This window comes from Rutidosis leptorrhynchoides, chromosome 2 (assembly GCF_046630445.1).
Source record: "Rutidosis leptorrhynchoides isolate AG116_Rl617_1_P2 chromosome 2, CSIRO_AGI_Rlap_v1, whole genome shotgun sequence".
Lineage (NCBI taxonomy): Eukaryota > Viridiplantae > Streptophyta > Magnoliopsida > Asterales > Asteraceae > Rutidosis > Rutidosis leptorrhynchoides.
In genome coordinates this window covers 655211697-655283785 of record NC_092334.1, presented here as the reverse complement: position 1 = coordinate 655283785, position 72089 = coordinate 655211697, and the positions used below count along the sequence as shown (strand labels likewise).

General features: G+C 35.0%; 2 protein-coding genes across 2 annotated transcripts; one reads left to right on the top strand and one right to left on the bottom strand.

Annotated features, from left to right (window-relative positions):
• Positions 1–34924: 34924 nt before the first annotated feature.
• On the top strand, positions 34925–36836 carry LOC139893812 (uncharacterized). Its single transcript, XM_071877002.1, has 2 exons — positions 34925–35103; positions 35517–36836. Exons 1-2 carry the CDS (start codon positions 34978–34980, stop codon positions 36573–36575), a joined length of 1185 nt encoding a protein of 394 aa, XP_071733103.1. The 5' UTR covers positions 34925–34977; the 3' UTR covers positions 36576–36836.
• A 3041-nt stretch (positions 36837–39877) lies between these two features.
• LOC139893810 (la-related protein 1C-like) lies at positions 39878–43141 on the bottom strand. The gene is made up of 6 exons (XM_071877001.1): positions 42530–43141; positions 41862–42363; positions 41618–41780; positions 41452–41542; positions 40703–40774; positions 39878–40488 (listed from the first exon to the last, which is right to left on the bottom strand). Exons 1-6 carry the CDS (start codon positions 42923–42925, stop codon positions 40252–40254), a joined length of 1461 nt encoding a protein of 486 aa, XP_071733102.1. The 5' UTR covers positions 42926–43141; the 3' UTR covers positions 39878–40251.
• Positions 43142–72089: the final 28948 nt, after the last annotated feature.

The window sequence follows — 72089 nt, the reverse complement described above, 5'->3', positions numbered from 1 at the left end:
CGAAATGTAGATCAAAACCAAGTTCTGATTCAGAGATGCTAACATCGGCGCGCTCAACGGAAGTATAGTGAAGCACTAAAAATGAGTGCTTATTAAGCCTTATTTGGGGGTGCCTCACAGCAATTATAATGGGTTGATTTGCGCCTTTCGTCATGCAATGCTCTTTTGAAAATTCGGTTTGGTTTTCGCAAAAAATTTTAGACTTTGTTTTACTCTTTTGTCTATTTTGCAACAAAAACTTTTTGATCATTTATAGAATTATGTAATCCTAAGTGTTGTATAGCTCGAAAAGTTTTAAATTTTGTGAAAAATTTAGTTTATAAACACTCGAGGATTTACGAGAATCATTATGTGCAATATTTGCTATCCCACACTTTAAAATAACATTGTCCTCAATGTTAAGGATACTGCGTATCCCACACTTTAGGTTTTGAAAGAGGCTTTTTGTTATGAAAAGTTTATGTTGATGGGGTTACTAATCCCACACTTAGTGTTTAAAGTGGTATAGTATTTTGCGTATTTTCTATTGAAGAAAAAGTGATGAAGACGTAGTACTCCCATATGGTTTGCAAGGTGTGTATGGATGGCTTGCCGATTATGGTTTCTTCTAATCTCATGCTGGCGCCATTCTCGTTCAGTGCGTCCTTGCTCCAGTTGTGCTTCTATCTTGTATGGTCTCGATCGTCGTTTGTTTGTGACGTTTTATTCATGCAATTTATTCTAATTATCATACAAACTTAAAAACAAAAAAGTAGTTATGCCCAAGATTGGGCGTACAAACATAGTTTAATAATGTAAATCGAGATCACAAGCAATCATAAAATATAATAGAGATAGGGAGAATCATGGCTGATCTGGCTGGCATGGCGGGAGAGAATATGATACGCTCGTGCGGGGCTGTCTTGGGTGTCTAAGGGCTGATTGCCCCTCATTAGTCATCTCCTCGTCGAAAGTGAATTGTTGTGCCAATTCTGCAGTGTTCATCCCCGAAGATACCATGAACTGATTCTCGTCTGAAAGTGCGATCAGTCCTGTAAGTGATGAGGTGCTTGTCGGAATCATAGGCCCTGTGCGCCAACCCTTCCCTTCTTGCATATCTTTTCCCCAATTTGGGTTCATACCCATACCTCCCAGACCCGGGGTAACATCTTCGGCTATATACTGACTCGCAGCCTGGTCCCACGCACTACTCTAACATCAGCGGATGTATCTCTGTAGGTGCTGACGCGGGTTGTTACAAAAAATGACCGTGCGCTGATGGTAATGATGCTGTGGCGGAGGAGGTGGTGGTGTATACTGATGGCTAGGCCCTGCACCTCTAGGGTCTCTGTGGGCGAACATTACTGGATACTCATGAGGATATGGTGGGACATTAAGATGTCTGCCTGCATGATGTGTGAAGTGATCCAGATTTTGAAAGATAGCATGCTGAGCAAACTAACTCTCATGTCCGGGCAAGTCCCCCATATGATAATGGTATGGTGGAAAGTGTAGCCGATCCCTCTCTCCTACTGATGAGTGTCGGCGGGTATCAGTGGACCTACCCTATGTGGTGGGGTCATCCTCATCTCATGGTTCCTGTGAACCTCGCCGTCTCCTACTATCCCTAGTCCTCGCATCAGGCCTAAATCCCCTAACTCTTACCCCTGGCACTGTTCGGTCTTCTGAGTCTGGGATTGCCGGATTAGCTGCAACTATCAACTGCTCATTTTCAATCCGAACAACTGCCAAGTGTGCAGTAGTTTATACCCAATCTCTTTAGACTAAGCTGCTGTCATATACCCAAATCTCTCAATACTACCTAAAACATGCATCTGGCGAAGGATTTTGGTGACAACGGCTCCCAAAACTGGCACAACTGTTCTCGAGGAATTCCTTTCATTAGTAAATTCTTGTGCGAGAAGGTATGCGACTTACATATTTTGGTTATTGATCATGGCGTGCATTAGGCGCATATCATTAACGGTGACGGCACCGCCATGTTGGGTTTTTGGGTGAAGGGTTTTGGCGATGAGGTGGTGAAGAATGCGGTGAACGGGATTAGTGAAATTTGAAGCCTTTTTTACTTGACCTCCAGGCTTCATTATCACAGGTGTAGGCTCGCCAGAAAGCTTGATGATCAATTTGGTTCAGGGTGCTGAATCCCCTTTTAAACACTGATCGGTTAACGTGTGCTCTCTTGTACAGCTCTAGATGGATTGCGAACTGCGCGAAAGTCAGGTGATGCATTTGATTCTGATGGCGAAAATGGATGCATTCATGACGGTTATATTCCTCCTGGTCAACATTTGCTTCAAATCTCCATGTTGCCATGAATTCTGCATACGGCTCCTGGTACACCCGTTCATGAATTTCAAATAGCTTTTGCAATGCGCTGTTTGTTTTCCCGTGTGCTGTAAAACTCAAAATCTATCTCAGCTCATTGGCCCAACCACATTGCTCCATTATTTCCCAGTTTATGTATTTGTTGGCACCCTTTTGTCTATTTATCGAAGTTCGCATGAATGGTTCGTTATCCGCTGGGTTATCTTGCCCGTGGATGGAGTGGGGCAACTCGTACTCATCTGGTAGGTAATTAGCCATCTGCGAGAGTCAAATAATGTAGGTTATGTTCCAAAATAATAAGACTTATAATAACACTTAGAAATGAAAAATGTTTATATTTTTTGAAAAAAAATTCGAAATGAGGGCTTTAAAAATGGCATTTTTCAAATTCCTGTTATAGTCAATTATAGCCAAAATTACCACAAACAATATATAATCTTACTATAAACTTATTTCTAAACAAAATTCGAAGCGTACCCGTGATTGCATCAAATAATGATAAAAATAATAATTATAGCGAGTTAGTCGTAATAAGCAACTTTGATTAAAGTAAGATGATTATTAAGCATACAATGATTCTAATGACTATTTTTAATTACCTTAAATATTTTTAAACATCAAACTTTGCCTATAACGTCTTTAAATCAGGGTTTAAGACCAATTTAATCGAAAAATATTCATTTTGATTGAAACGTACAAAATAAGAAAAATCAAAGACTAGGCTCCAATTTCATTTTTAAGTCAATGATATCTTAATTTAGGCTTAATTTTCAAGTCATCCTAAGTTGTAAAAACATTTTAACTATAGAAAAAACCGAAAGTCTAAATTTGTGTAGTTTATCAAAATTTCAAATTTCAATCAAACAATCCTAAATTGTTCCAAAACTAGTTTCTAAGTGCTCTAGATGAATCACTAAGCCTAATTGAGCAAGCAAAACATCAAGTTTCCAAAAATTTCACCAATTCACAACCTAAAACCTAAACTAACAAATCGAGAGCTAAAAATGAACTAAAATGCTTCAATCGAACCAATAAGATTAACACATATCAATCACATTGCCTAACTAAGCATATAGGAAATCAAATTTGGGCATAAGACACAATTTTTCTCAAAAGTCAAAAATTTGACTTCGAGCAAAAACTCGATTTTTAACCGTGAAGAAGTACCTTTTATGCAAAATTGACGATGGAAATGCGTTTAGGAGGCACGAGAGAGTCGGATTAGAGCTTCAAATCGTTAAAATTGATCAAGATTTGGTGTGTGTGTGTGTGTGTCTTGTGCGACGGCAGCCGAAGGGAAAAAAGGGAAGAAGAAGAGAAGAAAAGAAAGAAGAAAAGGAGAGGAGGAGAAGAAAATGAGAAAAAATTGGGCCCGTGTGGCTCACGGGCTTATTTCCCGACCCGACTCGCGAAATTTTTATATTTTTAAAATTTTAAAATTTTCACTAAATAAAAGATAAATAAAATTTTGCTTCGAATTTTAATCCGGTTATTTTTATTAATTAAACTAAAAATTTTAAGAAAAAGATAAATGGACGGAGTAAACTAAAAATTATTTTATTAATAACTCAAATTACATAAGTTCCACAACTAAGTTCCAAAAATGACGCGGAAAGAAAGATAAATTTAAAGCTTCTTTGATCATCCAGAGTAAATCAGCGGAGTGTACTGAAAATATTTCAAAATCACTTCACATTTTACGATCACGCTTTTGTAAATCTTCGATGTCGTTCATAAGTTTAACCAAAGCCCTTATAAATTTTTTACTGTTTGAAATTCCATCCCTAGGTCCAGTATCTCGATAATTAAGTTCGAAAAGAAGTTTTGACACCGTGTCTTGAAATAACAGATCTTCCGCGCAGTCAGGGTCACCGATAGTAAATTTAAAGTTTTCAGATATTTCCCGAATGATCTTTCTTTGCGGAGTTGTAAATGAAAATTTTGACATAGTGAGGATTTGGACGAGTTCAGAATATACTTCCTTTCTTTTCACGAAGAAATTCTGATGTATTCTTTCCTCGGTTGAATCCGGAAAAACTTCGATTAATCTTTTGATGAGAAATGAGGCTGGATCAAAGTAAAAGAAATCTCGATCTCCATATTTTGAAATAGGGTTAGGTTTTCTGCTTTCAATCTAAAATTCTAATTCAGAAATCATTGCGTCGACATAACGGTTGATATGAATTTGAAAAAATTCCTTATCACTGATGTGAGGAAGAAAACCGAAGAATGACTCTAAATCAAATTTGAAGTCAATTTCTGTATCTCGATACTTGACAAAAATATCATCCCCACATTCTTTTAACAGTTTGTGAAGAGAACGAACTTGATTACGCAGCTCTTTTAACAGATTTATTTGAAATATTGAGAACAGGAAGTCTGAAGAATAGAGGTGCCTAATGAATTCTCTATAGACGTCTAACCTTCTGCTAGGATTTAACAAATTTTCAGTAAACTGAGCTTTTATTTTATCAGTGTGTCGTTTCTCTTATGGATTAAATTCAAACAAGTCTGGATAGTTAAAAATAGTTGGCTATTCTTCCTGTATTTCATCTTCCATAATGAGGAGTTCGTTAAGACTGAGCCTCCCTTTTGGATCGTGAAGATGGTCGAATCCTGGTTCATTTGAGTAAAACTTGTCCAAAAGCAATGAAATCTCTAAGTCAGGTGAAGTTATCCGGCTTCTTGGACTACAAGGATCAAGAACTAATTCTTGATGAGACTCATTAGAGTTCAGATTTGTTTTAGTTTTATAAAGAAAAATTTCTCCGGTTTTCGAAGTTGTGGGAGAGCAACTGCCTTTCGCACTTTCTTCGTAATCGGTTAAGTTTGAACTGGAATCTACAGAAATTAATACCATAATTAATATTTGGTTTTTATAGTTTTGAAAAAGGTTTACTATAAAGACGACTTTAAATCATATACCGAAAAACTCCCTGTTTGTTAAGCATGTGTGTTTCTTATCAATTTATCTTTGAAACAAGTGGCCAGGCCGACAACGGAGAGGCATGATCCTTTTGGTTCCAATATAATTGGAGACTCTTCGGAGACAACCAAGTCCGTGTATAATTGTCTTTTTAGACACCACTCAAGAATCTCAGATATCTTGATAGAATCAACGATTACCTTAACAGACAGAAAATAAGTCCCCGACAGCGGCGCCAAAAATTTGTTACTACAATGATATGGCCAAAGCGGATGGTTTTATTTATGCGGTGTCGTTAGGTCGCAACACGTCAGAATCAACACAAAAAGAGAGTAACGGTTTTAATATTTATATTTAGCTAGGGTTTCCTAGCTATAACTCACCTACTTGTCTTCCTTTTAATGAGTAAGTGGTAAATATAACTCAGGTTCGTAACTTTGTATGTTTGATCAGTAACGTTGGACAAAAGTGCCTATATAGTTAACCCTAGTGACAAGAGGTGATAGATTAAGATTAATTACTAATACTATAATATGACTGTAAAGATAAAGATAGATAGGTGTGAAGAATAGAATTCTGATGGGGAACTATCACAAGAGTTTAACTTCCTAGAATAAATACTAAACATCAATCAACTGGGCTATGAACCTAACTGATTTGTCACTAAGAGTTTAGGCCTTGAAGATTCTGGCTAAGACGGATATCCCTACTCCCAACGTTAATCTTATAGGGTTTAAACGACCATATGGATAGAATCCTAGGTACATGAACAAAGTGGTATATCCCTAAAGGAAAGTCTCAGCTTTTCTTAATCCTAGTTGGTCTAACTAAAGCAATATTCCACCACTTAATACTAAGATATGTCTTAACATTAACAGATGTGCAATCTTGGATATTCTAAGGTACTGCTAATTCAGAGGTCTCTCCTTTGCGATCACTTATTCAACCCTGGATCATCTTACAACATCTCAAGAACATTGCTTCTGACACGAATCATGCTTATGAGCAAGCCAGTGTTCACTGAACTCTATATTGCCTACTCTAATCACAACCTATATGGGCAGCTCTTCTTTGATGAATAAATGGTTATTCGTACGTAGGTACTATGTCCCTATTGGTTAAGCACACATAACTACTTACCTGTATCCTAGGGTTGATCAAGTCCTAATACTAGATTATAGCCACGTGAATAAGCGGAAAGGGTGATCCGTAAATTAAACTTCTAATCCGTCAAGGTTTCAGCATAACAATAGCATAAGATTCAGATAAAGTATTCAACACATAATAAACATATGTAACAGATAGATAGGCATGCAACATGAAAGCAACTTAAAATAATAAGATAAATTTATAAAATTAAGAAAAGCGTTCACCATTTACAGACGAGATCCGGACCATTACAAGTGTTGACATCCTCTAGACCGCTCCTATTACAATCTTCGGCGTTTGCCTCCGGATACTTAATATCCCGCTCGGAGGTGAGAAGGCCTTGAAAGCTCTAGTGAGAGAAAGTGTATTGTAGTGAGAGAGTGAAGAGAGGTGTGTTGAAAATGAATGACAAAAGGCCTTTAAATAGAAGTGAAAATAGGCTGCAAACGGCTGGTAGGCCGTTTGGCAAGCTGTTTGGCAGGCCGTTTGATGTGGCCGTTTGCCAGACCAGCCCGTTTGCTGTGCCCTTTTGTCTGGGCCGTGTGGTAGGCCGTTTGCCATACTGGCAAGCCGTTTGGCAGGCCATTTGGCAGGCCGTTTGGCTTGCTGATTTGCTGGATCGTAACTTGATTTCTTGTCGTTCACCGTTTTCGCTCTAGAATCTTCGTTTTAGCTCCCATTCTCTTGATTCTTTTTGCATCGTCTTCGTAATTACTTTATCGAAACCTAAAAACATATCTGGAAAAAAATTGCGTCCAATAGGATTTAAACTTATCTACAAATTTAACCGAAAAAGCGATTATTTTGCCGACAAAGTTTTGAACTTTATGCTTTTGGGACTCAATATCGGGGGGGGGGGGGGGGGGGGGGGGTAAAACGTGACTTTTTAGCCGATATCATACTTTTTCTTAAACAGTGTATATTTTATCTAAGGACAATAGATTTGAAATTGGTGGAGTATTACAATTAGAGATGCTCCTAAATATTATTTTTGTCGTGATTTTTTCAGTATCATAGAAACAACAATTTTTTTTTTTTTGAAAAGCTAGAAACAACAATTTAGTAGCATTAAAAAAAGGAGTTAAAAAAAACTAAAAGTAGGGGTGAAAACAAGCGAGTCGAGCTCGAGCTCAGCTCGTTTAAGCTCGAGGTCGACTCGTTTGATAGTATGGATGCTTGAACTCGACTTGAACTCAACTTGTTTGTTACGTGAATTTTTTTTTTTGTCATTATTCTTTCATTTAGTTATATATAATACATATATATATATTTGTATATTTTTTTTGCAAACTATAATAAGATTCACTATTAATATTTAACTAGTTCGGTTTAGCCAGCGCGATGCGGCGGGGTATTTCGGTCCGCGTATTCATATTTAACGCAGTTCTATTGACAGAAGGAAAAACGACCCGTGTGTTATGCGTTATTGTTGGTGTCGTCGTCTTTAGTGTTTTTTAAAATATGTTCGGTTTAAACATAGTTAGTTTATTTTTGTTGATAAAATTATTTCGAGCCTGACGGTTCTGGAGAAAAAATTTAACTCGCGGCGAGCAAGAAAATACGGGATGTCGTTGTGTTTAGCGTTTTTTAAAAAGTGTCCGTTTCGAACGTAGGTAGTATCGTTTTGTTCATAAAATTATTTCGAGTCTGACGCTGCTGTCGGAAAAATTTAACTCGCGACGAGCGGGAAGATACGGGCTGTCGTTGTATTTAGCGTTTTTGAAAAAGTGTCCGTTTTTAAAGTAGTTAGTCTCGTTTTGTTCGAGAGAATATTTCGAGTTTAATGGAGTGCTCGGTGAAATTTGAATCGGAGCGAGGAGGAAGATACGGGCTGTCGAAGGCGTTGGGGGAAGTTTTTATTTTAAGTTTCAGAATTGACAGTTTACTCCCCTGAAGTACAGGGTTTTTTTTGTAAGTGGCCAAAAGTTGAGGGGGTGTTTTGGGTTTTTTGGGATTGGGTTTGCACTGTTGTCGTTTCATGTGGTGGGGGTGGCCAAAATGACCACAAACCCCACCACTTTTAGTATATATGTAATTATCATATATAATAGTAGTTATAGTTATATTTATTATTATGTAATTATATATTTCTGTATATTATTATAAAATCGTAATTAGTGCATATAAATAAAAACTTGTTTAGACTCACGAGTTTTTTCGAGCTCAAGATACTCAAGTTCGAACTCGGTACTAAACGAGTTTCAAAATATGTTCAAGCTTTTTTAGGTTCAGGCCGAATTGAGTCCTTAATGAATCGAACACGAGTAGCTCGGGAGTAGCTCGGTTGATTTACAATTTTACACCCATATGTGTGCAGCTTTGTCTTAAAAATATAGGAAAAAAAATCATAGTTGATCCCCAAACTTTGTATCAAAAATCAAGATAGGACCTAAAGTTTAAATTAATCATGGTTGGTCTCAAGTTTTTAACATTATACACGAATAGTCTCAGAGTTAACTGATCGTCAGTCCTCACCACTAAAGTTAAACAAATGATGGGTATTATGATATTTTTATCTTCATCCACATCTTCATCATCATCATCATCATCTACTTTTTAATTAGAACTAGAACCGGATTGGCCCGCGCGATGCGGCGGGGCCTTCCGGATTGAATATTCAAATCTAACGTAGCGTTTTGTATTTACAGAATTAAAAATGCGTTGCGGCATGTGTGTTTGGATAAAAAAATAAGTCAAAGTTTAGAGAAAAAAATATTTGAATGTAAATTGCGACATTAATTTTAGGACGTCGAGAATGTATACATTTAAAAGTAAAAAAAAAACTATTTAATAATCAGTGTAAGTAAACTAAAATTTTTAAAAAATAATAAGTTTGTATTTAATAAAAGAAATTTGAGACGAGTAAAAGTTTGTGAATGAGTTAGTGGTTTACAATTAAATTAAAATAAAATAAAATAAGTAAGGTAGGTGTGAACATAGAGTGTGAAACTACATTCAATTAAAACTAAAACTACAACATTTTCCATGCCTATTAATATATATAGAAAAAAATTTGACCGCGTGTTGCTGCGGTTGTATTCAACGCGTGGTCGAATGTGGATATACGTTGTTTGATACCTAATATATCTAGTTGGTTGGGTTGTTTGTTGGACGTGTTTGTATATGTATAAAATATATCCCTAAATATTTAGTGTTTTTTTAACGATGTCCGTTTCGTGTATAGTTAGTCGCGTTGTGTTCGTAAAATTATTTCGAGATGAACGGTGGACTCGAAAAAATTTAACTCGCACCGAGCGAGACTATAGGGCCCGTTATTTAGTGTTTTTTTAACGTTGTCCGTTTCGCGTATAGTTAGTCCCGTTGGGTCCGTCTGATTTTTTCGAGTTGAACGTTGGTCTCGGAAAAATTTAACTCGGACCTAGCGAGAAGAGAGGGCCCGTTAAAATTTGGGTGGAATTGTTTTTTTTTTAATTTAATAAAATTATATTACACTTTCTACCCCTGAAAAAGTGGAAACTTGAGGGGCAGTTGTGTAAATTAAGTCGAAATTGAGGGACCGTTTATAGTGTGAACATAAACTCAAAACGACAATCCGATATAACTGAAACGACGATTTCGGCCACGCCTTTTAGTATTAGGTATAATATAATAATAATAATAATAATAATAACTAGTGCGGGTCCGGCCCGCGCGATGCGGCGGGGGCTTTCGGCCGGCGTATTCATATTCAACGCAGTTTATTTACAGAAGGGAAAACGCCCCATGTGTTATGCTCCGTTGTTGGTGTCGTCGTCTTTAGTGTTTTTTAAAATCTGTCCGGTTCGTACGTAATTAGTTTCGTTTTGTTGATAAAATTATTTCGAGCATAATGGTGCTGGCGAAAAAATTTAACTCGCGGAGAGCAGGAAGAAACGAGCTGTCGTTGTGTTTAGTGTTTTTTAAAAAGTGTCCGTTTTGAACGTAGTTAGCATCGTTTTGTTCATAAAATTATTTCGAGTCTGACGGTGCTATCGGAAAATTTTAACTCGCGGCGAGCGGGAAGATACGGGCTGTCGTTGTGTTTAGCGTTTTTTAAAAACTGTCCGTTTCGAACGTAGTTAGTTTCGTTTTGTTCGGAAAAATATTTTGAGTTTAACGGAGTGCTTGGTGAAATTTAACTCGGAGCGATGCGGAAGGTACGGGCTGTCGAAGGGTTTGGGTGAAGTTTTTATTTTAATTTAAGGAGTTTACATTTTACCCCCTGAAGTTTGGTGTATTTTTTGCAAGTTGGGTATAGATGAGGGGGGAAGAATGAAAATCAAGTGTGAAAAGAGGGTTGGACTATTGTCGTTTTTTCCCTGATCATATGACCAAGTTTCTCATGGCATATAGTAATAATAATAATAATAATAATAATAATAATAATAATAATAATAATAATAATAATAATAAAATAATAATAATAATAATAATAATAATAATAATAATAATAATAATAATAAAATAATAATAATAATAATAAATATATAATAATAATAATAAATAAAATAAATAATAATAATAATAATAAATAAAATAAAAAATAATAATAATAATAATAATAATAATAATAATAATAATAATAATAATAATAATAATAATAATAATAATAATAATAATACACATGAACCCAAAAGATGTGGGACATATTAAAAGCAAATTTGTGATGCGTATCACAATATATCTGAACAAACTATAGTACATGAACAATCATTCTTCTTTGGAGCCTCCTCAAAATTCTTTTATGAATAACAAAATATACATAACCATATATATATATATATATATATCATAAATTCAAAATATGCAGCATAACAAATGTTTCATTATCTTGGACATCATTGACTAATGACTTCAAATTAAATATTCAACTTTTGTCATAAAAAAAATATTATTAGTGATAATAGTGTTAAACCCTATGAATCATGCCAATATGAAGAGACATAGCATTTGCAAATGAAAGGTTCACTTTATGGAATAAATAGTTCAATATGCACAACCAAAAGGCAAAAACCGTGCTCATTTAATCAATAACTGCACCAGACGAATGCCAAACAAGAAGCTTATTATATACCGATCTCCCTAATGACACAGGAAACCTGGAGCAACAGCATTTAAGCGAGTGACGTTTTATAGGGAAAAAAATGACAGACACTTTATAGATATAGCTAGTTAGTTGATATTATGGACCAAGGATGGCAAAATAAATTGGCACCAAAAAAAATTAATGAAAATCCCTTACTGGTCGACAATTGACAATTTAAAACCAACCAAATAACAACGACTTAATTTTTTAATCACTCTATACAATATACACTAATTATAACTCAATATTCATATATAATTAGAGAAACTTTTTGATCTTAAAAAGATTTGAGTTCTATGTTTATTTTAATTAGAGAGTGGATGAAGATGATAAAGAAGACGTAGATGAAGATAAAAATGTGATGACCCGGAAAATTTCGACTAATTTTAAACCAAACTCTCGATACGATTTAATATCTTTGACATGATAAGCAAAGTCTGTTAGGTTGAGTCTCAAAAATTTTGAACTGTTTTCATATATTCAATTGACCTTCGACTGTTCTCGACGATTCACGAACAATTATTTGCAAATAGATACATATATATTTAAATATATATATATATATATATATATATATATATATATAATAATAATTTGAAATATTATTTGAAACAATATATGATTTAATTGTAGGAAATAAATATGTAAAATAATATGCGATGTAATAAAAACTATTATGTTATTATATATATATATATATATATATATATATATATATATATATATATATATATATATATATATATATATATATATATATATATTATATTTATATATAAATATTACTTGTAAATATATAATATCATATTTTTTTTTAAAGATATAATTAATATATTTATTTACTTAAACTTGTTAATTAAGATTGGATATATATATATATATATATATATATATATATATATATATATATATATATATATATATATATATATATATATATATAGAAAGTGTATATTGAAAATGAATGGTTTCGAGTAGATTTAGTCAACAGTTGCAATACTCGGTTGACATTTCGTTAGTGTTCATATAGATCTAAAACGAGTTCATGAAGATTTAAAATAAAAGTTGGACTGTAAATCGATTACGCAGATTTTAGATTTGATAAAAATATTTTTACCTTTTTAGTTTAATTATTAGTACTCCGTACATATTAATGAGGTTATGATGTATGTTAATGATGATGAAGTGATAATGAAATTATGATCATAATAATCATAACAGTGAAAAATGATAATGATAAATATGATCATATTAAAAGATGATGATAAGAGTTTGATGATGAGATGCGGTGATAATTATGGTATAATTATTTTTATCTTTATTATTATTGGTATTTTTTTATGATTATTATTATTATTATTAATTATTGATATTAGTGTTATATTAATTATTAGATTTATATTAATATTATTATTAATAATATAATCATCATTATTATTGAAAATAACATTTTTATTAGAAATTATCATTTTTATTATTAATGAAATTTATATAAAAATATATTTATTATAAGTATACTAATATTACTTAATATTAAGTTTTAACTAATATAATATTATTTATATTAATATAATATTAATTAAATTATATATCATATAACATATTATAAGTAACAATAAAATTTTGTATAAAGATATTAACCTTAATACGTTATAATATATATATATATATATATATATATATATATATATATATATATATATATATATATATATATATATATATATATATATATTTGTTTAGTGATAATATTATTGATATATAATAATTGATATTGGTTCGTGAATTTGAGGCCAACCCTGCACTTGTTCAATGTCGTCATATGTATTTTTACTACAAAATACAGTATAGTGAGTTTCATTTGCTCCCTTTTTAAATGCTTTTGCAATATATATTTTTGGGACTGAGAATACATGCGCTGCTTTTATAAATGTTTTACGAAATAGACATAAGTAATCGAAACTACATTCTATGGTTGAATTGTTATACCGGATATCGCCCTTGTTGAACTTGGTAGCCTAAGAATTGGTGTTTATTATAATTGCCACCAATTGACGCGAATCCTAAAGATAGATCTATGGGCTTTGACACGCCCCAGTCAGAGAATTTGAACTGCTTTAGTACTTCGATTTTATATGTTTGGGGATATTCTAGATGCATTTTGTTAATGTCGGTTACCAGGTGTTCAATCCATATGAATGAATTTTTAAACACTTACGAGTGTATGATTATTGAATAAATGAAATCTTGTGGTCTATTAAAATTATGAAAATGATTGATTACGATAAACTAATGAACTCACCAACCTTTTGGTTGACACTTGAAAGCATGTATATTCTCAGGTATTAAAGAAATCTTCCACTGTGCATTAGCTCATTTTAAGGATATTACTTGAAGTCATTCATGCCATATTTCGAAAGACGTTGCATTCGAGTCGTTGAGTTCATCAAGATTATTACTAAGTCAATTATAGTTAGATATATTATGAAATGGTATGCATGCCGTCAACTTTCGATGTAAAGAAAGTTTGTCTTTTAAAAACGAATGCAATATTTGTAAAATGTATCATATAGAGGTCAAGTACCTCGCGATGTAACCATATGTAATGTATTTGTCCTTATGGATTAGGACGGGTCGCTTCATGTGGTATCAGAGTGGTGGTCTTAGCGAACCAGGTCTTGCATTAGTGTGTCTAACTGATAATTGTTTAGATGCATTAGTGGGTCTGGACTTCGACCGTGTCTGCATGTCAAAAGTTTTGCTTATCATTTCGTGTCGAAAATTACCTGCTTATCATTCTTTGTCTAGACACATCTTACTGCAATGATTGCATGAATAGTGTATAGACAAAATTCATATCTTAACGTATCTGCTAATTCATATCTTAGCGTATCTGTTACTGTAAACTTTACCTAGGATATTCCGTAAATTCCTCTGTAATCTACGAAATCTTTTGTTCTATATAAATATTCTATGTAATTAGAATATCATCTTGGATAGCCGGAAATCATTTCATATCGAAAAATACTTTATTCAATCGTACGAAATGGAAATCACCACTTGAAATGTCCCGTTCTTATTGATTAAAAACGTTCCATATTAATTGATTTCGTTGCGAGGTTTTGACCTCTATATGAGACGTTTTTCAAAGACTGCATTCATTTTAAAATAAACCATAACCTTTATTTCATCAATAAAGGTTTAAAAAGCTTTACGTAGATTATCAAATAATGATAATCTAAAATATCCTGTTTACACACGACCATTACATAATGGTTTACAATACAAATATGTTACAACAAAATAAGTTTCTTGAATGCAGTTTTTACATAATATCATACAAACATGGACTCCAAATCTCGTCCTTATTTAAGTATGCGACAGCGGAAGCTCTTAATAATCACCTGAGAATAAACATGCTTAAAACGTCAACAAAAATGTTGGTGAGTTATAGGTTTAACCTATATATATCAAATCATAATAATAGACCACAAGATTTCATATTTCAATACACATCCCATACATAGAGATAAAAATCATTCATATGGTGAACACCTGGTAACCGACAATAACAAGATGCATATATAAGAATATCCCCATCATTCCGGGACACCATTCGGATATGATATAAATTTCGAAGTACTAAAGCATCCGGTACTTTGGATGGGGTTTGTTAGGCCCAATAGATCTATCTTTAGGATTCGCGTCAATTAGGGTGTCTGTTCCCTAATTCTTAGATTACCAGACTTAATAAAAAGGGGCATATTCGATTTCGATAATTCAACCATAGAATGTAGTTTCACGTACTTGTGTCTATTTTGTAAATCATTTATAAAACCTGCATGTATTCTCATCCCAAAAATATTAGATTTTAAAAGTGGGACTATAACTCACTTTCACAGATTTTTACTTCGTCGGGAAGTAAGACTTGGCCACTGTTGATTCACGAACCTATAACAATATATACATATATATTAAAGTATGTTCAAAATATATTTACAACACTTTTAATATATTTTGATGTTTTAAGTTTATTAAGTCAGCTGTCCTCGTTAGTAACCTACAACTAGTTGTCCACAGTTAGATGTACAGAAATAAATCGATAAATATTATCTTGAATCAATCCACGACCCAGTGTATACGTATCTCAGTATTGATCACAACTCAAACTATATATATTTTGGAATCAACCTCAACCCTGTATAGCTAACTCCAACATTCACATATAGAGTGTCTATGGTTGTTCCGAAATATATATAGATGTGTCGACATGATAGGTCGAAACATTGTATACGTGTCTATGGTATCTCAAGATTACATAATATATAATACAAGTTGATTAAGTTATGGTTGGAATAGATTTGTTACCAATTTTCACGTAGCTAAAATGAGAAAAATTATCCAATCTTCTTTTACCCATAACTTCTTCATTTTAAATCCGTTTTGAGTGAATCAAATTGCTATGGTTTCATATTGAACTCTATTTTATGAATCTAAACAAAAAAAGTATAGGTTTCTAGTCGGAAAAATAAGTTACAAGTCATTTTTGTAAAGGTAGTCATTTCAGTCGAAAGAACGACGTCTAGATGACCATTTTAGAAAACATACTTCCACTTTGAGTTTAACCATAATTTTTGGATATAATTTCATGTTCATAATAAAAATCATTTTCTCAGAATAACAACTTTTAAATCAAAGTTTATCATAGTTTTTAATTAACTAACCCAAAACAGCCCGCGGTGTTACTACGACGGCGTAAATCCGGTTTTACGGTGTTTTTCGTGTTTCCAGGTTTTAAATCATTAAGTTAGCATATCATATAGATATAGAACATGTGTTTAGTTGATTTTAAAAGTCAAGTTAGAAGGATTAACTTTTGTTTGCGAACAAGTTTAGAATTAACTAAACTATGTTCTAGTGATTACAAGTTTAAACTTTCGAATAAGATAGCTTTATATGTATGAATCGAATGATGTTATGAACATCATTACTACCTTAAGTTCCTTGGATAAACCTACTGGAAAAGAGAAAAATGGATCTAGCTTCAATGGATCCTTGGATGGCTCGAAGTTCTTGAAGCAGAATCATGACACGAAAACAAGTTCAAGTAAGATCATCACTTGAAATAAGATTGTTATAGTTATAGAAATTGAACCAAAGTTTGAATATGATTATTACCTTGTATTAGAATGATAACCTACTGTAAGAAACAAAGATTTCTTGAGGTTGGATGATCACCTTACAAGATTGGAAGTGAGCTAGCAAACTTGAAAGTATTCTTGATTTTATGAAACTAGAACTTTTGGAATTTATGAAGAACACTTAGAACTTGAAGATAGAACTTGAGAGAGATCAATTAGATGAAGAAAATTGAAGAATGAAAGTGTTTGTAGGTGTTTTTGGTCGTTGGTGTATGGATTAGATATAAAGGATATGTAATTTTGTTTTCATGTAAATAAGTCATGAATGATTACTCATATTTTTGTAATTTTATGAGATATTTCATGCTAGTTGCCAAATGATGGTTCCCACATGTGTTAGGTGACTCACATGGGCTGCTAAGAGCTGATCATTGGAGTGTATATACCAATAGTACATACATCTAAAAGCTGTGTATTGTACGAGTACGAATACGGGTGCATACGAGTAGAATTGTTGATGAAACTGAACGAGGATGTAATTGTAAGCATTTTTGTTAAGTAGAAGTATTTTGATAAGTGTATTGAAGTCTTTCAAAAGTGTATGAATACATATTAAAACACTACATGTATATACATTTTAACTGAGTCGTTAAGTCATCGTTAGTCGTTACATGTAAATGTTGTTTTGAAACCTTTAGGTTAACGATCTTGTTAAATGTTGTTAACCCAATGTTTATAATATCAAAAGAGATTTTAAATTATTATATTATCATGATATTATGATGTACGAATATCTCTTAATATGATATATATACATTAAATGTCGTTACAACGATAAACGTTACATATATGTCTCGTTTCAAAATCATTAAGTTAGTAGTCTTGTTTTTACATATGTAGTTCATTGTTAATATAATTAATGATATGTTTACTTATCATAATATCATTTTAACTATATATATAACCATATATATGTCATCATATAGTTTTTACAAGTTTTAACGTTCGTGAATCACCGATCAACTTGGGTGGTCAATTGTCTATATAAAACATATTTCAATTAATCAAGTCTTAACAAGTTTGATTGCTTAACATGTTGGAAACATTTAATCATGTAAATATCAATCTCAATTAATATATATAAACATGGAAAAGTTCGGGTCACTACAGTACCTACCCGTTAAATAAATTTCGTCCCGAAATTTTAAGCTGTTGAAGGTGTTGACGAATCTTCTGGAAAAAGATGCGGGTATTTCTTCTTCATCTGATCTTCACGCTCCCAGGTGAACTCGGGTCCTCTACGAGCATTCCATCGAACCTTAACAATTGGTATCTTGTTTTGCTTAAGTCTTTTAACCTCACGATCCATTATTTCGACGGGTTCTTCGATGAATTGAAGTTTTTCGTTGATTTGGATTTCATCTAACGGAATAGTGAGATCTTCTTTAGCAAAACATTTCTTTAAATTCGAGACGTGGAAAGTGTTATGTACAGCCGCGAGTTGTTGAGGTAACTCTAGTCGGTAAGCTACTGGTCCGACACGATCAATAATCTTGAATGGTCCAATATACCTTGGATTTAATTTCCCTCGTTTACCAAATCGAACAACGCCTTTCCAAGGTGCAACTTTAAGCATGACCATCTCTCCAATTTCAAATTCTATATCTTTTCTTTTAATGTCAGCGTAGCTCTTTTGTCGACTTTGGGCGGTTTTCAACCGTTGTTGAATTTGGATGATCTTCTCGGTAGTTTCTTGTATAATCTACGGACCCGTAATCTGTCTATCCCCCACTTCACTCCAACAAATAGGAGACCTGCACTTTCTACCATAAAGTGCTTCAAACGGCGCCATCTCAATGCTTGAATGGTAGCTGTTGTTGTAGGAAAATTCTGCTAACGGTAGATGTCGATCCCAACTGTTTCCGAAATCAATAACACATGCTCGTAGCATGTCTTCAAGCGTTTGTATCGTCCTTTCACTCTGCCCATCAGTTTGTGGATGATAGGCAGTACTCATGTCTAGACGAGTTCCTAATGCTTGCTGTAATGTCTGCCAGAATCTTGAAATAAATCTGCCATCCCTATCAGAGATAATAGAGATTGGCATTCCATGTCTGGAGACGACTTCCTTCAAATACAGTCGTGCTAACTTCTCCATCTTGTCATCTTCTCTTATTGGCAGGAAGTGTGCTGATTTGGTGAGACGGTCAACTATTACCCAAATAGTATCAAAACCACTTGCAGTCCTTGGCAATTTAGTGATGAAATCCATGGTAATGTTTTCCCATTTCCATTCCGGGATTTCGGGTTGTTGAAGTAGACCTGATGGTTTCTGATGCTCAGCTTTGACCTTAGAACACGTCAAACATTCTCCTACGTATTTAGCAACATCGGCTTTCATACCCGGCCACCAAAAATGTTTCTTGAGATCCTTGTACATCTTCCCCGTTCCAGGATGTATTGAGTATCTGGTTTTATGAGCTTCTCTAAGTACCATTTCTCTCATATCTCTAAATTTTGGTACCCAAATCCTTTCAGCCCTATACCGGGTTCCGTCTTCCCGAATATTAAGATGCTTCTCCGATCCTTTGGGTATTTCATCCTTTAAATTTCCCTCTTTTAAAACTCCTTGTTGCGCCTCCTTTATTTGAGTAGTAAGGTTATTATGAATCATTATATTCATAGATTTTACTCGAATGGGTTCTCTGTCCTTCCTGCTCAAGGTATCGGCTACCACATTTGCCTTCCCCGGGTGGTAACGAATCTCAAAGTCGTAATCATTCAATAATTCAATCCACCTACGCTGCCTCATATTCAGTTGTTTCTGATTAAATATGTGTTGAAGACTTTTGTGGTCGGTATATATAATACTTTTGACCCCATATAAGTAGTGCCTCCAAGTCTTTAATGCAAAAACAACCGCGCCTAATTCCAAATCATGCGTCATATAATTTTGTTCGTGAATCTTCAATTGTCTAGACGCATAAGCAATCACCTTCGTTCGTTGCATTAATACACAACCGAGACCTTGCTTTGATGCGTCACAATAAATCACAAAATCATCATTCCCTTCAGGCAATGACAATATAGGTGCCGTAGTTAGCTTTTTCTTCAATAACTGAAATGCTTTCTCTTGTTCATCATTCCATTCAAATTTCTTCCCTTTATGCGTTAATGCAGTCAAGGGTTTTGCTATTCTGGAAAAGTCTTGGATGAACCTTCTGTAGTAACCAGCTAGTCCTAAAAACTGGCGTATGTGTTTCGGAGTTTTCGGGGTTTCCCACTTTTCAACAGTTTCTATCTTTGCCGGATCCACCTTAATACCTTCTTTGTTCACTATGTGACCGAGGAATTGAACTTCTTCCAACCAAAATGCACACTTTGAAAACTTAGCGTACAATTCTTCCTTCCTCAATACTTCTAACACCTTTCTCAAATGTTCACCGTGTTCTTGGTCATTCTTTGAGTAAATAAGTATGTCATCAATGAAAACAATGACAAACTTGTCAAGGTATGGTCCACACACTCGGTTCATAAGGTCCATGAACACAGCTGGTGCATTAGTTAAACCAAATGGCATGACCATAAACTCGTAATGACCGTAACGTGTTCTGAAAGCAGTCTTTGGAATATCATCTTCTTTCACCCGCATTTGATGATACCCGGAACGTAAGTCAATCTTTGAATAAACAGACGAGCCTTGTAGTTGATCAAATAAGTCGTCGATTCTCGGTAGTGGGTAGCGGTTCTTGATGGTAAGTTTGTTCAACTCTCGGTAGTCGATACACAACCTGAATGTACCATCTTTCTTCTTGACAAACAAAACAGGAGCTCCCCACGGTGATGTGCTTGGTCGAATGAAACCACGCTCTAAAAGTTCTTGTAATTGGCTTTGCAGTTCTTTCATCTCGCTGGGTGCGAGTCTGTAAGGAGCACGAGCTATTGGTGCAGCTCCTGGTACAAGATCTATTTGAAATTCAACGGATCGATGTGGGGGTAATCCCGGTAATTCTTTCGGAAATACATCGGGAAATTCTTTTGCAATGGGAACATCATTGATGCTCTTTTCTTCAGTTTGTACTTTCTCGACGTGTGCTAGAACAGCATAGCAACCTTTTCTTATTAGTTTTTGTGCCTTCAAATTACTAATAAGATGTAGCTTCGTGTTGCCCTTTTCTCCGTACACCATTAAGGGTTTTCCTTTTTCTCGTATAATACGAATTGCATTTTTGTAACAAACGATCTCCGCTTTCACTTCTTTCAACCAGTCCATACCGATTATCACATCAAAACTCCCTAACTCTACTGGTATCAAATCAATCTTAAATGTTTCGCTAACCAGTTTAATTTCTCGATTCCGACATATATTATCTGCTGAAATTAATTTACCATTTGCTAATTCGAGTAAAAATTTACTATCCAAAGGTGTCAATGGACAACTTAATTTAGCATAAAAATCTCTACTCACATAGCTTCTATCCGCACCCGAATCAAATAAAACGTAAGCAGATTTATTGTCAATAAGAAACGTACCCGTAACAAGCTCCGGGTCTTCCTGTGCCTCTATCGCATTAATATTGAAAACTCTTCCACGGCCTTGTCCATTCGTGTTCTCCTGGTTCGGGCAATTTCTAATAATGTGGCCTGGTTTTCCACATTTATAACAAACTACATTGGCATAACTTGCTCCGACACTACTTGCTCCGCCATTACTCGTTCCGACACCATTTGTTCCTTTCGTTCTATTAACCCCTGGTCCGTAGACCTCACACTTCGCCGCGCTATGACCATTTCTTTTACACTTGTTGCAAAATTTGGTGCAGAACCCCGAGTGATTCTTTTCACACCTTTGGCATAGCTGCTTCTGATTGTTGTTGTTGTTGCGGTTATTATTGTTGTTGGGATGATTGTTGTAGTTGCTGTTGTTATTATTGTTGTTGTTGTTGTTGGGCCGTTTGTTGTAGTTGCGATTGATGTTGCGATTGTTGGGATAATTGTTGCGATTATTGTTGTAATTGTTGTTGTTGTTGTATTGGTGATTCTTATCACCGTTTTCCTCCCACTTTCTTTTGACTTGCTTCACATTGGCCTCTTCAGCAGTCTGTTCTTTAATTCTTTCTTCAATTTGGTTCACGAGTTTGTGAGCCATTCTACATGCCTGTTGTATGGAGGCGGGCTCGTGTGAACTTATATCTTCTTGGATTCTTTCCGGTAATCCTTTCACAAACGCGTCGATCTTCTCTTCCTCATCTTCGAATGCTCCCGGACACAATAGGCACAATTCTGTGAATCGTCTTTCATACGTGGTAATATCAAATCCTTGGGTTCGTAACCCTCTAAGTTCTGTCTTGAGCTTATTGACCTCGGTTCTGGGACGGTACTTCTCGTTCATCAAGTGCTTGAATGCTGACCACGGAAGTGCGTACGCATCGTCTTGTCCCACTTGCTCTAGATAGGTATTCCACCATGTTAACGCAGAACCTGTGAAGGTATGCGTAGCGTACTTCACTTTGTCCTCTTCAGTACACTTACTTATGGCAAACACCGATTCGACCTTCTCGGTCCACCGTTTCAATCCGATCGGTCCTTCGGTTCCATCAAATTCCAAAGGTTTACAGGCAGTGAATTCTTTGTAGGTGCATCCTACACGATTTCCTGTACTGCTAGATCCAAGGTTATTGTTGGTATGTAGCGCAGCCTGTACTGCGGCTATGTTTGAAGCTAGAAAAGTACGGAATTCCTCTTCATTCATATTCACGGTATGTCGAGTAGTCGGTGCCATTTCCTTCAAAATAGTTAAATGGAACAAGTTAATCATACAGAATATTAAGAGTAGTTAATAGTATTTCGTAGCATAATATGAACTCATTTATAAAAGCTTTTTCTTCATATTAGCGTTTTATAAGTTTAAATTCGGGTAGTACCTACCCGTTAAGTTCATACTTAGTAGCTAATATACGATTCAACTACTACAATTCTATATGAAAAACTGATTGTAATAATATTTCGCGTTCAAACTTTTACACAATATTTTACAAACTTACAATACCGCTTATTTTACATAAAGCATGAAATATAGCACACAATAACTTTGATACAAGATAGTTGTGAAGATAATTCTAGCTAGTACACAAGTCGTTCAGCAAAGGCAATAAAGACACGTAATTCATACGTCCAGAAACAAGTCATGCATTCTGGTTTTACTAGGACTACTTCCCATCCTTGGTCTTGTGCAACATAACCGTTATGGCCGTTGATAAGACAGCGTGTTGTAACGTCGTCAAAGGGACGAGGGTTACGTAATGTCCAACAGTCCCGTAATAATCTAAAAACCTCATTTCTTACCCCAATTACCGACTCCGTCACTTGTGGAAACGTTTTGTTTAATAGTGGTAGCCCGATGTTCTTGTTCTCACTTTGGTGAGAAGCGAACATTACTAATCCGTAAGCATAACATGCTTCTTTATGTTGCATGTTAGCCGCTTTTTCTAAATCACGAAGTCCAATATTCAGATATATTGAGTCAAAATAATTTCTTAACCCGTTGCGTAAAATAGCATTTGGGTTCCCCGCAATATATGCGTCAAAGTAAACACATCGTAACTTATGGGTTTCCCAATGTGATATCCCCCATCTTTCAAACGAAAGTCTCTTATAAACCAAGACATTCTTGGAACGTTCTTCGAATGTCTTACAAACTGATCTCGCCTTAAATAGTTGTGCCGAGGAATTCTGGCCGACTCTAGACAAGATTTCATCAATCATGTCTCCGGGTAGGTCTCTTAAAATATTGGGTTGTCTATACATTTTGTGTTTTTAAACTGTAAAATAGACAAGAGTTAGATTCATAAAAAAATACTTATTAATACAAGCAATTTTTACATATATCATAAAGCATAAGAACACTATATTACATATATTACACCACACGAATACAACTATCTTATTCCGACTCGCTCGTTTCTTCTTCTTCGATTTTGGTTCGTTTTGCCAAGTTTCTAGGGATATATGATGTTCCCCTAATACGAGCCGTCGTTGTCCACATTGGTTTAGAAAAACCTGGTGGTTTAGAGGTTCCCGGGTCATTGTTACAACTTAAGGACTTCGGGGGTTGACGATACATATAAAGTTCATCGGGGTTGGAATTAGATTTCTCTATTTTTATGCCCTTTCCCTTATTATTTTCTTTTGCCTTTTTAAATTCAGTTGGGGTAATTTCTATAACATCATCAGAATTCTCGTTGGAATCCGATTCATCGGAGAATTGGTAATCCTCCCAATATTTTGCTTCCTTGGCAGAAACACCGTTGACCATAATTAACCTTGGTCGGTTGGTTGAGGATTTTCTTTTACTTAACCGTTTTATTATTTCCCCCACCGGTTCTATTTCTTCATCCGGTTCCGATTCTTCTTCCGGTTCCGATTCTTCTTCCGGTTCCGACTCTTCTTCCGGTTCCTCTTCGGGAACTTGTGAATCAGTCCACGAATCATTCCAATTTACATTTGACTCTTCATTATTATTAGGTGAGTCAATGGGACTTGTTCTAGAGGTAGACATCTATCACATAATATCAAACGCGTTAAGAGATTAATATATCACATAATATTCACATGTTAAAAATATATAGTTTCCAACAAAATTTGTTAAGCAATCATTTTTCAAGTAAACACGGTCGAAGTCCAGACTCACTAATGCATCCTAACAAACTCGATAAAACACACTAATGCAAAATTCTGGTTCTCTAAGACCAACGCTCGGATACCAACTGAAATGTCCCGTTCTTATTGATTAAAAACGTTCCATATTAATTGATTTCGTTGCGAGGTTTTGACCTCTATATGAGACGTTTTTCAAAGACTGCATTCATTTTAAAATAAACCATAACCTTTATTTCATCAATAAAGGTTTAAAAAGCTTTACGTAGATTATCAAATAATGATAATCTAAAATATCCTGTTTACACACGACCATTACATAATGGTTTACAATACAAATATGTTACAACAAAATAAGTTTCTTGAATGCAGTTTTTACATAATATCATACAAACATGGACTCCAAATCTCGTCCTTATTTAAGTATGCGACAGCGGAAGCTCTTAATAATCACCTGAGAATAAACATGCTTAAAACGTCAACAAAAATGTTGGTGAGTTATAGGTTTAACCTATATATATCAAATCATAATAATAGACCACAAGATTTCATATTTCAATACACATCCCATACATAGAGATAAAAATCATTCATATGGTGAACACCTGGTAACCGACAATAACAAGATGCATATATAAGAATATCCCCATCATTCCGGGACACCATTCGGATATGATATAAATTTCGAAGTACTAAAGCATCCGGTACTTTGGATGGGGTTTGTTAGGCCCAATAGATCTATCTTTAGGATTCGCGTCAATTAGGGTGTCTGTTCCCTAATTCTTAGATTACCAGACTTAATAAAAAGGGGCATATTCGATTTCGATAATTCAACCATAGAATGTAGTTTCACGTACTTGTGTCTATTTTGTAAATCATTTATAAAACCTGCATGTATTCTCATCCCAAAAATATTAGATTTTAAAAGTGGGACTATAACTCACTTTCACAGATTTTTACTTCGTCGGGAAGTAAGACTTGGCCACTGTTGATTCACGAACCTATAACAATATATACATATATATTAAAGTATGTTCAAAATATATTTACAACACTTTTAATATATTTTGATGTTTTAAGTTTATTAAGTCAGCTGTCCTCGTTAGTAACCTACAACTAGTTGTCCACAGTTAGATGTACAGAAATAAATCGATAAATATTATCTTGAATCAATCCACGACCCAGTGTATACGTATCTCAGTATTGATCACAACTCAAACTATATATATTTTGGAATCAACCTCAACCCTGTATAGCTAACTCCAACATTCACATATAGAGTGTCTATGGTTGTTCCGAAATATATATAGATGTGTCGACATGATAGGTCGAAACATTGTATACGTGTCTATGGTATCTCAAGATTACATAATATATAATACAAGTTGATTAAGTTATGGTTGGAATAGATTTGTTACCAATTTTCACGTAGCTAAAATGAGAAAAATTATCCAATCTTCTTTTACCCATAACTTCTTCATTTTAAATCCGTTTTGAGTGAATCAAATTGCTATGGTTTCATATTGAACTCTATTTTATGAATCTAAACAAAAAAAGTATAGGTTTCTAGTCGGAAAAATAAGTTACAAGTCATTTTTGTAAAGGTAGTCATTTCAGTCGAAAGAACGACGTCTAGATGACCATTTTAGAAAACATACTTCCACTTTGAGTTTAACCATAATTTTTGGATATAATTTCATGTTCATAATAAAAATCATTTTCTCAGAATAACAACTTTTAAATCAAAGTTTATCATAGTTTTTAATTAACTAACCCAAAACAGCCCGCGGTGTTACTACGACGGCGTAAATCCGGTTTTACGGTGTTTTTCGTGTTTCCAGGTTTTAAATCATTAAGTTAGCATATCATATAGATATAGAACATGTGTTTAGTTGATTTTAAAAGTCAAGTTAGAAGGATTAACTTTTGTTTGCGAACAAGTTTAGAATTAACTAAACTATGTTCTAGTGATTACAAGTTTAAACTTTCGAATAAGATAGCTTTATATGTATGAATCGAATGATGTTATGAACATCATTACTACCTTAAGTTCCTTGGATAAACCTACTGGAAAAGAGAAAAATGGATCTAGCTTCAATGGATCCTTGGATGGCTCGAAGTTCTTGAAGCAGAATCATGACACGAAAACAAGTTCAAGTAAGATCATCACTTGAAATAAGATTGTTATAGTTATAGAAATTGAACCAAAGTTTGAATATGATTATTACCTTGTATTAGAATGATAACCTACTGTAAGAAACAAAGATTTCTTGAGGTTGGATGATCACCTTACAAGATTGGAAGTGAGCTAGCAAACTTGAAAGTATTCTTGATTTTATGAAACTAGAACTTTTGGAATTTATGAAGAACACTTAGAACTTGAAGATAGAACTTGAGAGAGATCAATTAGATGAAGAAAATTGAAGAATGAAAGTGTTTGTAGGTGTTTTTGGTCGTTGGTGTATGGATTAGATATAAAGGATATGTAATTTTGTTTTCATGTAAATAAGTCATGAATGATTACTCATATTTTTGTAATTTTATGAGATATTTCATGCTAGTTGCCAAATGATGGTTCCCACATGTGTTAGGTGACTCACATGGGCTGCTAAGAGCTGATCATTGGAGTGTATATACCAATAGTACATACATCTAAAAGCTGTGTATTGTACGAGTACGAATACGGGTGCATACGAGTAGAATTGTTGATGAAACTGAACGAGGATGTAATTGTAAGCATTTTTGTTAAGTAGAAGTATTTTGATAAGTGTATTGAAGTCTTTCAAAAGTGTATGAATACATATTAAAACACTACATGTATATACATTTTAACTGAGTCGTTAAGTCATCGTTAGTCGTTACATGTAAATGTTGTTTTGAAACCTTTAGGTTAACGATCTTGTTAAATGTTGTTAACCCAATGTTTATAATATCAAAAGAGATTTTAAATTATTATATTATCATGATATTATGATGTACGAATATCTCTTAATATGATATATATACATTAAATGTCGTTACAACGATAAACGTTACATATATGTCTCGTTTCAAAATCATTAAGTTAGTAGTCTTGTTTTTACATATGTAGTTCATTGTTAATATAATTAATGATATGTTTACTTATCATAATATCATTTTAACTATATATATAACCATATATATGTCATCATATAGTTTTTACAAGTTTTAACGTTCGTGAATCACCGATCAACTTGGGTGGTCAATTGTCTATATAAAACATATTTCAATTAATCAAGTCTTAACAAGTTTGATTGCTTAACATGTTGGAAACATTTAATCATGTAAATATCAATCTCAATTAATATATATAAACATGGAAAAGTTCGGGTCACTACACCACTAGTTCAAGTCTCTCGGATTCCGATATGGAGTTTCACTCGAGCTCCGAAAGCAGCGTCACCAGAATGAATCAACCAAATCAGTCATCCCCAATTCATCTGATGGGTTTGTAGCTTACTTAATCATTGGAGACAAGAAGAAGACGATCCCTTCCATCCACCACATTCCCCTCTTGGTGAAGAACCTGAAGCACTTACCGACGAACAAATCCGAAACACCATTTTCACACTCATTTCTCGAGTATCTCGTCATGATTATATACTATCTCAAATTCTGAATCTCATTCATCCACTCGTTCTGACCGTCAATCATCCGGGAATAATGGAAGAAGTCAACGAGCTTCGCGCTCGAGTAATCAATTTGGAAAACGTGGTGCAAAACCTACCAGCTTCAGCAACAGCACCGGCAACACCAGTACCACCAACAACAACATCCGCAGCACAAGCCTCAACACTACACGCCTCACACTCATAGTCTGTACCTCCAGCATAATCATCATACTACATAATTTCCTACATCGATTATCTTCATTCTACATGACGTTCTACATCATTTATCTTCGTTCGACATGGCGATTATGTAATCTCTAATATTTTAGAGATTATATACTCTTGTTCTAACGGTAAATCAAATGAGAATAATATTATATTAACTCATTAAATCCGTAATTACATCTGAAGAAAATATATATGTATATATATTTTCATAAGGATTGTTATTTAAAATTCTTTTGTACAAACTGTTAATGGTGAAAATATTTTAACGGGTAGGTAATACCCGAGGAATATTTAGATTTCACATTAATAAGTCATACTGTACATTTTTTGAATCTGATTCAACAGTCAATTACTATCCTACTTACATCCATAGATATACGAATCCGTTCACCACAGAATAACCATTTTCATTCAATTTCATATTTGGATTTTGACTTATCAGAATCCAACAAGTGGCATAATGAAGAAAACACTGGACAAAATAAAATTTGTTAGAAACAAACAAACTAACTACGAGAAAAATTTTGTTAAGAATCCACGCTAATTGTTCCTAGCTAACTGATTACATTTTATTTATCGCAATTTATATTCTCGCAATTTTATTTATCGTCATTTAAATTCTGTTATTTATTTTACGCATTTTAAATATCGAGACACGTATACAAAGTTTTGACATATCATATCGACGCATCTATATATATTATTTGAAATAACCATAGACACTCTATATGCAGTAATGATCGAGTTAGCTATACAGGGTTGAGGTTAATTCCAAAATAATATATATACTTTGAGTTGTGATCGATTCTGAGACATGTATATAATGGGTCACGACACGTATTAGTTAATTAGAATATAATACATTAAACTATATATGAATTATTGAACTGCTAACTGTGGACTGCTAACTGTGGACTGCCAACATTGGACAATTAAAATGAATTAAAATATTGATTATAACATATGAAACTAAAAATTTCTTCAAGTTTGCCACTTGAGTTCATCTTAAACCTCATTTGTAACTTGACGATTATAATCTGCGTTCAAATCTTTCATGATTCTTGAAAACACCTCAATCGAGAGGATGAACCAACCGCACTTCATCTACGGAAGAAAAGATTTCTGCATATAGTTATGCACCTGAACAACTCTCGAAACCCGAGTAAACGTTTAACACGTAACTGTGCTAGCTCCTTTGGCATTGTTATTACCAAAAATAACTTTGCAATCTCTTTCCAAAGTAGCCAATTTTGTCACAGCTCCAGCAAATCAACTTCGACCTATCAGTTGGACTAGCCTTATTATAATCTTGATGTCTGTGCTTGCTCTTTTTATGTTACCGGGGAACCTTTTATATTTCACCATATTACCAGCAGACGTACCAGCAACCTCGTTGCTTCTTGGCTTAAATCTCTCCGATAAACCATTATATTTATTCATTGAAACCCTATCAGGTACTCATCGACATCTTGTAGCGATAGTTGCCATACCAAATACCGGGAAGCATTAATCATTAATTCTCGAATTTCGCAGCGTTCTTACGTCAACAGTTATATATCTATATATAACGTATATCTTCTGGATCGATGAATTTCAATTCGGAATCTCTGAATTCCTGAAAAGCACTCTAGCTTACGAATCAGATCTCTGAGTTCTGAAAAAAAAAAACTGATGAAGCAGCGAAAACTGAAGACTGTTTAAACAGTCAAAAGTTTGATAATAAAGAGCGACATACTGAAACAGCTCAAAAGTTTTAGTACTGAAAAATGGATTGAGTAAACCATGAAGGAGACTGTGGACAAATCACCAGGACTAAACCTGTACTTACAAAATCCAGATGATTCAGCATCTGATGAAATATTTAGTGAATACCTTGTTCCTTCTTTAATCTAAATTTTTGCGGAAAAAGTTTCTTCATCATCCTTCGATCTTAGAAATTCCAAGATATCATCATGTCTTTTATTATAAATATCCTCGATATTTCTGAAGATAACTTCATAAATATTTGTCCGAAATTATCTATCTCCTCGTGCTATCTGTGTTACATCATAAAGGAAACTGTTTTAGTTTCTAAAAATTCTATAACCTTCGTGTTTGAATTATGAATGATTCCTGGAGAAGTGTAGGGAATTGAAGCATGAGTTAGTATAATATAATGACGTCAGGCCAACGTGGTTATATTAAAGTAAGTCATGCTAAATTTCTAATGTAACGTGATGATGATTCACAAACCTTATCCTCATCATGTGCCATGTTACACGACTCTTTCATTCTACTTAACTTCTAAGCATATCACGGAAATATTTCCTTGATATTTCTGTTCTTCCGTAATTCCAACAGTTTGCTAATAAATCGTACTATTTCATTTTCTTTCTGAATAAAAGATTTCCTTAAATTCCTTGAATTTCAAAAATAAACCGTGACTACGTCAAAAGTCAAGACGAATCTTTATTTCTCATTTCACTATTTTGTGATAGTTTCACTCGTACTCTTCGAATAATCAAATTGTTTATTCATATTACTCAACGGTGATAAGATTCTATTTTATCAACTCATATTCGTCATGAAAACATTCTTATTGTTAGCCATGACAACCACACTCAAATTTTGGGACGAAATTTCTTTAACGGGTAGGTACTGTGACGACCCGGAAAATTTCGACTAATTTTAAACCAAACTCTCGATACGATTTAATATCTTTGACACGATAAGCAAAGTCTGTTAGGTTGAGTCTCAAAAATTTTGAACTGTTTTCATTTATTTAATAGACCTTCGACTGTTCTCGACGATTCATGAAATTTTTTTGTAAATAGATACATATATATTTAAATATATATATATATATATATATATATATATATATATATATATATATATATATATATAATAATTTGAAATATTATTTGAAATAATATATGATTTAATTGTAGGAAATAAATATGTAAAATAATATGCGATGTAATAAAAACTATTATGTTATTAAAAATATATATATATATATATATATATATATATATATATATATATATATATATATATATATATATATATATATATATATATATATATATATTTATATTTATATATAAATATTACTTGTAAATATATAATATCATATTTGTTTAAAAAGATATAATTAATATATTTATTTACTTAAACTTGTTAGTTAAGATTGGATATATATATATATATAGAAAGTGTATATTGAAAATGAATAGTTTCGAGTAGATTTAGTCAATAGTTGCAATACTCGGTTGACATTTCGTTAGTGTTCATATAGATCTAAAACGAGTTCATGAAGATTTAAAATAAAAGTTGGACTGTAAATCGATTACGAAGATTTTAGATTTGATAAAAATATTTTTACCTTTTTAGTTTAATTATTAGTACTCCGTACATATTAATTGGAACAGAAAATAAATAATTATCGAACATTTTTTATCAGGTTTCAAACATTTAATGACCAAAATAAATAAATGGACTTAATTTAAAAATTTGGGATTTTTTAGGAACACTTTTATATTTCAACTGTTTAGCAATGGACACTATATAATATCCGTAATATGGAGGTCGACACAGAAAAATCCAATTTACCGGTGGCTTTACTGTGTTCATTAGAGTACACATACTTTTTATTTATTTATTAATATTCTTAATTATTGGATTCATAATTGCAGTGGAGTGTATATGATATATACTTGCTTCACAAACCATTTTCATCACCATCACTACAACCTTCGGGTATCACCTCAACCCGAACCTCCAACATCCACCATGAGCCACCACACTCCACCTTCCACCACCTCCTAACACCGCCGGGGATCACCATGTCCAACCACCTAGAACCGTCTCTCTCTCTCTCTCTCTCTCTCTCTCTCTCTCTCTCTCTTTTCTTAATCATATTAACCGCCATGTTTCCTGTTTCTTTTTCTTGTTGCATCTTAAATCACCACTACAACTATCCTCACCACCACCCTCAACCTTAATCATCTTAACACCACCATCACCACCATTTGAAACTCGATACCACCATCACCACACCATTACTTTGTTTCTAATTTTGCTATGGCTACCACCCACTTCCACCAAGACCACCATGCTTGATCACCAATACAACCCACTTAACCACCATAACCACTATCGTGTTTCCTCTGTTCGTTGCAAATTCAATCGAAAATCATCACCATCACCTACAGTTACAACTTCTTTTTGTGATAACCATCTTCATCACTACAACACCATCACAACCTACAAACTTGATACCATTTTTCTGTTTCTATTTTGAACACTCACGACACCCTCCCCTTCTTCTTCTTCATCACATACAACCACCAAAACAGCCCCAACACCACCACCTGCAACTTCTACTGTTTATGCTTTGATTTTAAAACGCGAAAATGATAGAAGATGAACACCAAGGTTGCAGCTGGGTTACTATCATCTTTACTATTGCTGTACTCATATTTCTGTTTTGAACCACCACTGATCACCACCCCTCTCCGCCATATCAACCACCAACTCTTTATCTCTCTTCTCCCTCTCTTCTTTTATTTTGTGTCTGTTCGAAATTCCCCAAAACAAGAAGTATACCTGCATAAACCATACTGCTGCTACGCTGATTTTCTGTTTCACTTTGAACCACCTTGATCTCCCATTTTGTTTCTTGTTTTTATTAAATAACGAAAAGGTTGGTGGATCATTGAAGTTAATTATATAAGGCTATACAGTATGAGACAATAAAGGCTGAGGTATAAAATATGTTCAACGGAATCCAGCTGCCTGGCCGACAATATTTTTTTCTTCATTTCATTCGGCTGGTACATTTTTTTTTGCGGGCCAAATAAATATCCTTGGGCCACTTAAAATTACAACTTGGGCGATTAGTTTTGTTGGGTCGCAAACCTGTTTGATTGGGTCGTTCTTCTTGGGCTGCTGTTGGGCCAGCAAAAAACCCACCAGCTAATTGTCCTTGCTAGTCGATGAAGGAACTGCTGTTAGTATATTTTTTTTTAAATCGATGATGATGTTAGGATGATGATGATGGCGACTGTCATGATGATTATGATATGTAAATGGTGATGAATAAACGAGTGATGATGACGACCGAATAAGGAAAACGAATGACGATGGTGAATGACGAAATGGTATGATGATGATGAGGTTATGATGTATGTTAATGATGATGAAGTGATAATGAAATTATGATCATAATAATCATAACAGTGAAAAATGATAATGATAAATATGATCATATTAAAAGATGATGATAAGAGTTTGATGATGAGATGCGGTGATAATTATGGTATAATTATTTTTATCTTTATTATTATTGGTATTTTTTTATGATTATTATTATTATTAATTATTGATATTAGTGTTATGTTAATTATTAAGTTATTATTAATATTATTATTAATAATATAATCATCATTATTATTGAAAATAACATTTTTATTAGAAATTATCATTTTTATTATTAATGAAATTTATATAAAAATATATTTATTACAAGTATACTAAATTACTTAATATTAAGTTTTAACTAATATAATATTATTTATATTAATATAATATTAATTAAATTATATATCATATAACTTATTATAAGTAACAATAAAATTTTATATAAAGATATTAACCTTAATACGTTATAAAATATATATATATTTGTTTAGTGATAATATTATTGATATATAATAATTGATATAGGTTCGTGAATCTGAGGCCAACCCTGCACTTGTTCAATGTCGTCATATGTATTTTTACTACAAAATACAGTATAGTGAGTTTCATTTGCTCCCTTTTTAAATGCTTTTCCAATATATATTTTTGGGACTGAGAATACATGCGCTGCTTTTATAAATGTTTTACGAAATAGACACAAGTAATCGAAACTACATTCTATGGTTGAATTGTTATACCGGATATCGCCCTTGTTGAACTTGGTAGCCTAAGAATTGGTGTTTATTATAATTGCCACCAATTGACGCGAATCCTAAAGATAGATCTATGGGCTTTGACACGCCCCAGTCAGAGAATTTGAACTGCTTTAGTACTTCGATTTTATATGTTTGGGGATATTCTAGATGCATTTTGTTAATGTCGGTTACCAGGTGTTCAATCCATATGAATGAATTTTTAAACACTTACGAGTGTATGATTATTGAATAAATGAAATGTTGTGGTCTATTAAAATTATGAAAATGATTGATTACGATAAACTAATGAACTCACCAACCTTTTGGTTGACACTTGAAAGCATGTATATTCTCAAGTATTAAAGAAATCTTCCGCTGTGCATTAGCTCATTTTAAGGATATTACTTGAAGTCATTCATGGCATATTTCGAAAGACGTTGCATTCGAGTCGTTGAGTTCATCAAGATTATTACTAAGTCAATTATAGTTAGATATATTATGAAATGGTATGCATGCTGTCAACTTTCGATGTAAAGAAAGTTTGTCTTTTAAAAACGAATGCAATGTTTGTAAAATGTATCATATAGAGGTCGAGTACCTCGCGATGTAACCATATGTAATGTATTCGTTCTTATGGATTAGGACGGGTCGCTTCAAAAAAGAACATAATGGTCATCATGTGTACATCATGTGTTTACTTAACTGGTGGGACTAACGATCAGTTAACTCCGGGACTATTTGTGCACAATGTTTAAAACTTAGGATATGATATTTTTTCAAAAATATAGTATATATTTAATAATTTTAATTATTATTTTATTTAGAAAACAAAAAACAAAAAAGAAAGTCCGGATATCTTTTTGACCCGAATTGTATATCTGCAATTTCTCGATTCTTCACCTCCATTTCTATTCTTCAGAATTAAACTAACATCAAAATGGTTTCTGAAAAAAATGAACCAGTAGCTCTAGTTGTTAATCGACTTAAATCTTTTGCAAAATCAGCACAAGACTTCACAAATCACATCCTTCACAACTTTGAATCCTCCAGGCGTCGCCATCCGGTACCGTCACTATCCAAAAAACCCTAATTTTCTTATTTTTGATTTTTATGTAACTTATAAAATTAGGTTAATTATCTTGTCACGTATGAACTTAATTGAAATTTGCACCATGTTTTCGGTTTAGTGTATGCATATATGAAACATGATGCAATTAAAGTTGAATTAAATTGTAGTCAAGTTACTTCATCTTGTAAATAGTGTGTATGTAAAGTTATATTGCTGCTGCAAGTGTTATATCGTTAATTTTGTATCTTATGCCTCTTTATAATAAGTTGTGTTAAATGTCTGAAGAATGTATCATAGTTTATAATCACTATCATGAGGTTAACAGGTGGTTGAACTTCAATTTTTATTTTGAAAATAAGATACATTTGATTTTTCTGAAAATAAAATTGTATTAATATGGTTTTCAGATTCAGATATTGAAGCGGTTGCAACGAGAAGCGTTTTCAGATATCATGAAACTCAGGGACCGACAGGACAAAGTCGAAAGGTTGCTTTCTTATAAGTCATCTAATTCGAGTCCCTTTAATGAAACAAGGACCCATGTAAGAGGAGAAGTAGAAGTATTAGGGCTGTTGTTAATGATTGATAGAATTAATAAAGATAATCGAGATGCGATTCATCGAACTGGAACTAAAACCGGTACAAATTCTCGGTTCACTTTCGAAACCACAGTTCTGGAAAATGATACTCTCAAAGCAGAGTTTGTATCTGCAGGTGATTCAGGTCAACTTGGGCAACTTTTATTAGCCAAAGTGGTTTATGCTGCAAATATTAGTGATTGGTGCTCGTTAACTGCTGTTCCGTTGGGAGCTAAATGTAGCGATATTGGTCTTACGAGCCGTTTAGTTAGTGTACCTCCATTGTTAAATCAACACATTGGTAGTGGAATAAACTTAGTTTTGAAAAAAGCTAATGTTATTGGTTCGTTGGCTCAGTTTGTGTCTGTTATGGGAAGTCAACTCGATTCTTCTCGGATCACCCATTTTTTAAGCACTTTTGGGCAAGTTAAATATCAACTTTCGTGGAGTACAAAGGTATTACTTTTGGCTTTACACCGAGTACCCAAATTTTCAAGTGATGCGTCTCTGGGTCCAATAGCTCTACCAATTGGGATGTTTAGATGGCGTAAAGATCCAATTGAGGTACTTGACGGGTCGTTTGGGTCTGCAGCTTTGGTTGTTGAATCGGATGTTGATGAAAGCATGAGAGTTGGAGGGTGGGTTGAGATGAACAATGCATGCGAAAGAAATTTACAGTGGGGCATATCGATATCTGATCTTCCTGAAGATGATTTTGGGTGGGGGGTCAGAATGGGCGGGTCGAGTAATTGGGATCATTTTGAAGTTGAGACGCTTTCGAAGATTAAATTTGGGAGAAATTTTTCGGTACAACCTTCAATTATGTATGTTATAGATGGGTCAACTCAATTTCCGGCGTTGATGATGAAGTCTAGTTGGTCATTTTGACTGGCATTTATACAAGATCCGTTTATTGTTACGGATAACATTTGTTTCCACCTAGAACTAGAGTTGCAAGAAACCTTATTTTATATCTTTATTTAGAATTTAGAATTATTATTCAAATTGTAGAATTTTAACACAAATGTATTTCGTATATGATCCTCTGAAAGTAGTGTAGTGTAGCACAAGCAGGTCGCTAAGTTCAAACCCCATTAGTAGCATATATGTATAAAAGTAAAATACCTGCCCTCTCCGAGAAGTTTGAATTATGAAATTTTTATATGTGTATCCGTTTATATGGTCCTCATAGTATATGGTTTCAATTAAAGATTAAAGAGTGCTATAATTTTAAGAGAAAGTTACACCTTTTCAAATATATTTGATTTAAATTAAAAATGACACGATTCTATCTATTCCACATGTTTTAATGAACAAAAACAAGGGCACATGAAATTGAGTGGTTAACATTAATCATAAATCATAACAGAGACACCACATAAAACATCAGTGCCGATAAAACATCATATGTAGTATTCAAAGGCGTGGACCACTTTAAAATGGGTGATGATATGTACACAATCCTTTTTTACACATATACAACCAAACATGCTTTACAGTATTATACTGTACAACACTGTAAAACATATGTGGTTGTGTATGTGTAAAAAGTGGTTGTTTCCATATCATCATCCCTTTAAAATACATCAACTTTTCAAATAATACTTGTGTAGTCAATCAAATAAAATACAAAGATTGAGACGTAGTATCCGCTTGAAACTTGTTAAAAGATTGAATCCATCTTCTCCAATCAGTACGTCTCCTCACCATGTCCCCCTGCACAAGTGAAAAACCATGTTTGGTAATAAATAATTAAGATATACATATGCACATGACAAACAAGATAAAAATGTGAATATTTAAGAACGAATACAAAGGAGGAGAAAACTAACTACTTCAAGTAGAGTTTAAGAAACATCCATTACTGTATATCTATTTATATACATACAATTGATTAATAACTATGATCAGATTCAACAAAATGAGTTCATGAAGAGTAAACTACAAAAATCATATGTCATGAACTGAAAATGTCATTCTGATTATTCAAGCACTTATTGATGAAAACATAGCATGTATAGATCTGAAAAAGCTATAAAACACGATCGCAGTGAAAATTTTCTTTTCGAATAGACTACAAAACCAAACACTAATTCGTGAAAGCTTAGATGATACAGATCTTATAAGGCTTTAAAACGTGATCGATTCACGAAAAGAAGGCAGTCTGAGAGAGAAACATCAATCGCTGCTAAAAATCTTCTAAAACATGGCTGTATTGGATGATACAGAATACAAATTGTTGAGATGAAACCTAAGTAGGCAAAATTTTGACCATTAGATCTCTTAAAATAAACTATCCAATGATGGTGATCTTTTTCTGAATGGGGTTTTCTTTTAATCCAAATTAATAATGTCTTTGTTTTGAATGGTAGAGGGGAAGGGGGTTATAATTCGAATTGAAGAATGTTAACACAAATGTATTTCGTATATGGTCTTCTCAAGGTAGTGTAGCACAAGCTGGGCGCAAGTTTAAACCCAATTAGTATCATATCTTTATAACCTGGCTGGGCCATTTGAATAAATATACCCGCCCTCTACGAGAAGCTTGAATTATAAAATTGCCATTAACCGTGTATTTCAAAGTGTTCTTTCCGGACCGATTCTCTATCTTATAAGATAACACATTGGCGGATCTATCACCCGAACCATTCTCCTCGGCCAAAAAATGTCATCATATCGTCGAATTCCGCGAGCCTCCACGGGCATATTTCCTTTCCCATTTGTCGTTCCCATTTGTCGATGAATCGCCGTCTCTTTCATCATGAGAACCCATAAACAGGTTTTGTATTGCGTCCCCGTAATCCAAGTCATCAATGTGATCTTTAAGCTTATAATTACCCGAAGTGCGTTTTACTAACAATTCTTCTTTCTTTTTCTTCTTCTCCTTCTTCAATCGAGCCAATCTTTCCGTAAACGTTATTTTATCGTCATTGGACTCCGAATCACCAATAGAAACGACATCATCGTTTGGCTCCACCAAGTTAACATCAATAACATCACCAAAATTTACTACTTTACAATTAATGGGCTCACTAGCCAAAACCTTTTGTTTGCTGTTGTCAATCGGTTCCCCGAGTTAACATTCCACTGGTCCTCTTAGTATACAAGTTTATAATATGGTTTATATCAATCAAAGAGTGCTATAATTTAAAGAGAAAGCTGCACCTTTTCAAATGTATTTGATTTAAGGATAAAATGAACGATTTATCAACCCGATAAAAGCCCCAACGAATACAACCAAATTTGAAAAAGAAAAGCAAACCAAAGCCCGAAAACAACCAACAAAAAACTACAAGGGCCAACATGGGATCACACTTAACTAACACAAGAGCGACAACCAACCTACACTCGAACGAAATAAGAGAAAACTAGACAACAATCAACAAGAAAAAACAAGACAACGATCAATGACAAAATATCATCACCATCAAGACAACTTTTCAAATTTTAAATGAAAATGTTTCTATCTATTCTACATGTTTATTTAATGAATAAACCAAACGGTCACAAAAAGTTGAGTTGGTATCATTAATCATAACAGAGACTCCACATATAACAAAAGTGCCAAAATACCTACTGCTGTAGTATTAAAAGCCATGGACCACTTTAAGACCACTCTCTATAGTTCATTACCCGCTCATTACCCGTTCATTATCCGTCATTACCCGTAACTAACCATAGGCACGAGCTAGTTAACCGCTTTAGTTACCCGCTTCCACCATCAATTTAACGGAAGTTTTAAGTTTAGTTATAGGAATTGTGGGTCCAGTGGCTTTTTATTGTTGGACTTGATGCTTTATCGTAACTAAACTATTCATCCTCTTAACCTTCCACATCAGCGCCACATAACACCAATATCCTATAACTAACTCATAATTAAACACTACCTATATTGGCTAAAACAATACTCCTCTTAATATACCGTAGCAATAAAGCATCAAATCCAACAATAAAAAGTCACCGAGACCCACAATTCCTATAACTAACCAAAACTCTTCCATTAAATCCATGGTGAGTGCGGGTAACTAATGCGGGTAACTAAGTCGTGCCTATAATTCATTACGGGTAACTACGGGTAATAAGCGGGTAATGAACGGGTAAGGGACTTGTTTAAGAAACATAAAATTTCCAAATTATGCTTGTATAGCGAATGAAATATAATACAGTATACCTACAATATATATGTGGCAACAAACACAACTTCAGGTTTAAAACAAAATCTACAATTTCCAACAAACCAAACATGATAAATTTATAAGTATAACAAATCTATACCCTTTCCAGAATTGGGTTTGATCACATCAAAAAGTTTATATAAGAATCCAACCCGGGCCATCAAATAATCATCATTTCCCAAAAGCCCTAACAACTCTGATCCTACGCTCCAGCAAGACAAGATCAATAAGCAAAACTAGTTAAATGCTGCTACAGATTCATCAGCAGCATATATACAACCGTCATCAGACTCATTAGTCAAGTATCTGAAACTCTCCTATATACTCAAAAAGTGCAAAATCTAGTCAAAGTCAAAGACGTTGACATTGACTGCATGAAAACAATGACTTCATGAACTGGGTCCGTCACTACTAACTTCCCTGTTGGCTAGCTTTGGAAAATCTGATGTGTCGATTTCGTTTTCTTTAGTGGGCCCGTCTTGCAATGTGAGCTTCTGTAGTGAAGCTTCTTCAACATTATTCTCAGATGCTTCATGTGAAGATTGAGACATAGTATCCGCTTGTTGAAACTTGTTAGAAGATTGAATCCATCTTCTCCAATCAGTACGTCTCCTCACCTTGTCGCCCTGCACAAGTGAAAAACCAACCATGTTTGAAGATAAAAATGTGAATATTTAAGAACCACAAGTGAAAAACCAACCATGTTTGAAGATAAAAATGTGAATATTTAAGAAGAACAAACGAGGAAAAAAACTAACTACTTCAAGTAGAGTTCTTGAAATGTCTGTTACTGTATATTTATTTATCTATTTATACATCAAAAGACTGTATACATGGTACCTGAATTTCAAGAGAGGTTGAATCTCTTAACGATGTTAAAATCACTTGGATATCTTTTGTGATAAGTTGAACCTGAAAATTAATACGATGAAATCCTTGAATCAACACCAGTAAAACAATTAAGTTCTTAGTCAGTGAACTAAGATCAAAATGAAGAAAAGAAAAAGATTACACGGTGCCACCACAGTTCTTATATACTCTTTACGACAGGTTAATATTAAAATGAATGGCGCACATTCTAGTTCATTTATACAATTTTAACAATGAAATGAATCAAACTGATTGAATATTTTCAGCACAAAAGCCCTCTGCAAGATACACGTATTACACTAATGGTCATAAAACAATATATTTTTGGTAGGATTAAACAATATATTTTTTTTGGGTAACATTAAGAATATATTATTAAAACAGAAGCTTCAAACAAACCAAGAGGAGGACATAGAACAAAAGTTGCATCACTAAGAAATACAGAATACACATATTTGATGATTTTGTGAGGTAAAACAGCTGATATGACAATATGCAGTCGTAATTGGCCGCACTAATAATACTGCTTACCGCTTTAACTAGTGAACCACTGCAAATTACATCATATATAGTACATATGTATATGTATTGAACAAGATGCTAGACATAAACCAATGAACAGTTTGACAAAATGTAACACCCATAAGTAATACTGATCTGAAGTTGGGAAACCTAAACCATGGAGATCACTTGCACATAATATGTTAAAAACTACTTACTCGACGAAAACCAGCTATTAATGAGATAGGCACCCATCCTTCTTCATCCATATGCGACCTCAAAAAGTTATCTTTAACCAAATTATCATCACTGTGGTAAACAAAATAATTGCATGAGCCACACATAAAAGCAAAAGCCCAAATTTTTTAATAATGGAAAACTCACCTAAAATAATATTCGATCTGTTTAAGTACCGGATCATCCAATGGAGGATCCATAAGAGGTATAAACCCAGGCCCTAAAGCTCCAGGTGGAAGTAGAGGCGGTGCACCACCTCTATATGGGTCAGGTACTATAGTAGGTAAATACACAAATGGAACACCCATATCTGCAGAAAAAAGTTATAAGATATCACTTTCATTCACATTTTATCGAACAAAAAACAAGAAACAGTAACATCACAACTTACCATAACCCATTGGGGCTCCATATGCTCTTACGGGATGATGAGGAATAAACGGACCAGAATGAGGACGAATAAATCCTCTAACTGGTGGAGGGCCCATTTGATGATAACTAGGGGCGCGCCAATCACTGTCATTATGGTCACGTCTTCCACTGTTGTTAATAACAGGCCGAGGACCAAAGTTATTCCTCTGACCTAAATTCCTATTCAAATTATGATCCTGCCCAACACCACCACCAATTGATCTAGGGGACCAATTATTACCGTTAAAAGTAGGTGGCGGTAGTTGTGGCACCATGTTACCAAACACATCAAAAATTGGAAACGGAGGCGGCAATGGTGGTGGTGGTGGTGGTGGAGGTGCAGGCCTACTGTATCCGGCAGACACACCGCCTCCGCCTCGTTTCGATGGACGATTGCGTCGATGATGCGCATTGTTTTGATTAGTATGAGACTTTGCATTAGACTTAACATGTTTTTTTGATTGCTGCAAAACTACAGATGTCTGAAAATAAATCATTAGAACTATATTATCATTTCACTCAATGAATAAACTGAAAATAAAACTAAATCATTACAAATAACTTAATTTTTCTATATATAAATAAAGTGGAACCTAGTAGGCTAGTACACAAGATATACATGTAAACATAAAAAAGGTAATAACAAACCTGAGATATATTTACAGATATATCAGACATCGGTTTAGATGAAGGCCCCGATTTGACACCGGGTCGGGTCGACTCAGATAAAGCTGGCCAAGAAACATCACCCATCACCGGCGAATTTCCACCATCCACGACACCGTTAACCACCGCCGAGGGTTTATTCCAAGCAGACTTCTTTCCACCACCTACATTGCAATCGCTAACACCATCTGAGCATTCAGATTGAGTTTCAATCGAAGTCGTTACCGGATCAAGAGTCCGATCAACAACCTCCGTCAACGGAGATATCATGTCATGCTCGTTTCCACCACGAACAACTTGTGCCCAATTAACACCGGTACTGGCGCCGCCGCCGCCGCCAGAATGAGTAATGCAGGCGGCAGATGATTCAGCCGTCATGATTTCGTCAAATTAGGGTAAAAAAAGTTTTCAAATAAAAACATTAGGGTTTAACTGATGTAAAACTGAAGAAACAAACATTATCAGTGTTATTTAAAATTTTTAACATATATAGAATGTAGTGTGATCAGTAGCTAATGTGAAATCGAATTAAAGAAAAATTAGGGTTTTATGTGGATGAAATTTAGGGTTTTATAAGATTTGGTGAGTGAATCGTTAATAAGCCCCAAATTGGCAGTGAATGGAATGAAAATGGTGAAGGTAAAAGAAAGAAGAAGGGATGGAACTTTCGAGGTTTAGCCCATAAGTTAATGGGCTTTTGGCCCAGAATGAAATAAGGAAAGTTTAGATAAAGTGGATTAGTTTTTTTTTTTTTTTTTTTTTTGGCAAATATATATATATATATATATATATATATATATATATATATATATATATATATATATATATACATACATACATACATATATATATATATAGTGGTAGGATCAAGAGGGAAGTAACCAATCGGGGGGAAGCGGGGGAAGCAAAAACTTTTTTTTTTACGTTTTTTGAAAAAACTTTGTTCACGAACATTATAGATGAGATGAAAATACGAACACTTAGTAGAGACACTTTGTGATAAATGTTTTTATTTTGGCGGGAAAACGCTCGAAGAAGTAATATGTAACAATTATCGTCTTTTTCGAGCGTATATTGAGGTTTTAGCTATCGGGGTTTAGATATTAGGGTTTATAGGGTTTAGATATTAGGGTTTAGAAATTTAGGGTTTAGGGTTTAGATTTAGGGTTTAGATTTAGGGTTTAGATTGAGTTTTTAACACGAACGGTTTAGAGTTTAGGGTTTTGGGTTTGGTGTTTTGGGTTTATGGGAATAAACCCAAAACACCAAACCCTAAACTCTAAATCGGGCTAAATTTTACTTCACAAAACATGAAAAAGAAAAAAACGTTCATATTCTTCACGAACAATATTATCTTGAATGTTATTTTTGTCGATCGTTTTCCCGCCTAAATAATAACATTCATCACGAAGTGTCTCTTCTAAATGTTCATATTTTCGTGTGATCATGATGCCGGGAAAAAAAAATTTCATAAAAAACGAAAACAAAATAGGGAGAGGATCGAGTGAGAACTTTTTTAGCGTGAGAACTCTAGGAATTCCAAAATACACCCAAATACACTAAAATTCGAGCAAAAAAGGGGGAATTCGAGCAAAAAAAAATGGTAAGTCGAGCAAAAATTAAAAACACGGACGAACAAAAAAATCATAGTCGAGCAATTTTTTTTTCTAATACCAAAATGTAGAACACAAATTGTTCGAATATCGCATTTTTGTTCGAATATCAACGTGTTTTACATTTTTTTGTTCGACTATTAAAATGTAGAACACAAATTGTTCGCCCACCTTTTTTATTTTGTTCGAATATCACGTTTTTTGTTCGAATAGCACGTTTTTTGTTCGCCCGTGTCCCATTTTTGCTCGAATTTCACCTTTTTTGCTCGAATTTCTCTTTTTTTGCTCGAATTTCAGTGTATTTTTGAGTTATCAGGGTTCTCACACAAAAAAGTTCTCATTTGATCCCTCTACTATATATATATATATATATATATATATATATATATATATATATATATATATATATATATATATATATATATATATATATATATATATATATCCATGGAGAACTTAGTGATGGAGAGAACCTAAAGAACTCACATACTTAGTGATGGAGAGAATCTAAAGAACTCACATATTAATGCATGTTTACCTATCATATACACCTACTATTTGAAAAAAAATTAAAATTTTTTTTTTTTTAAAATAAATTTGGATTTTTTCTCTCTCGAAATTTATACTTTTTTTTTCAAAAATCCACGTCAGCGCAGACTGACTGCCACGTGCATTAGTATGTAAGTTCTCTAGTTTCTCTCTCATCCTTAGTTCTCTCCGTATCCTTTATATATATATATATATATATATATATATATATATATATATATATATATATATATATATATATATATATATATATATATATCAACCAAAGGTTTATATGCATCCAAATGGATGGATGTAGTTGGATACATGGATGCTTTCACATATGTATCCATACGAAAATATCGTAGACTATTTTAAAGGTACATTTGTGAAATGATAAAAGATTAAAAGTTGAAGTTATTTTTATGATTTGTAACAATCATTTATGGTTCATATTATAATAAAAAAATAATTGTATATAATAACTCTTAAATATTATAATTTAGACTTACTAATGTTACGTTCCATGACAAATTTTTATTGTACTCTAAATATTACGTGGTATATAATTTATATATTAAAAAGATATTAATGTTGAGAAAAAAATTGTAGACATTAAATTACTAACACCACCCAAAACCACTTTTAAAATTTGTTAACACTTCGGGCTCTTAAATTCAAAAGAACTTTTAAAATTCGTCAACACCACGGGCTCCTAAACTCAAAAGGAACTTTTAAAATTCGTCAACACCACGAAGTCTTACACTCAAAAGGAATTATTAAAATTTGTCAACACCACGAACTCTTAACCTCAAAAGAATTTTTAAAATTTGACAATACCGCGGGCTTTTAAATAATTCTTATACTTTTCCATTTTTTCTATTTACATACAATATAAACTACAAATTTCATTTTTTGCACGATTTTTTACATATCCGTACAATGCACGGGCTCAAAACCTAGTGTGTGTGTGTGTGTGTGTGTGTGTGTGTGTGTGTGTATATATATATATCAAGATCAAGCAGGATACAAATTACAACATTGACTACATCTAATGATTTAAAGTTCGTGATCAAACTCAAAACATACAACCATTGAAATTGAAAACTATCCAAACTCTATTACAACTTGACAAACATAAGATGTCGTAGCCACGACCAAACTGTATCCCTGCTACGATTCGATACTTTTGATATACAACCCTCGAGCCCGGCCAGACTCGAGAAAGACCACCCGATCCACTACAACATCATCCCGACCCGACGAGCATATTGGTGTCATGACCCGGAAAATTTCGACTAATTTTGAACCAAACTCACGATACGATTTCATAATTCTGACATGATAATCAAAGTCCGTTATGTTGCGTCTCAAAATTTTTGAACTATTTTCGTACATTCATTTGACTTCGACCATTTTCGACGATTCACGAACAATTAATTGTAAATAGATATTTGTGTGTGTGTGTGTGTGTGTGTGTGTGTATATATATATATATATATATATATATATAATTGAAAATATAATTTGAAATATTATATGTTGATGTTAATAAAATTAATTATGTGAAATAAAAATAAAAATATGATATTATGATAATTATTATTTAAAACATATCTATATATATAAATAAAGTATATTAATTATATATTTTGTGATTTCGGACTTAATTAGTAATCGTCAGTAACACTCGGTTGGCATCTCGTTAGTGTTCATATAGATCTAATACATTTATCTGAAGGATTAAAATAAAAGTTGGACTGTAAATCGATTTCGAAGATTTTAGGTTTGTTAAAAATATTTTTACCTTTTTAGTTTAGATTTTAGCACTCCGTACATATTATTTGGAACAGAAAATAAATAATTATCGAACCTTTTTGGTCAGGTTTCAAACAGTTAATGACTGAAATAATTAAATATATTTAAGCTAAAAATTTGAGATTTTTATGAACACTTTTATACGTTAACTGTTTAGCAATGGTCACGAAATAGCCATCCGTGATAAACTGTCGGTATTAATAATACCCGGCTGCTTTGCTGTTCTTCTTAAACTCACATGTCTTAAAATTTATTATTATTATAATTATTATTATATTATTATTATTACTGAGATCACCTTTTTATATATACACATACATTTACATGAATCATATATAATTACAACTTGCTCGATCAACAACACTAACCCACCTTCTTCAATCGCCTTTCACGAGCCATCTTCTATCATCTACAACCACTATCCCTAACACCTTGAGTAACCGAGAATCACCATATTTCAACTACCATCTGATAAGGCTAAAAAGGAACATATATTTCATAGCAATATCCCTCCTAAATAATAGGTTTTCATATGTAATTGTATTATATTTTCATTGTAATTGTTTAAATAAATAAGTGCGAAGACAAAAGGCGAAAACGAAGATTTGAAGACGCAAATGACCAAAAAGCTCAAATGTACAAGATACAATCCAAGTGGTTCAATTTATTGATGAGAAACGTCTAAAAATGACAAGAGTACAAGTTACAAAACGTAAAGTACAAGATATTATATTATAAGCAAGGACGTTCGAAAATCCGGAACCGGGACATGAGTCAACTATCAACGCCCGACGCAATGGACCAAAAATTACAAGTCTACTATGCGCAAGAATATAATATAATATATAAATAATTATATTAATTATTTATATTTTATATTTATATATTTATTATGTCGACAAGCTAGGAGCCAGAAGTTTGTGAGCTGGATTTTCAAACTCCACGACTCGCGGAGTTTGAAGGCCAAAAACTCCACGACTCGCGGAGCTGTCAGAAATCAAAACGCCTATAAAAGGCCATGCATTCTGCCGAGTTTATATATAATAAATAATAATAATAATACTCTGTAATAAATAAATAAATAAATATATATATATAATATATATAGTATAGGGTAGTTTTATATTAGATTAGTTCGGGTTATGTAAAGGTTAATTTACGGGTTTTGAAGTCGAAATTCTGTCCGTGTAACACTACGCGATAAATACTCAATGTAAGTTATGTTCTCCTTTTTAAATTAATGTCTCGTACTTAAGTTATTATTATGCTTATTTGAGCCAAAGTAATCATGATGTTGGACTAAATATTAAAGACGGGGTAATTGGGCTTTGTACCATAATTGGGATTTGGACAAAAGAACGACACTTGTGGAAATTAGACTATGGGCTATTAATGGGCTTTATATTTGTTTAACTAAATGATAATTTGTTAATTTTAATGTAAAGATTTACAATTGGACGTACCCATAAATATTCATATACACTCGATCGGACACGATGGGCGGGGTATTTATATGTACGAATAATCGTTCATTTAACCGGACACGGGAATGGATTAATAGTCTATGGAATTATTAAAACAGGGGTGAAATTATGTACAAGGACACTTGGCATAATTGTTAATAAAGTATTAAAACCTTGGATTACACGCAGTCGATATCCTGGTGTAATTATTAAACAAAGTAATAAAACCTTGTTACAGTTTAAGTCCCCAATTCGTTGAAATATTTAACTTCGGGTATAAGGATAATTTGACGAGGACACTCGCACTTTAAATTTATGACCGATGGACTGTTATGGACAAAAACCAGACGGACATATTAAATAATCCAGGACAAAGGACAATTAACTCATGGGCGTAAAACTAAAATCAACACGTCTAACATCATGATTACGGAAGTTTAAATAAGCATAATTCTTTTATTTTATATTTAATTTCCTTTATTTTATATTTTATTGCACTTCTAATTATCGTACTTTTATTTATTGTCATTTTAATTATTGTTATTTATTTTATATTGTTAGTTAAATATCGTCATTTACTTTACGCTTCGCTTAAAATATAAAATCGACAAACCGGTCATTAAACGGTAAAACCCCCTTTTATATATTATTATATATAATTATATATATTTTGTACAAATATAGTTGTTTAAAAATATAGTGTGCAATAAGCCCGCTCCCTGTGGAACGAACCGGATTTACTAAAAACTATACTACTCTACGATTAGGTACACTGCCTATAGTGTTGTAGCAAGGTTTAGGTATATCCCATTTGTAAATAAATAATTAAAACTTGTGTAAAATTGTAGCATATTTAATAGTATTTCCTAGTAAAAATATAAACTATTTCGTACCCCCACGCTACGACATCACCATCTCACGACAAAAGCAACACCCACTTGCTATCGTTTTGTTTTTCTATCCAATTAAACCCACTCAAGAACCCATCTTTCTCCTGCTACTAGTCGACTTCCAAACTCAAAAGTAATTCATTTGATCGACTACTTAATGATGTCGTTGTGTACTGTTGTTTCTTGCTATTATTACACAATCACCACTCGCAAACAACCACCATCTTTGCTCGTTTATTTCTGTTTGTGACCACTGCAATCCACCACCTACAAACTCACCTGCGGCTGCTGTTATGCTTCTATTTTCACTTCAAAACCGCCATAACAACCACCACCATGACCACCATAACCGTCTGCAACCACCACCTTTATGCAATAACCTCAATCTCTCTTTCTCGATATCTCTCCCTCCTGTTTCTTCGTGAACCCACAGCCATAATCCACCCTCAACCACAGCGAACTATCTACACCATCGTAGCTACTTATGTGATGTTTCTGTCGAGCATCACAGCCTTTTTTCCATCACCGGACACCATTGTTAAAAACCTACAACAACTTTTTTTTTTCATTATGTTTTCCTTCGATCACCAAAACAACCCTACTTTTTGCTAAGCTACTGCTACGGATTTCTTTCCTGTCTCAATCGAAAACTCCAACCACACACCTGCAACAATGATGACTCGATGATAATGACGAGGAAGACGATGAAATAATTTTTTTTCTCTTTCTTATTCACTGTTACGATGATGGAGATGATGATTAGAGACGATAATAATTATGATGATGATAATCACGATGGTTAGATATTGGTGATGACGTGATGATCTCTGATCGATTGAAATTTGTGAAGAGGAAGAAGAAAATGGAAACAGAAAATATGGGTTGTAATAAATTTAGGTAGTAATTATATCAGAAATTAACTGTCGGAGCAGTGGTTTTGAAGAGTGCTGTTAAATGTGTGGTCTTGGGTTCGAACCCGGTCTGTGACATTTTTTTTTTTGGGAAATGCTTTTAAGGTAGTATTTTATACTTATTATTATTATTATTATTATTATTATTATTATTATTATTATTATTATTATTATTATTATTATTATTATTATTATTAGTATTAATAGGTGATGTGTGCGAGGTGGTGTATAAAATAGTTATATTTTTACAAGGAAATACTATTAAATACGATACAATTTTACACAAGTTATTTATTTATTTATAGAGTGGATATACCTAAACCTTGCTACAACACTTATAGGCAGTGTACCTAATCGTACAGTAGTGTAGTTTTTAGTAAGTCCGGTTCGTTCCACAGGGAGACTTAGCCAAGTCTAACGCTATATTAGTTTTAACTTATAATTATAAAAATACAAATATATATATAAGTAGTATTATTATTATAAAAAGGTGGTTTTTACCGTTTAATGACCGGTTTGTCGATTTTAAAACTTTAGTCACAGTTAAAACCTAATGTAAAATATTAGAAATAAGACTTAAATTAAAGCGTAAAGTAAATAACAATAATTAAAATGCGATAAATAAAATAACGGTAAATAAAATTGTGATAATTAAAAAGTACGATAATTAAAATGACAATAAATTGAAGTGCGATAATTAAAAGTGTAATTAAATATGAAATAAAGGAAATTAAATATAAAATAAAGGAATTATGCTTATTTAAACTTATGTAATCATGATGTTCGACGTGTTGTTTTTAGTTTATTACCATGGGTTAATTGTCCTTTGTCCTGAATTATTCGATATGTCCATACGGATTTGTCCATAATAGTCCATCAGTCATAATCATAAAGTGCGGAAGTCTTCGTCAAATTATTCTTATTCCCGAAGTCAAATATTCCAACTAATTGGGGATTCGAATTGTAACAAGGTCTTAGTACTTTGTTTAATGAATACACCAGGTTATCGACTGCGTGTAGTCCAAGGTTTTAATACTTTGTTAACAATTACACCAATTACCCTTGAATGTAATTCACCCCTGTTTTAACTAGTCCATTAACTATTAATCCAATCCCGTGTCCGGTAAAATGAACAATTATTGGTATTTATAGATATCCCGCCCACCGTACCCGATTAAGCGTATGTGGTTATTTATAGATACGTCAAATTATAACTTTTATATTAAATTAACGAGGTATCGTTAAGTTAATATAAAACCCATTAATAGCCCATAGTCTAATTTCCACAAGTGTCGTTCTTTTATCCAAACTCCAATTATGGTACAAAGTCCAATTACCCCGTCTTAATATTTTAGCCCAACATCACGATTACTTCGGCTTAAATAAGCATAATAATAACTTAGCTACGAGACATTAATTTAAAAAGGTTGAACATAACTTACAATGATTAAAAATAGCGTAGCGTTACACGGACAGAATTTCGACTTACACCCTTACAACATTCGCTAACATACCCTTATTATTAGAATTTAAAATTAAAATTAAAATTAAAATATAAAATATATATATATATATATATATATATATACGTGAGAGAGATAGAGAAAAACATGTATTTAAGTTCGCTCAAAACTGCGAAATTTATAGGCATGTGGCCACAAAAAGTGGCCCATGCGATCGCATGGATATTAAGCCTACAGGCCATGCGATCGCATGGAGGTAGGTACCAGCTCACATTGCTTTGTTTTCTTTCTTGCCGACGGTTTTTATAAATAAATATAATATATAAATAATTTTAAGAATTATTTAAATATTATATTATATTTATGTGCATAGTTGACTCGTACTTTTTAGTCCGTTGCGTCAAGCGTTGAGAGTTGACTCTGGTCTCGGTTCCGGATTTTCGAACGTCCTTGCGTACAATTTAATATCTTGTATTTTTGCATTTTGCGTCTTGTACTCTTGTAATTTCGAGACGTTTCTCATCAATAATTTGAACCTCTTTGATTGTACTTTGTACTTTTTAGCTTTTTAGTCGTTTGCGTCTTCAATTTGTCGAATCTGTCTTTTGTCTTCACCTTTTATTATTTAAACGAATATCACTTGTAAATAGAACAATTGCAACTAAAAGCTTGTCTTTCTTGAGGGATAATGCTATGAACTATATGTTCATTTTTAGCATTATCAAATATTCCCACACTTGAGCGTTGCTTGTCCTCAAGCAATATAGTCTTGAAATAAAAATACTAGAATCACTTCTTTATTCTTCACACTTTGTATATCAGTGATTTCTATACGGCAGTATGAACAATGGTAGTAACGATGTGGTTTACAGTCCCACATGACTATAAAAATTTAGATCCTTAAGAAAATTAGATCTTTATGAAAACATTTGATCTTTTGAAAATTCAATCTAGTTTTTACCCTAGATAAGTTTTCCGGAATAACCCTTCACTGGTGTTTGCAAATTGTTTTTGTGGATTTGTTGGGTTTCAGATTTGAAAATTTTAGCTCAAAACTTGCGGTTTTGTGACACCCATTTGCTAACCTTGTATTGGGAAAGTAACACGTCCAGTATACTTGTTCCGTATATTACCTTTCGGTAAACTACCGTCCGGTTGTAAAGGAAAGCGTTGAACAAGCAACTGTTAAGGCAATGTCCCGTGACATGCTTTTAATTATGGTCTATAACGTGTCGGATGCAATTACTATCCTTTGTAGGAGCAATAGTAAAGATCACCCTATAATTTTTCGGTCTGGCACAAGGTCCTGTCTTCGACCTTGCTATGTAACCACCGTTCTTACGGTTGACACCCGATTTGGTTCAGGTGACCTAATGAATTCCAGGTGAATTTCTAGGATTTTACGTTCAATGGTAATGAACGCATTAAAAATGGGTTTTCAGAAAACAAATCGGTTTGTAATTTTGATCAAAATATTTTCTCGTTCAAGCTCGAGTTTAGATATCATTGAATTCCATGAGTTTGAATTCTCAATCTTTAAGGTCAATCTCAAGGATTGAGTAATATCAGTCTTAAAAGCTGATTTTTGATCTTTAAGGAGATTATCTTTTCTGGGGATCTGATTCATTAGTCTTATCAAGCTAATTTGCACGGTGCCCTCCCAATTTACGAGACAGATCCTCTCATGGTTAGGATAAATCTGACCACTTGGCGACCCTGTTTGATGCTGAGGTCCGTGAATTTTCAGCTGATTTTTGAGAAAACTTTTTAAGGTTTTTCGTAGACTCTACAACTGGTCTGAACGACAACTTCCTGACCTAAATCAAGAAGCGCGTGTCTTTTTTGGAAGACTTTACTTCCTTTTAATGATGGAATTGATTCATCATGTAGATCCATCTTTTCTTTCAAATATATTATAAGAAATTGGGTAAAACTGATAAAATTGTCCAAAACAAAAGTATCCTCAGTTATTTGTACAAAAATATGTGATTTATGTTTTAAATAACTTGGTAAATTTTTCCCACACTTGGCTTTTATTTTCATTTCTTTGCCTTTTTATTGTCCTCTATTCCATTTTAAATGAATTCTAACATTTTGGGTTGTTTCTCAATTTATGCCCTTTCCGAGGTAACAATAATTTCGGTGTTAACACCTAGTTTTATCATTCATAAATATGTATAAACATGATTTTGAATTCATTTAATTGAAAATTTTGAAAATTTTTACTAGAATTGGGTAGTCAGTATATAAGAATAGGGCTGTTCTTTATTATCAGAGAGCACTAGATTCTAATACAACTACTGCGTTACTAGTATTTTTAATGGTAACCAAGTGTATAAGTTAAAAATTTTAAAAATCCGAAAGAATTTAACCCCTTCCCACACTTAAGATCTTGCAATGCCCTCATTTGCAAGAAATCAGTAACATTTTAAATTATTGAGGGTGATTAGCGTAGAAAAATGATTAAATTTTACCAAAGTTTCCAAACATATTGGCGTTTGTTTGTTGAATGATAAATGGTGCACATCATTTGTTCATTCCATCTTGTTGTTACATCACATTTGTTTTTTGTTTTTTCGTCAAAATCAGTAGCTTTTGCTGAACTTAATGTCAGTCTTTGAAAATGCGCTGTTTTACCCTGTTGTGTACATGAAATAAAATACATACAATAAAATATAAACATGCATGGTAATTTGAAATGGGACTTAAAATCCCACTTTCAAATCAAATATGAAATATTAGTACAACAAATAAAAATATTAAACATTACAATAAAAGTATCAAAATATAATGTGTTTAAACATAAATAAATAGAAATAATAAAAAGATAAAAATCATAGAAATCACCAACAGGAACTATATCAATCTGGATAGGGGTTCCAGTTCATGTCGTCGTTCAGGTTCCATGGTTGGTGATATGTGTACTGGTAGGCCTGGTTAGGGTCGTAGAGAGTATATGGTGGTCTCATCTCGGGCCGGTGTGGAGGAGAGCAAGCAGGTCGGGTCGGTACGTAGTGATCCTGAGGTAACAGCCGGCTCATGATCTGACGCTGATGATAGTCCCATCTATCATGCTGTCGTTGCCTGGAATGCTCGTAATCATTCCGGGCTTGCCACTGCTCCATCCGACTAAATCTCTCCCCGTTTGTCATATCTACCTCATCTACACGCTGGTAGACGTCAGTCATAGCCTCCCTAATGTCATCTGCTTCCTCCATTTCCTCATCTGAACCTCTCTCTACCTGAGGATGATTACCAACATATGGTATTACCTGATTGCGTCTACTTTTCAATACCTTAGCACCCTGATAGACCCTCAATCCTAAAGGCTCAACCTGTTCCCTACATTCCAAAAGTGGACCCCCTTGGTCCCTATCTACACCCAAATACTCTCCAATGAGAGTAACAAAAATACCTCCTCCTATTATTCCCCCTTCCTGTATTCCTTCCACCATCTTAGCCAAATAAAAACCAACACAGTAAGGAATATTAACAAAGCCTCTTGGGTCTCGAATACACTTTAGGTAAAATAAATCATGTAAGGTCATTTTCTCCTTATTGTGACCTCTCTGTGTAATCGAATTAGCCAAAAATCTATGAATTATACGAAGCTCGGCTTTGTTAAAATGTAAGTAGGAGTGTTTTCCTTCGTGTGACCATTTTTCGCATTTGTGACATCTTTCAAGGTGTCGTGCCTTTCTTTTCGCTGCGGATTTTGATTTTCCTTTACCAAAATGTAACTTATTATGATCGTTCCTGAGTTCTTTTCTTACTCCGTCCAATTTGGCTCTTATTACTGATACTAGGTCACTTGGGAGTGTGTCATTATTACGTTTAGTGATCAAAGCGTGTAGCATTAGACCATGGTTCAGATCAAAGGAATTCTTCATCTCGTAAAACCTAAAAAAATAAAAATTCAGAATGGGGGGAGAAGACTAGTGTAGCGACCCCGACAAATCGTCAAGTGACGGCGTCGACTACGTATGGTCCCATTACATGGTTATAAGCATTTATAACAAAGTTTGACCGAAAATATGTCGCATTCATTTCATAAAAGGATGTTTCAATGTTTACAAAAGTAATTCCCAAGACAAGTACATAACAAAAGTTATAGTTCATATGAAACACGTGCGACATAGTTTAAAGTAGCCAAAAAGACGCTCCACGTATGCAAGTATACTCGACATCCAATGCAAGTATCAAAAAGTATGAGCGGAAGCATGTATCACCTAAGTTCAAGAACCAGAGAAAAACATAGAGAATCTATCAACGAAAACGTTGGTGAAATCATAGGTTTAAATAAGTAAGTGAATGAAGGTAAGTCGAACCACAAGATTTGCAACATTAATAAAGTAGTAATACATTCTAAAAGTTAATATTCACGAGCACCCAATTATCAAGGCTTAACGTTTCCTTCCATTGAACCCCATCATAATAGTGTTAGAACATACACTGTTTCTCGAAAATATATTTCACCCGTAGACGGTAGCGAACCGTCCGAAGTGAGGGTTTGTCAAACCCATATGGCCATATAACATAAGTTCTCGCTTACACCCGTTAAGTGTAACTAATGATAATCGAATTGAGGATTTGTGTTCAAACTCGTATGTAGAATGTTTGTTTTCCTGTACTTGTGTTCACTTAGTTTAAAAGAACGTTTATGTTTTCTCATCCCAAAAGTAAGTTCAAAAAAAAAAAGTAAAAGTGGGACTATGATCTCACCTTGTATGCACGAACAAAAAGTACTTCGACAAGTAACGTGTGCAAAGAACAATGCTAGTCTTGACCTAAACAAATAGGTTGTATCAATAACGATAGTCACGAAGGGTCAAAGATGTTCAGTTAGTCCTATGGCTCAATACGACTCGATTAATAAAGCATGTGAATCAAATTGTCAAGTTTCATGCAAGATACAAGTAGTTGAGCATGTTAGAACGATTGTATAATCGTTTGGTTAAGGTTGACTAAAAGTCAAACTTGGTCAAAGTCAAAGTCAACGAGGTCGGGTCGGGTGTCCGACAATTTTCTCATGATGAGAAGTCATATACGAGCATAATAGTCAAGTTTCATGTTAATCGGAGTTACGGTTAAGCGGGAAACATTTTGGGAGCGTTTAAAGACAAGGAAGTTGGCCTGGGCCATTTGCGCGGTGCGCAATGGGTTGCGCGGCGCGCACCCATGTGCAATACCAGGTCAGAACTCGACCAAGGGAACCATTTATTTGGTTTTTCTGATTTGCGCGGTGCGCATAACCTGGGGAAGTGCTGATTGCAGAAAAAAAAATAACTTAAGTAACGAACCAAAACTCATTTTAACATATTTCATGCACCGAAAACACTTAAAACGCATATCATATAACATGAGAAAGGTAATTTGACAAGGAGAATAACTAAACGCATTTACTCAATCAAAACCAAACAACTTATATCAAAATCACCATTAATGCTCATCATTTATTACTCCAAGTTCATAAATGCCATATTATGATTCGGTAAATTAATGCACATGTGTAATACGCCGTTTTGAAGATAATCAAGCATACAACACAACTAGACACTTACAATTAACATTGCTAAGCATTTAATGCATCAAATATTCAATTTACTTTTATCAAACCCTAACCCAAAATCATAAAATCAACAATCTTGCTTATGAAACTAATCCATGTCAAACTACATACCAATTTGAAGCTAGTGATGTTAGGAACACAATTAAAACATGAATTTTCATCATCAAATAACATATGTACACCTAAAACTCAAGATTAAACAAGCATTCTTTCAATATGAGCTAGTTACACCAAAATAGCAAGAACAAGCATACAAAACACGTAATCATACTAGACTTGAGCCATAGACACTAATTAACAACCTTTTAACTCAAAAACTCAAGAACACATAAAATTTGTGATTTTAGAAAGTTACCCAAATTTGATGAAATCGGTATGGAATCGAAGAGGAGATCACGAGGAGTTCAAATATGTAATTTGTTTGGCCCGAAGCTTGATCGATTGAATATGGATGATGAATTGCTTTTTGATGGAATTAAAGAAATGGTGGAAGTATTAGATGAAAAGGAAAATTAAATGGAGAAATGAGGTGGAAGAGGTTGACTAGTCAAGTGGCTAGTCACCACTTTGGTGTCTTGGCGAAACTAGTCCCTCAAGTTGCAATCGGGTGCGTTAAATTACCTAAAACAAGATAATTGAAACGCGTATTAACGGGAGATGTTATAAACATATAACGGAGTTTAAAATGGTTAAACGGAAAAGTTGACGGAAAAAGGCGGGATGTTACATTACCTACACCTTAAAAGAAATTTCGTCCCGAAATTTAGGTAGGCGTAGTAGTCGTTGTTTCTTCCTCGGAATCTGACGTTTCCGGAACCGGGTATAGATGAGGGTGTTTCTTTCGCATTTGATCTTCTCTTTCCCAAGTAAACTCGGGTCCCCTTTTGGCGTTCCAACGGACCTTGACAATCGGGATCCGGCTTTGTTTCAATTCCTTCTCGACGTAGTCCACAATTTCAACCGGTTCCTCCACAAAATGAAGTTTGTCATTAATAGTAAGTTCCTCGAGAGGAACGACGATATCGGGCTCGGCAAGACATTTCTTCAAGTTAGATACATGAAAAGTAGGATGGACGGAGCTTAGTTGAGGCGGAAGATCCAAACGATACGCAACGGTTCCAACACGTTCTAAGATTTCGAAAGGACCAACGTACCGCGGATTTAGTTTCCCACGTTTCCCAAAACGGATGACACCTTTCCAAGGTGCGACTTTTAACATGACGCGGTCACCGACTTGAAATTCGAGGTCTTTGCGTCTTTTGTCGGTATAGCATTTTTGACGACTCCGGGCCGTCCGAAGCCTATCTCGGATTTGAAGAATCTTCTCGGTGGTTTCGTGAATGAGGTCGGGCCCGGAAATTTGCACGTCACCCACTTCGGCCCAACAAAGAGGAGAGCGACATTTTCGGCCATATAATGCTTCAAAAGGTGCGGCCTTAATACTCGCGTGATAACTATTGTTATATGAGAACTCGGCGAGGGGTAAGTGTTTGTCCCAAGCTTTTCCAAAATCAACAACGCAAGCCCGTAACATATCCTCCAATGTTTGTATGGTACGTTCACTTTGCCCATCGGTTTGGGGATGATATGCGGTACTCATGTCTAAACGCGTCCCCAACGCTTCTTGTAACGTACGCCAAAATCTAGAGACGAAACGACCATCTCGGTCGGAGATAATCGATAAAGGTACACCGTGTCGGGCTACAATCTCCTTAACGTAAAGTCGTGCAAGTTTCTCCATTTTGTCTGTTTCTTTCATGGCAAGAAAGTGCGCGGATTTAGTGAGGCGGTCAACAATGACCCAAATAGTATCATAACCGCCCGACGTTTTCGGTAGTTTGGTGATAAAATCCATCGTGATCCTTTCCCACTTCCATTGTGGGATCTCGGGTTGTTGAAGTAACCCGGACGGTCTTTGGTGTTCGGCTTTGACTTTAGCGCAAGTCAAACATTTGGCAACGTATCTAGCAACTTCCTTTTTGATATTCGGCCACCAATATTGTTCTTTAAGGTCATGGTACATCTTATTGGCGCCGGGATGAATCGAGTATCGCGATTTGTGGGCTTCGTCTAGGATGAGGTTTCGTAAGTCGCCATATCTAGGCACCCAAATTCTTCCGGCGTAATATCGAAGTCCGTTCTCCTTAACTTCGAATCGATAGACGAGGATGTTTAAAAGTTCACGTCCGATGTGGTTGTCTTTAAGAGCCTCCTCTTGGGCTACACGAATTTGGCTATTAAGGTTGGAGTGAATGGTGATGTTTAAAGCTCGGACACGAAGAGGCACCGCTCTTTCTTTTCGACTTAAGGCATCGGCCACTACATTTGCCTTCCCGGGGTGGTAACGAAGCTCGCAATTATAATCGTTCAAGGTCTCAATCCACCTTCGTTTTCTCATGTTTAGTTGCTTTTGATCGAAGATATGTTGGAGACTTTTGTGATCGGTAAAGATGGTACTTTTGGTACCAAGAAGATGGTGTCTCCATAACTTAAGTGCAAAGATGACGGCACCGAGTTCAAGATCATGTGTCGTGTAGTTTCGTTCGTGAACCTTGAGTTGTCGAGAGGCATAAGCAATGACTTTCTTTCGTTGCATTAGCACACACCCATAACCGTTTTTCGAGGCATCGTAATATACAACAAAATCATCATTGCCTTCGGGAAGTGACAAGATAGGAGCGGTGGTTAGCTTAGTTTTCAAGATTTGGAATGCGGTTTCTTGTTCGGATGTCCAAACGAATTTTCGTTCCTTGTGAGTTAACGCGGTTAAAGGACGAGCGATTAAGGAGAAGTCCTTGATGAATTTACGGTAGTATCCGGCAAGACCCAAGAATTGACGAATTTGAGTAGGAGTAGTAGGAGCCTCCCATTTACTAATGGCTTCGATCTTTGCGGGATCGACTTTAATGCCTTGATCACTTACGACGTGACCGAGGAATTGAACTTCCTTCAACCAAAATTCACACTTGGAGAACTTGGCATAGAGTTGTTTTTTTCTCAAGAGTTCAAGCACGAGTCGGAGATGTTCTTTGTGTTCCTCTTCGCTTTTAGAATAGACCAAAATATCGTCAATGAACACGATAACGAATTTGTCGAGGTATGGTTTGCACACGCGGTTCATGAGATCCATGAACACCGCCGGAGCGTTAGTGAGACCAAAAGGCATGACAAGGAATTCGTAACTACCGTAACGAGTCCGGAAAGCGGTTTTGGAGACATCTTCCCCCTTAACCCTTAGTTGATGATAACCCGAACGGAGATCGATTTTTGAATATACACAAGACCCTTGTAGTTGATCAAAGAGGTCATCGATGCGAGGAAGAGGATATCGGTTTTTAACCGTCAATTTGTTTAGTTCACGATAATCAATGCACATTCGTAGGGATCCGTCTTTCTTCTTAACGAACAAAATCGGAGCGCCCCATGGTGAATGGCTAGGTTGAATGAAACCACGGTCAAGTAACTCTTGGATTTGACTTTGCAATTCTTGCAATTCGGATGGAGCGAGTCTATACGGTGCACGCGCTACGGGTGCGGCTCCTGGAATAAGATCGATTTGAAATTCAACCGGTCGATGAGGTGGAAGACCCGGTAATTCGTCGGGAAATACATCGGAATATTCACTAACAATTGGCACATCATCGATGCGCTTTTCATCGGCCTCGACTTTCTTAACGTGAGCAAGAATCGCGAAACAACCCTTGCGAAGTAGCTTTCGAACTTTAAGGCACGAAACGAGATTGAGTCCGGTGCAATTTTTGTCGCCATAGACAATCAATGGTTCACCATTCTCGATAGGAATTCGGATTGCGTGAAGATCGCAAAGAATGTGAGATTTATTTTTGACCATCCAATTCATACCGATTATTACATCAAAACTCCCTAGTTCCATGGGTATCAAGTCAATTTCAAATTTATTACCCAAAATGTTTAAAGTACACCCCCGGTAATATGTGTCGGCACTTAAGCGTTTTCCATCGGCCACTTCGATGGAGTAAGTAGTATCTAAAGGGTGTGGTGGAGTGCAAAGAGTAGGAGCCAAAGTCTTAGACACAAAACATTTATCGGCACCCGAATCGAATAAGCATGTAACATAAGTGTTGTTGAGAAGAAACGTATCCGTGACTAATTCGTTATCGTCTCGGGCTTCCTTGGTGTTGATGTTGAAGGCTCGGCCTCGGTTGTTGGGGTTGGCTTTCTTCTTCGGGCATTCGTTCCTATAGTGACCCGGTTGACCACATTCATAACAAGTGGCCGTTCTTGGAGGATTGGGCCCCTTTCGAGCGACGGGGGCGGCGCTTGTGCAATTGTTGGCCCTATGACCAACTCCTTGGCAACGGTGACAAACTAGCTTGTTACATTCGCCGTAATGATGTTTGTGGCATTTGTTGCAAAGAGGTAAGTTTCCGACATAACCCTTCTTGCCGTCGTTGTTGAAAGGCTTTTTGGTGAAGGTGTTGTTGTTGTAGTTAGTTGATGGAGTGGCTTCCCATTTCCTTTTGTTGCCACCCGACTTGTCCTCGGCCTTAGGAGCCGGTACTACGATTTCGTCAACCGTTTCAATTAATTGGCGAGCCATGTTCATAGCGGCTTGATGAGTAGTGGGTTTGGATGACATCACCCCTTGTTTGATGCTTTTTGGAAGACCGAGCATGTAGAGCTCAATCCTTTGAGATTCGGGGTTAACAAGATTAGGACACATCAAGGATAGTTCGGCGAAGCGTTGATTATAAGCTTTAAGATCGTTTCCGACCGCTTTCAAAGCTCTTAGTTCTTCCTCAAGCTTGCGGGTTTCTTCACGCGGAAAATATTCAACAATCATCTTTTCCCTTAGATCGGCCCAAGAGAGGGCATGAGCTTCATCTGTACCCACCGATTGAACATAGGTGTTCCACCATGTTAGAGCAATCCCGGAGAAAGTGTGGGTGGAGTATTTGACCTTGTCTTGATCCCGACAACCGCTTATGCTAAAGACGGCCTCGGTTTGTTCAAACCAACGAGTAAGCACAACCGGCCCACCGGTCCCATCATAAGAGTGAGGTTTGCACCCCATGAAAGCTTTGTAGGAGCACCCTTCGCTAGAGTTACCGGCTCCTTGGTTGTTGTTGTTGTTATTATTGTTGTTGTTGGACGAGTGACCGGCCATGGCCGCATCCACGGCGGTGGCTATCATGCGTTGCAAAGCTTGTTCGGGAGTTTCGGGAGGGGCGCGTCGACGAGCCATTGTTCCTTCAAAACACAAGAATACCGTTGGTTAGTATTCTAAATAATACTAACCGTGATATGGAATAAAGATAAAGAGAAAATTATCCTTGACTTGCCTTAAATTCTTTATGTCATAATGTCGGTATGTTCATATGAGTCACCGTAATATAATTTCCGGGAATTATATTACCCTAATTCATATGTGCATTCGACATTACATCATATAGTCAAGGTGGCGTGTCAATTAAATTATACAACGCAAGGTTTAGATAGAATAAGAGTAGATATGAGTGAGAGAGTTCGAGTATAAATGCACAAGTAGTCAAGTAATTCCTATGTCAAGTCTATATGCCGGTTGTAGTCTAGACTCACCAATGTACCCTATGACTTGGGTTTGACACCAATGAACTCTAAATCCCTACAACCAAGGCTCTGATACCACTTGTAGCGACCCCGACAAATCGTCAAGTGACGGCGTCGACTACGTATGGTCCCATTACATGGTTATAAGCATTTATAACAAAGTTTGACCGAAAATATGTCGCATTCATTTCATAAAAGGATGTTTCAATGTTTACAAAAGTAATTCCCAAGACAAGTACATAACAAAAGTTATAGTTCATATGAAACACGTGCGACATAGTTTAAAGTAGCTAAAAAGACGCTCCACGTATGCAAGTATACTCGACATCCAATGCAAGTATCAAAAAGTATGAGCGGAAGCATGTATCACCTAAGTTCAAGGACCAGAGAAAAACATAGAGAATCTGTCAACGAAAACGTTGGTGAAATCATAGGTTTAAATAAGTAAGTGAATGAAGGTAAGTCGAACCACAAGATTTGCAACATTAATAAAGTAGTAATACATTCTAAAAGTTAATATTCACGAGCACCCAATTATCAAGGCTTAACGTTTCCTTCCATTGAACCCCATCATAATAGTGTTAGAACATACACTGTTTCTCGAAAATATATTTCACCCGTAGACGGTAGTGAACCGTCCGAAGTGAGGGTTTGTCAAACCCATATGGCCATATAACATAAGTTCTCGCTTACACCCGTCAAGTGTAACTAATGATAATCGAATTGAGGATTTGTGTTCAAACTCGTATGTAGAATGTTTGTTTTCCTGTACTTGTGTTCACTTAGTTTAAAAGAACGTTTATGTTTTCTCATCCCAAAAGTAAGTTCAAAAAAAAAAAGTAAAAGTGGGACTATGATCTCACCTTGTATGCACGAACAAAAAGTACTTCGACAAGTAACGTGTGCAAAGAACAATGCTAGTCTTGACCTAAACAAATAGGTTGTATCAATAACGATAGTCACGAAGGGTCAAAGATGTTCAGTTAGTCCTATGGCTCAATACGACTCGATTAATAAAGCATGTGAATCAAATTGTCAAGTTTCATGCAAGATACAAGTAGTTGAGCATGTTAGAACGATTGTATAATCGTTTGGTTAAGGTTGACTAAAAGTCAAACTTGGTCAAAGTCAAAGTCAACGAGGTCGGGTCGGGTGTCCGACAATTTTCTCATGATGAGAAGTCATATACGAGCATAATAGTCAAGTTTCATGTTAATCGGAGTTACGGTTAAGCGGGAAACATTTTGGGAGCGTTTAAAGACAAGGAAGTTGGCCTGGGCCATTTGCGCGGTGCGCAATGGGTTGCGCGGCGCGCACCCATGTGCAATACCAGGTCAGAACTCGACCAAGGGAACCATTTATTTGGTTTTTCTGATTTGCGCGGTGCGCAGGTGCACGCGCGGCGCGCATAACCTGGGGAAGTGCTGATTGCAGAAAAAAAAATAACTTAAGTAACGAACCAAAACTCATTTTAACATATTTCATGCACCGAAAACACTTAAAACGCATATCATATAACATGAGAAAGGTAATTTGACAAGGAGAATAACTAAACGCATTTACTCAATCAAAACCAAACAACTTATATCAAAATCACCATTAATGCTTATCATTTATTACTCCAAGTTCATAAATGCCATATTATGATTCGGTAAATTAATGCACATGTGTAATACGCCGTTTTGAAGATAATCAAGCATACAACACAACTAGACACTTACAATTAACATTGCTAAGCATTTAATGCATCAAATATTCAATTTACTTTTATCAAACCCTAACCCAAAATCATAAAATCAACAATATTGCTTATGAAACTAATCCATGTCAAATTACATACCAATTTGAAGCTAGTGATGTTAGGAACACAATTAAAACATGAATTTTCATCATCAAATAACATATGTACACCTAAAACTCAAGATTAAACAAGCATTCTTTCAATATGAGCTAGTTACACCAAAATAGCAAGAACAAGCATACAAAACACATAATCATACTAGACTTGAGCCATAGACACTAATTAACAACCTTTTAACTCAAAAACTCAAGAACACATAAAATTAGTGATTTTAGAAAGTTACCCAAATTTGATGAAATCGGTATGGAATCGAAGAGGAGATCACGAGGAGTTCAAATATGTAATTTGTTTGGCCCGAAGCTTGATCGATTGAATATGGATGATGAATTGCTTTTTGATGGAATTAAAGAAATGGTGGAAGTATTAGATGAAAAGGAAAATTAAATGGAGAAATGAGGTGGAAGAGGTTGACTAGTCAAGTGGCTAGTCACCACTTTGGTGTCTTGGCGAAACTAGTCCCTCAAGTTGCAATCGGGTGCGTTAAATTACCTAAAACAAGATAATTGAAACGCGTATTAACGAGAGATGTTATAAACATATAACGGAGTTTAAAATAGTTAAACGGAAAAGTTGACGGAAAAAGGCGGGATGTTACAACTAGTTCTTTAGGGTCTGCTAGGGAAAGACCATACGGATTCCATTCTCGAGAACTACACGAAAACAGAATATCTAACTCTAACAGATATACATATTACCCTAAAAAGATTCGAATCTCCCCACACTTAGTTAGCTGTGGTGTCGAAATTATGATTAACTTCGTTGTCAACTTCCATCGGACCATGTATGTAATGTTTAACTCTGTGACCATTAACTTTAAATTCAATCCCATTTGAATTTATTAACTCTATTGTTCCGTATGGGAAAAATCTTTTGACTATAAATGGTCCAGACCATCTTGATTTCAATTTTCCAGGAAATAGCTTGAATCTTGAATTGAAAAGAAGAACTCTGTCTCCTTCTTTAAATTCTTTTGAACTTCTGATTCTTTTATCATGCTATTTCTTCGTTCTTTCCTTATAGATTAAGGAATTTTCATATGCCTCAAGTCTTAATTCTTCTAATTCGTTCAGTTGACTTAATCGTAGACGTCCGGCTTCATGTAAATCAAGATTACATGTCTTCAAAGCCCAAAATGCTTTGTGTTCAATTTCTACTGGAAGATGACATGCTTTTTCGTAAACGAGTCTAAAAGGTGTGGTTCCAATTGGAGTTTTGTAGGCTGTTCTAAAAGCCCAGAGTGCATCCTCCAATTTCATGGACCATTCCTTTGGATTTGATCCTACGGTTTTCTCTAGAATACGTTTTAAAGCTTGGTTGGTATTTTTAACTTGTCCACTTGTTTGTGGATGATAAGCGGTTGAGATTTTATGAGTTACTCTATATTTTTTGAGAACTTTCTCAAGTTGATTATTACAGAAATGAGTACCCCGATCACTTATTAAAGCTTTCGGTGTTCCGAACCTTGCAAAAAGACGCTTTAAAAAGTTGACTACAACTCGTGCATCGTTAGTCGGGAGAGCTTGTGCTTCTGCCCATTTAGATACATAATCAATGGTAACGAGAATGTAGAGATTATTATGAGATTTTGGAAATGGACCCATAAAGTCAATACCCCAAATGTCAAATACTTCACATACTTGAATGACATTATGTGGCATTTCATCACGTTGACCTATTTTTCCGGCCCTTTGACAAGCATCACAGGATTTGCAAAGAAGGTGTGCGTCTTTGAAAATTTTAGGCCAATAGAATCCAGCATCGTAAACTTTTCTTGCTATGAGCTGAGGCCTATAATGCCCTCCTGTTGGTCCTGTGTGACAATGGTTTAAGATTTGACTAGCTTCATCTCCGAATACACATCGGCGTATTATTCCATCGGGCGAACTTTTAAACAAATGTGGATCTTCTCGAAAATAGTGTTTTATGTCACTAAAGAATTTCTTTCGTTTATGGTACGACAACCCTTTTTCAATGAATCCACATACTAAGTAGTTTGCATAGTCTGCAAACCATGAAATTTCATTATAATCTATCTTCAATAGATATTCATCAGGAAAGTTGTCTTGTATGGCTGATTCATTTAGAACTTCTAATTCAGGATTTTTAAGACGAGAAAGATGATCAGCGGCGAGATTTTCTACTCCCTTTTTGTGTCGGATTTCAATATCGAACTCTTGTAAGAGTAAGATCCAACGGATTAATCTTGGTTTAGCATCTTGTTTCGAAAATAGGTATCTAAGAGCAGAATGGTCGGTATAGACCACCGTTTTTGCTAGAACGAGATATGAACGAAATTTGTCAAAAGCAAAGACAATAGCAAGGAGTTCTTTTTCAGTAGTTGTATAATTCGTTTGTGCTCCTTGTAACGTCTTACTAGCATAATAAATAGGTTGAAATCGTTTTTCAATCCTTTGTCCTAAAATGGCTCCCATTGCAAAATCACTTGCATCGCACATTAGTTCAAATGGTAGATTCTAATTTGGAGTTATCATGATCGGCGCATTAGTAAGTTTTTCTTTAAGAATATTAAAAGATTTGATGCATTCATCTGAAAAGATGAATGGAGCATCCTTTTCTAGGAGTTTATTCATAGGAGTGGCAATTTTAGAAAAATCTTTTATGAAACGTCGGTAAAAATCAGCATGCCCTAGAAAACTCCTAACTCCTCTAACATTGGTGGGATGTGGAAGTTTAGCAATTACATCTACTTTAGCTCTATCCACTTCAATTCCTTCCTTTGAAATTTTATGACCAAGAACGATGCCTTCTTTAACCATGAAATGGCATTTCTCCCAATTAAGTACTAGATTTGATTGTTCGCATCTAATAAGCATTCGTTCAAGATTAACTAGACATGATTCAAATGTATCACCGAAGACTGAAAAGTCATCCATGAAAACTTCCATGCATTCTTCTATCATGTCGTGAAAAATCGCCATCATGCACCTTTGAAAGGTTGCAGGGGCGTTGCAAAGTCCAAATGGCATGCGTTTGTATGCAAAAGTACCATAAGAGCATGTGAATGTGGTTTTCTCTTGGTCCTCGGGTGCTATCGGGATTTGAAAATATCCGGAAAAACCATCAAGAAAACAATAGTAACTATTTCCAACTAATCTTTCCAACATTTGATCAATGAAAGGTAAAGGAAAGTGATCTTTTCTGGTGGCTTCATTTAATTTTCTATAATCAATACAAACACGCCATCCTATTACAGTCCTAGTAGAAATAAGCTCATTTTTCTCATTTGTGATGACAGTCATGCCACCCTTCTTAGGTACGCATTGAACTGGGCTTACCCATGGACTATCAGAGATTGGAAAAATTAAACCTGCATCAAGCAGTTTAATAATTTCTTTCTTAACAACATCTTGCATATTAGGATTTAGTCTTCGTTGGCGTTGTACATACGTTTTATGACCTTCTTCCATAAGGATTTTATGTGTACAATACGAAGGACTTATTCCTTTAATATCATGAATCTTCCATGCAATAGCTGGTTTATGAGCTTTTAGCACAGAAATGAGTTGAGATTTTTCATTTTCGGTAAGAGAAGACGATATTATTATAGGTAATTCAGATTCACCATGTAAATAAGCGTATTCCAAATGGTTTGGAAGTGGCTTTAACTCTAATGTCGGTGGTTCTTCTATCGATGATTTATATCGATATCTGTCTTCTTCTTTTAGCATTTGAATTTCTTCTGTTGCTGGTTCATATCCATTAGCCATAAGTGTAGCTAACATTTCAGTTTCATCAATTGGTTCAGTTCCTTCTCCTAAAGAACATTCTCCTATTCCTTGTAATTCTGAAAATTCTTCTAACAATTCTGCATGTGAATCTATAGTTTGAATATATTAACATGTATCATCTGCAGATTGCGGTTGTTGCATGGCTCTATCAACAGAAAAGGTAACACTCTCGTCCTCTATACTTAGGGTCAGTTTCTTACCAAACACGTCTATTATTGCTTTAGCTGTGTTTAAGAATGGTCTTCCTAATATGAGAGGAACTCGAGAATCTTCTTCCATGTCCAGAATAACAAAATCTACTGGAAATACTAAAGTACCAACTTTAACTAGCATGTTTTCCATTATCCCTCTAGGATATTTTACTGATCGATCGGCTAGTTGTATACTTATTCGTGTTGGTTTCAATTCTCTAAGGTCTAGTTTAGCGTATAGTGAATATGGCATTAGATTTATACTAGCACCTAAGTCTGCCAACGCTTCTATTGAACTAAGACTACCCAGAAAACATGGAATCGTGAAACTTCTTGGATCAGATAATTTTTCTGGTATCTTATTCAACAACACTGCAGAACAATTAGCATTCATAGTAACAACCGAGAGTTCTTCCATTTTCTTTCTATTTGTGATTAGATCTTTCAAGAATTTAGCATATCTAGGCATTCCTGAAATTACATCAATGAAAGGAAGATTTACATTTATTTGTTTAAACATATCCAAGAATTTGGATTGCTCGGCTTCAAGTCTCTCTTTTCTCATTTTACTCGGGTAAGGAAGTGGTAGTTGGTAAGGTTTAACATAAGGTTTAACCTTAACTGTGTTATCTTCATTAACCTTTTCAACTACCGGTTCTATTTCCTTATCTTGATCAGGCTGTGGTTCTTGTGAAGTAGGAATAGTGTAAGACCCGAATATTCGTAGTGTACATATGTGTATATGAGTTACTCAAGTTTGGGGTTTTTGTTGCACATAATTAAAAAGACAAAAGATGCTGAACTGGGAGGTGGCGCGCCGCGCGGCTAGGTGGCGCACCGCGCCATCTGTCTGCGACAGATTCTCCTCTTCTTTTAAAATAGATATTTTGAGGGCAATTGTGTAATTTCACTTTGGGGCCGAATCTAATACCCTAGATCAGTTTTGGGGAGCTCATTTACTACTCCCACAACAACCTCATCTTCTCCAATTAAACTCTAAAGAGAGAGTGCAATCCTTGAGAGAGAAAGCTCCATTAAAGGGTAAAAGAGGTTGAATCGGGTCTCGGTGCAAGTTATAAAGTCGTTCATCTAGTCGATAGCTACGTGGTGATTGTGTTGGTAAGTTATAAAACCCAATTTCTTACTTTAATTGCTTTAAGGGTTAGGGTTTGGTCTAGTGATGAACCAAAGACCCATTTTGTTAGTATTTTGGGGATTTTGGGTGAATATGAGTTATGAAGGCTCATTGATGACTAACCTAGGGTTTGAATGTGTTAATTGGACTTTTGAGTCTTAAATTTAGTTAGTTAGTGCTAGAACACTTTAATAATATGTAAATGGGTGTTATTGGGTATGGATGACCCAAATGGGTGTGTTGACCTTGAAATGGGTCAAATGAGTCTTTAATGACCAAAGTGGCTTAGCAATTATGAAAACGAGTTAGCCTTGCGACCTAAATGTGTTTTAAACCCATCTTGACAAATGATTAGGGTTTTGGTGTGTGTTGACCCAATTTAGGGTTAAGGGTGCAAATGGGTTGAAATTGCACCATTGGGTCAAAATGGCTTAGAATGGTGAAAGGGTTTGGTTGACCGACTTGAGTTTGCGTTTGATGATGTGTATAATATGATAGGTACGTTACTTTGAGGTCTTGCAAGCTCGGGTATCTTTTCACAAGGCTTTGAGGTGAGTGGAATAATTATATGCGTATGTATATAATGTATCTATTTGTTGTAGCGTGAAAGGTGTAGTGTCGAGGTGTTAAGACACCACGTTTCACGTGAAGAGTGTAGCATCGAGGTGTTAAGATGCCACTCGGGTGTAGCATCGAGGTGTTAAGATGCCACCTAGGAGTGTAGTGTCGAGGTGTTAAGACACCACTACGTAAAAATAATGAGTGATGCATCGAGGTGTTAAGATGCCACTCGGGGTGATGTGCCGAGGTGTTAAGGTGCCACCCTAGGGGTTAGTGGTGCGAGGTGTTAAGTGCCCTAACGGATGTTATGAACACCGATGGCGTTTTCGCGAGCGCCGTTCCCTTGTACTATTGGTCGACCATGGTTATTTGTGTTGTAAGCATATTATATTATTCGAGTTATATTCATATGCGGTTATTATGCTAGCTTGTAGTATTGGTGATTTATAGCTCGTTATTGTGACGGTAAGCTAAGTGTGTATGCTAGCGTGTTTGCGGTTTGGTGTGTAAGTGTATGCAAGTAAGTATAATTATATATGTATCCGTATAATTATTGCATTCACTAAGCTTTGCTTACCCTCTCGTTGTTTACCATTTTATAGGTTCGGTTTTGGACAAGGGTAAGGGCATCGTTTTGGACTAGAGATCCCGCTTGATGCTAGGGGACGCTTTTGGCTTTAGTAGCTCTTGGAGTTTGACCGATAGTTGGGTAGTTTAATCCCAAACGCCATGCTCATTGTGTAGTTTGGAACTTAAACTTTTTGGTGGTCGAAACTCGTAGATTGTATTAAAATCGTAAAACGGCCGATGTGGGCCCCACTTGTAAAACATCATTTTTATGTTTGAATCGTGATAGTTTTACATATTTGAATGTGTGGTTAAAAGCGTGTCGTCTAAAAATGTCGGGAACTGGCCGATCTTTTTCGCATTTTAAAACTTTCCGGACAGACCACTTTGGCGCGCCGCGCCCCTACCTGGCGCGCCGCGCGGGTATGCTGCACAGGAATTTTTTTTTTTTTTTTTTTGTATTTTCGCGTGGTTTGGTCGAGGGTTGGTTTGGGTTGTTACAAGTGGTATCAGAGCATGGTCTAAGGGATTTAGGTGACTTGAGATAGGCGCCTAGACTTAGACTTTTTGTGAGCGCGTTTATGCGGGACTTGTAGGACTTTGGGTCGGATTGGGATGGTTAGTGCATAGGTTTATATGAACTAATCATGCGCTATTTGTTGTGTTGTGTTTAGCAATCATCAAGCGAGATGGACGTTGTACTAGCGAGTTAACGCGACGTGCTCGCGTAGTAATGACTAGCTACCATCACTACGAGTCCAAATCGTGTCAAACAAGTAATGTACGACGATTATTGAGCGAGATGGAGTAGTGTGGCGTATATGTATGTATATATGTAATCTGTCCTTCCGTTTTGTGGTTTAACCTAATTCGATTTATAGAATGAAGACGAGAAACGGTCCCGAACATGATAATGGAAGTACAAGCGGGGACGCCGAGTTCTCAACCAAGGTTGAGGCCATCTTTAAGAAGTTAAAATCGAATTTTCTTGCGGACGTTCGAAAGGTCTTCCAAGATTCGGTTGATGAGCAAATAACCGAGCTAATTAATGAACGAATGAAGGCCACTATCGAAGAGGCCCTTGACGCTAGGAATATCTACCCTCGCGGTGAAGGAGGTGAAGGAAGGCGGGACTTCCACTACAAGAACTTCAAGGATGCTTAACCCCCGATGTTTAATGGGGTGCGGGATCATTTAAAAAGTACATGTTGGATCTCCGATATTGAGGGAGCTTTCCGTACCGCGGAATGTCCTCCCGAAAGGAAGACGAGGTATGGTTCTAGCATGTTACGCGAAGAAGCTAATTTGTGGTGGGACGATAAAATAACTTGTATGGTGAAGAACAATGTATGGGCTTGACATGGGAGGAGTTCAAGAAAGAATTTTTCAGAGAATACCGAACTTCATCCGATCTCGATAGAATCCGGGACGAGTTGCACCATTTGCAACAAGGTTCCATGGATTTGGTTACCCTCAAGTCTACATTCTTGGCAAAGACTCATTTTTGCCCGGAATATGTGGGTGATGATCATAAGCTCATGAAGGATTTCTACCGTACTTTGAATGATGAGTACAAGGGGAAGATTAGTCGGGGTATGGCTAAGTCTTTTGATGAATTGTTCGAGTTGGCTCGGGGTTTTGAGCCGGAGGTTCCA

Coding starts and splice junctions, on each gene's coding strand:
- LOC139893812 (XM_071877002.1), top strand. CDS start 34,978: ATGGTTTCTGAAAAAAATGAACCAGTAGCTCTAGTTGTTAATCGACTT. Junction 35,104..35,516: donor CCTCCAGGCGTCGCCATCCG/GTACCGTCACTA, acceptor TATGGTTTTCAG/ATTCAGATATTGAAGCGGTT.
- LOC139893810 (XM_071877001.1), bottom strand. CDS start 42,925: ATGACGGCTGAATCATCTGCCGCCTGCATTACTCATTCTGGCGGCGGC. Junction 41,543..41,617: donor CAGATCGAATATTATTTTAG/GTGAGTTTTCCA, acceptor TGTTTACCACAG/TGATGATAATTTGGTTAAAG. Junction 40,775..41,451: donor TAATAGCTGGTTTTCGTCGA/GTAAGTAGTTTT, acceptor ATTAATTTTCAG/GTTCAACTTATCACAAAAGA.